Source organism: Chiloscyllium plagiosum, unplaced genomic scaffold, assembly GCF_037043375.1.
Source record: "Chiloscyllium plagiosum isolate Xiang-an unplaced genomic scaffold, Cpla_swu_hap1 HiC_scaffold_44, whole genome shotgun sequence".
Lineage (NCBI taxonomy): Eukaryota > Metazoa > Chordata > Chondrichthyes > Orectolobiformes > Hemiscylliidae > Chiloscyllium > Chiloscyllium plagiosum.
In genome coordinates this window covers 8,484,482-8,544,536 of record NW_028270182.1, presented here as the reverse complement: position 1 = coordinate 8,544,536, position 60,055 = coordinate 8,484,482, and the positions used below count along the sequence as shown (strand labels likewise).

The 60,055-nt window shown below is 48.7% G+C and overlaps 2 protein-coding genes across 3 annotated transcripts in view; one reads left to right on the top strand and one right to left on the bottom strand.

Moving 5' to 3' along the window:
* Positions 1-7,598: 7,598 nt before the first annotated feature.
* Positions 7,599-36,831, bottom strand: LOC122544426 (cornifelin homolog). 2 transcript variants are annotated; one of them, XM_087982881.1, is made up of 4 exons: positions 36,696-36,831; positions 32,495-32,617; positions 12,382-12,563; positions 7,599-8,862 (listed from the first exon to the last, which is right to left on the bottom strand). In XM_087982881.1, exons 2-4 carry the CDS (start codon positions 32,607-32,609, stop codon positions 8,572-8,574), a joined length of 588 nt encoding a protein of 195 aa, XP_087839007.1. In that variant the 5' UTR covers positions 32,610-32,617; positions 36,696-36,831; the 3' UTR covers positions 7,599-8,571. The 2 variants fall into 2 exon arrangements, with proteins under 2 accessions (XP_087839007.1, XP_087839006.1); XM_087982880.1 differs by lacking the exon at positions 36,696-36,831 and adding an exon at positions 36,494-36,649.
* Positions 36,832-59,115: 22,284 nt separating this feature from the next.
* Positions 59,116-60,055, top strand: part of LOC122547839 (diacylglycerol O-acyltransferase 2-like) — a 35,101-nt gene continuing 34,161 nt past the window's right edge. The window contains exon 1 of the mRNA XM_087982848.1: positions 59,116-59,165. Coding sequence (XP_087838974.1) covers positions 59,116-59,165 — 50 coding nt within the window. The remainder of the gene's footprint in view (positions 59,166-60,055) is intronic.

Below are 60,055 nucleotides of genomic sequence, written 5' to 3'. Positions count from 1 at the left end.
GGTTAAGGAGAATCCTGCGCAGTAAACTCAGCCGATGCAGGAATTGATTCCACATCTTAACTCATCTGGATGAGTTCGCTAATGTCCTTTTGGGAGGGAAACCTACCGCCCTTATCCTGGTCTGGCCTACACGTGACTCCAGACCCGCAGCGATGGGGCTTACACTGAACTGCCTTCTGAAATAGCTGAGCAAGCCGCTCAGTCAAGGGGCAGTTAGGGGTGGTATTAAATACTGGTCTGACCAGCAACAGCCACAACTTCTGAGTGAATAAAAAATGACCCTGTTAGAGGAAGGATGTTATTCAACTCTTAAGATTTACAAGGATGTTGCCTCAGTTGGAGGGTTTGAGCTACAGGGAGAGGCTGAATAGGCTGGGGCTTTTTCCCCTGAGGCTGAGGGGTGACCTGATAGAGGTTTATAAAATCATGAGGGGCATGGATAGGGGGAATAGACAAGGTCGCTTCCAAGGTAGGGGAATCCAAAACTAGAGGGTAGAGGTGAGAGGGGAAAGATTTAAAAGCGACCTGAGGGGGACTTTTTCATGCGGAGTGTGGTGCGTGTGTGGAATGAGCTGCCAGAGGCAATGATGGAGGCTGGTACAATTATAGTATTTAAAAGGCATCTGAATGATTACATGAAGGGATATGAGCCAAGTGCTGGCAAATGGAACTAGATTAGGTGAGGGTATCTGGTCCGCATGGACGAGTTGGACCGAAGGGTCTGTTTCCATGCTGTACGACTCTATGACTCTATTGCATTGCCCCTAATAGCAGAGAGTCTGGAGTAAGTCCATCGATGGGAAAACTGCAGGTGATTTCCTGGTGGTGGTTCACAGCATGGAGATTGCCGCAGGTCATTCTGCGGTGTTGATGGGGAGAGAAAAAAGAAAGTTTGTTGGGGGCCCTCTTGTGACACAGTGGCAGTGTCCCAGCCCCTGGACTAGAGGAGCCTGGATTCAAGTCCCAACTACTGCAGGAGTGTCAAGTTGCATTTCTCAACAGGGTGATTGGGAAAATTTTAAAGTCAATAAAGTTTTATTTTTAAATGTTTGGTAAGTGCATCGCAAGTGATTAAAAAGGTGTTTCGTATGCTTGCCTTCATCGCTCAGACCTTTGAGTACAGGAGTTAGGACGTCATGTTGGGGTTGTACAGGACATTAGTGAGACCTCTTCTGGAGCATTGTGTCCAGTTCTGGGTTGCCCTGTTATAGGAAGGTGAATCTTAAACTGAAGAGATTTACCAGGATGTTGCCAGGAATGGAAGAGACACTAGTTCGGCTGAGACTTGTATCACTGAAGTGGAGGAGGTTGAGGGGTGAGGTTTAGAAAATCATGAGGAATATAGATAGGTGTCTTTTCCCGAGAGTGGGGGGATTTGAAGACTAAGGGGGCATATTTTTAAGGTGAGAGGAGAGTGACTTGAAAAAGACATGAGGGGTAATTTGTGTACACAGAGAGTGGTTCACATATGGAATGAACCTCTTGAGAAAGTGGTGGATGTGGGTACAGTTACAATGTTTAAAAGACATTTGGATAAGTTTATGAACAGGAAAGGTTTGGAGGGATATGGGCCAGGAGCAAGCAGCTGGGACTAGTTTAGTTTGGGACTATATTCAGCGTGGACTGGTTAGGCCAAATGGTCAGTTTCCATGCCATATGATTCTGAGAAAAAGAGAAAGCAGTTGTGGTGCAGTGCTAGCGTCCCTACCACCGAGACGGGAGGCCCGAGTTCCAGTCCAGAGGGAGCACCTTTAATGAATTGATTGGGGAAAATATGTCAAGGGGAGAAATTGTAGATGGTAGTGCCACTACCTCTGGGCCAGGAGGGCTCGAGTTCAAGTCCCATGTGGCACCCGAGGCTTTAAAAAAACGACACTGCAGACGAGATCATCGACTCGCTCTGGGCTAGGTGATCCTGACATTGAATTGGTGCAATCTTCACCCGCAATGTGATGTTCTTCCAGCAGGTGGTAGTGTTAGTCTCCAGTCGGCGCTGAAGGTAAGATCTAATTCTCTTGGCTTAAAACCTCACCCTAAACATTGGGACCTCACACAGGCATGCATTCTCCAGAGTGCTGCATTCGCCCTGGGACAGTTTACTCAGCAGACATCCTGGTACACCAATTGCTGCAGGACTGGCATGCAGACAAAGCAGATAATTAGGAAATCTAGAGAATTAGACTGCGTATTCCGAGGGGTTATGGATTGAAATATTGAGGTGTCTCTTTCACGTTCCCGCTCCAAAGAAGAATTTAGAGTCAGAGAGTCATAGAGATGTACAGCACGGAAACAGACCCTTCGGTCCAACATGTCCATGCCGACTGGATAGCCTAACCTAATCTAGTCCTACTTGCCAACATTTGGCCCATATCCCTCCAAACCCTTCCTTTTCATATACCCATCCAAATGCCTCTTAAACACTGTAATTATACCAGCCTCCACCATTTCCTCTGGCAGCTCCTTCCACGCACCACCCTCTGTGTGAAAATGTTGCCCCTTAGGTCCCTTTTAAATCTTTCCCCTCTCACCCTAAACTTATGCCCTCCGGTTTTGGATTATCCCACCCCAGGAAAAAGGTCTTGTCTATTTATTCTATTTATGTCCCTCATAATTTTATAAACCTCCATAAGATCACCCCTCAGCCTCCGACACTCCAGGGGAAAACAGCCCAAACCTAGTTCGCCTCTCCCTATAGCTCAAACCCTCCAACCCTGGCAGCATCCTTGTAAATCTTTTCTGAACCCTTTTCAGTTCAGAGATATCCTTCACCATTCAATTATTATCAATTTACCATCAACAGGAATAATTCTTGTAAGACAGAGATATACTGTGGAACTGCTGCTCCTGTTAGTTTGTACCCTGAGAATTCCTTCTCCCTTCTCATCGTCAATGGCCCCATTCACTCTCGGTATAAATGGTTCAGGGGAGGAGGAGTTGGATCCAGAAGGGAGGGGTTAATCCCATTGGCAATGTCCTCAATCTGCGGAATTAAGGAGCGGATTACTCAGTAACCCCATGCTGTCTCTGTCCTGGGAGTGTTTGATAGGGTCAGTGTACAGGGAGCTTTACTCTGTATCTAACCCTGTGCTGTCCCTGTCCTGGGAGTGTTTGATAGGGTCAGTGTACAGGGAGCTTTACTCTGTATCTAACCCCATGCTGTCCCTGTCCTGGGAGTGTTTGATAGGGTCAGTGTACAGGGAGCTTTACTCTGTATCTAACCCTGTGCTGTCCCTGTCCTGGGGAGTGTTTGATGAGGGACAGTGTAGAGAGAGCTTTACTCTGTACCTAACGCCATGCTGTCCATATCGCTCGGTTAATCCCAATTAAAGACGGCCCTCAGGCATTTGAACCTCCCGAGAATGCGTTCCTATTTTGACGTCTGAGATTTCTCACCCGATGACCAGACCTTTCAGTTTGGAAGGAATGAATCCCTCAATGTCTCAGAGGAAGAGGACACAGATTTTGGTTCTTTTTATCATGTATTGTCATAAAGGGTAGCATTTATTACACATCCCTAATGGCCCAGAGGACGGTTAAGCACCAACTGCACATCGCTGTGGGTCTGTTAAGGTAAGGACGAATTATTTGCTACTGGACAACTTGTGGCATGGTGGCTCAGTAGTTAGCACTGCTGCCTCACAGCACCAGGGACTGGGGTTTGATTCCAGTCTCGGATGACTGTCTGTGTGGAGTTTGCACATTCTCCCCGTGTCTGCGTGGGTTTCCTCCCACAATCCAATGATGTGCAGGTTAAGGTGAGTCGGCCATGCTAAATTGCTCAGAGTTTTCAGGGATGTGTAGGCTAGGTGCATTAGTCAGGGGTGGACTTGGGTCAAAGGGCTTGGTTCCACGCTGTGGGAAGTCTATGAACTGGCAGCAGCGACTGAGTCATACACAGTATAGAAACAGACCCTTCAGCCATAGTTCCCTAAACTGAATAGTCCCGTCTGGCTGCTTTTGCTCCATGTCCCCCTAAATCTTTCCTATTCATATACCTGTCCAAATCTGGTTTCAATGTCCTAACCTATCTTATAAATGTTGTCATTAGATCTGACATTTTAATTCCAGGTTGAGTCTGAATTTGCCCCCCACTATGACGGGATTTGAACCCTTGGCCCTGCTGAATGTTAAGCTCAGTTTCTAGTCGAAGAGTCACATGACACAGAAACCATTCATTCCAACCAATCCGTGTGGACCATAATCCCAAACTAAACTAGTCCCACCTCCCTGCTCCTGGCCATATCCCTCCAAATCTTTCCTCTTCATGTACTTATCTGAATGTCTTTTGAACGTAATCCACCACTTCCTCAAGAAATTTGTTCCACACATGAACCTCCCTCTGTGTAAAAGATTTCCCTGTGTGTCTTTTTTAAATCTCTATCCTCTCACCTTAAAAATATGTCCTCTAGTCTTCAAATCACCCATCCTAAAGACACCAACCATTACCCCTATCTACACCCCTCCTAATTTTATAAACCTCTGTAAGGTCACCCCTCAGCCTCCATTAAAGAAAGTCCCAGACTCTCCTTATAACTCAAATAGAGTCAGAGAGTCAGAGAGATATACAGCATGGAAACAGACCCTTCAGCCCAACCCGTCCATGCCGACCAGATATCCCAACCCAATCTAGTCCCATCTGCCAGCATCTGGCCCATATCCCTCTAAACCCTTCCTATTCATATACCCATCCAAATGCCTCTTAAATGTTGTAATTGTACCAGCCTCCACCACATCCTCTGCCAACTCATTCCATACACATACCACCCTCTGCATGAAAAAGTTGCCCCTTAGGTCTCTTTTATATCTTTCCCCTCTCACCCTAAACCTGTGTCTTCTAGTTCTGGACTCCCCGACCCCAGGGAAAAGACTTTGCGTATTTACCCTATCCATGCCCCTTATAATTTTGTAAACCTCTATAAGGTCACCCCTCAGCCTCTGACGCTCCAGGGAAAACAGCCCCAGGCTGTTCAGCCCCTCCCTATAGCTCAAATCCTCCAACCCTGGCAACATCCTTGTAAATCTTTTCTGAACCCTTTCAAGTTTCACAACATCTTTCCTATAGGAAGGAGACCAGAATTGCACGCAATATTCCAACAGTGGCCTAACCAATGTCCTGTACAGCCGCAACATGACCTCCTAACTCCTGTACTCAATACTCTGACCAATAAAGGAAAGCATACCAAACGCCTTCTTCACTATCCTTCATCAACCTGCGACTCCACTTTCAAGGAGCTATGAACCTGCACTCCAAGGTCTCTTTGTTCAGCAACACTCCCTAGGACCTTACCATTAAGTTATAAGTCCTGCTAAGATTTGCTTTCCCAAAATGCAGCACCTCACATTTATCTGAATTAAACTCCATCTGCCACTTCTCAGCCCATTGGCCCATCTGGTCAAGCTTCCATACCTGGCAACATCCTGGTAAATCCTTCTCTCCAGCTCAATAATATCTTGCCGATTCCAAGCAGGTTTCCCTGGAGCGTCGGAGTCTGAGGGGTGACCTTATCCAGGTTTATAAAATCATGAGGGGCATGGATAGGGTAAGTAGACAAGGTGTTTTCCCTGGGGTGGGGAAGTCCAGAACTAAGGGGCATAGGTTTAGGGTGAGAGGGGAAAGATATAAAAGGGACCTAAGGGGCAACCTTTTCACACAGAGGGTGGTGTGTGGATGAAATGAGCTGCCAGAGGAAGTGGTGGAGCCTGGTACAATTACAGCATTTAAAAGGCATCTAGATGGTATATGAATAGGAAGGGTTTAGAGGGATAGGGGCCAAATCGGACTGGATTAGGTTAGGATATCTGGTAGGCATGTTCAACTTGGACCGAAGGTCTATTTCCATGCTGTACGTCTCTCTGACTTTGATCTAGTGATGTTTCAACTACAGCACCCTCAACTCTGTCAGTCTCACCGAGTTCATCCACTACATTCAGTTCTGACTGCAGAGCTCCAGCAACTGCAGCTCTCTGCAGTTATCTGTTGATCTATCTGTCTATCTCTCCATCTGACTCTCTATACCTCCGTGTACATCGCTCACGTTGCCTATCCAACTATCATCCATCTGTGAGCCCTGTGTTTCATTTACGCTTGAGTTACACAAGACTCTGATGATTTGCATGACTGTACGATTTGCATCAGAGTCAGATTTAGATGGTCTCACATTTTGCAAACGCCCTGATTGCATCTTCCAACCTGACCCTCTCGTTTCCGCCTTCCGTCCGCAGAACAGACATTACCCTTTCACAAAGAATCGTTCTGTCTCCAGCGCTTTGCCCTCAAAAGGCATGGCCGTGGAATCCCTGGTGGGACAGAGGTCTGGTCATTTTTATGGCAAAACTGAGGACTGCTGTTGCTGGAGCTTAGATCAGAATGGTGCTGGAAAAGCACCATACCTGATGAACATTCCTGATGAAGGGATTTTGCCCGAAACGTCGATTTTCCTGCTCCTCGGATGCTGCCTGACCTGCTGTGCTTTTCCAGCACCACACTAATCTGGCCTCTGGTCATTTATATGTCTGGAATTATACAGCACTGAAACAGACCCTTCGGTTCAACCAATCCATGCTGACCAGTTGTCCCAAACCTGTCCCACTTGCCTGTGTTTGGCCCATGTCCCTCTCAACCCTACCTATTCATGTACCTGTCCAAATGTTATAACTGTGCCTACACTTCCTCTGGATGAACCACCCATGAAAAAGTTGCCCTCGGGTCCCTTTTAAGTCTTTCCCCTCTCACTTTAAGCTTATGCCCTCTCGTTTTGGACTCCCCCACCCCAGGGCAAAGACTTTGGCTCTTCACCTTATCCGTGTCCCTCGTGATTTTATCTCGATGAGCAGTTTGAGGCCAAACGCAATGAGACCTCCTCAAATTTTGACAGATGTACTTACCTTACCCTTCCACGTTCTCATCTACATGGTTTCTATCTGTATTGTCACCAATATCTTCACTGAACCAACTGCTTCTGCTACATCCCACCCATCCAATTATCAGTCATAGCCTAGAACTCTTCCCGTCCTCCCCCTGGGACCCACAATGTTCTCCAATATCTTCCCATTGGCCTGCCTGTTGGTTGTTTCCTGTCCTCTCACCTCTTACTGAAGCGCTCATGCCCAAAACGTTGATTCTCCTGCTCCTTGGCTGGTGCCTGACTGGCTGTGCTTTTCCAGCACCACACCCTTCTAAACTGTAGGCCCCTCAATTTCCCCTCCCAGTCTCCATCTTGTTATGTTTTGTAACCGTCCCCTTCCAATAGCAACCCCCTACCTCAAAAAAACCCAGAAATCACCCCTTTTTCCTCACCAGCTACGTCCCCGAAGTCAATCCACCATCGACAAGGCCCAAGTCAGGAGTGTGAGGGAATACTCCCCACTTGCCCCTGGATGGGGGCAGCTCCAACAACACTCAACAAGCCCGACACCATCCAGGGACAAAGCAACCCCCGCTTGATTGGCACCACATCCACACACATCCCCTTCCTCCCCCACTCAAGCTCAGGAGCAGTAAACAGTGACACATTGCCAAATAAGGAACAGAACAGCCCAGTTGGGGAAGGGTCTGTGGAACACAGCAGAGTTATGCCAAATTAAATAAGACAAGTCACTGATGGGTAATGCCTTTATTATTTTGACTTATTATCCTGAACAGACAGTGTGAATCTGATTATTAATCACTGCTCTACAGAAGCTGAAGCAAGTACAGTTAAAACTTTTCTCTGGTCTCATTTGACCAGGGGTTTTTTAAGTCCTTCATCATGATAAAAGATGTACAAAAGATATAACTCTGAGACCGAGCAGTTTAATAGTTGGCTCAGACATTGAATAAAGTTGATAAAGCCCTAGTAGACATAAACTCAGTGTACAGATATCTCCCTGAGAGAGAGAGGGGCATGAGAGACACCAGTCAGTGTACAGTTATCTCCCTGAGAGAGAGTGGGGACTGAGAGACACCAGTCAGTGCACAGATATCTCCCTCAGAGAGAGGGGATTGAGAGATACCAGACAGTGTACAGATATCTCCCTGAGAGAGGTGGGACTGAGAGACACCAGTCAGTGTACAGATCTCTCTCTGTGAGAGAGGGGGGTTGTGGAATGGAGAGAGAGAGAGAGATAGAGGGAGAGCGTTGGGGGGGAGGTGATGGATAGGGGAGATGGGGAGGGGGCTGGAGAGAGAGAGAGAGGGGACTGGAGATGTGGGATGGAGAAAGAGAGGGAGGGATGAAGAGTGGGGGGAATGGAGGGAGGACGGGGAGGAGGTTGGAATGGGAGGGAAGAGAGAGAGAAAGTGGGGGGCTGGGGAATGGAGAGAGAGCAGGATAACATATAGTCCCATCGAAGAAAGAGACAGGGAGTGATTACAAGAACGATGAAAGAAATGCGATGGAAAGACCTTTCGGAGACAGACCCCTTCCCTTAGTAGACGAAGCCTTGAGAAAGACAGATTAAAGTGCACTAGCTGTAACCTTTAATATTACACAGGAATGGTCATCTCCTGCCGACATTCAAGGACAGATCTTTGCCGTGGAGTGTCGCCATGTCTCTCCTGTGCCCCCACGTCCTGCGGTGGGTTCCATCACTTCATTTAGGGGGGTATGGTGCCACCTGGTTGGCAGGGGGTGCGTAGCCAGGCTGGGGCGCATTGCCAGGCGGGGGGGCATAGCCAGGCTGCCCAGCGTAGCCAGGCTGCCCAGCGTAGCCAGGCTGCCCAGCGTAGTTAGGCTGGGGCATGTAGGTGGGGTGGGGCAGCACAGTGGTGCTGGCATTAATCACCGTCACGGCACTCTTGCGCGCCTTCATCTCCCGCGCGATCTGGCACCAGCCACAGCAGTTGCACCAGTACATGATGCAGCAGTCATTGAAGATGGAGCCCTGGGTATGGGAGAGACACAAAGAAACAGCTCATTTCTGGGTTCACAAACACAGCCGTCGGGCGTCAGTCATTCCCCACTCTCGCAGAACCCAGGTGGAAATGGTAGAATAGTTCCGAAAAGCCTGTTCCCCATCCTACCCAGTGCCCTTCCCACCCTCCCCACCTTTCCCAACACTCTGATGACCGACAGGGAGGAAGTGAACGCAGCGTTACCAAATGCAAAAATAGCTGGAAAGGCGGGTTGCGAAAGAGATGCAAATGATTTGCAGAGGAGTTGTTGATCGACTTGTTCCTGTACTGTCCTTTGTCATGGAGCCATACAGCACAGAAACAGACCCTTCTATCCAACTCATCCATGCCGACCAGATAGCTGAACCTAATCGAGTCGCATTTGTCAGCACTTGGTCCATATCTCTCTCAACCCTTCCTATTCATTTACCCATCCAGATGCCTTTTAAGGTATAAAAGGGACCTAAGGAGCAACTTTTTCAGGCAGAGGGTGGTGCAAGTATGGAATGAGCTGCCAGAGGAAGTGGTGGAGGCTGGTACAATTATGGTATTTAAAAGGCATCTGGATGAGTAATGGAATAGAAAGGGTTTAGAGGGATATGGGCCAAGTGCTGGCAAATGGGACTAGATTATGTTAGGTTATTCGGTCGGTACGGACAAATTGGGGTCTGTTTCCATGCTGTACATTTCTATGACTTTAAATGCTGTAATTGTACCAGCCTCCAACACTTCCTCTGGCAGCTCATTCCATACACGCACCATCCTCTGTGTGAAAAAGCTGACCCTCAGGTCCCTTTTATATCTTTCCCCTGTCGCCTTAAACCTATGCCCCTCGAGTTATGGACTCCCCCACCCCAGGGAAAAGACCTCGACTATTTACGCTATCCATCCCCCTCATGATTTTATAAATCTCTATAAGGTCACCCGTCAGCCTCCAACGCTGCAGGGCAAACAGCCCCAGCCTATTTAGCCTCTCCCTAGAGGTCAAACCCTCCAATCCTGGCAACATCCTTGTGAATGTTTTCTGAACCCTTTCAAGTTTCACAACATCCTTCCTGTAGCAGGGAGACCAGAACTGAACGCAGTATTCCAAAAGTCGCCTAACCAATGTCTTCTACAGACGCAAGTGACCTCCCAACTCCTACACTTGATGCTCTGACCAATTAAAGGCAAACATTCTTTACTCTTGATTAAGTAAGTTGGCAAATGGAGCATAATGTGGGAAAATCTGAAGATGCTCACTTTGGAAAGGAGAAGAACAGAGTTTTGGAGAGAAACTTCAGAAAACTATGACACAAAGGGACTTGGGTGGGGGGGAAGCTCAAAAAGCTAGCACACACGGGTAGCAGGGAATCAAGAAGGGTCATGGAATGCTGGCCCTTATTTCAAGAGGGTTGGACTATAAGAATAAGGAAGTCTTACTGCAACTGTACAAGGTACTGGGGGAGACCACATCTGGAGGACTGCCAGCAGTTCCTTATTTAAGGAAAGATATCATTTCACTGGAGGCGGTTCAGAGAAATGATCCCCTGGGGTGGAGGGGATTGTGTTCTGAGCAGAAGCTAAGCAGGTTGGGACTGTACTCACTGGAGAGGTGTTCTCATTGAAACATATCAGATTCTTAAGGGTTAGTGCTGGGAGGATGTTTCCCCTCATAGGACCAGAGGGCACTGCCTCAGGATAAAGGAGCCCTGAGATGAGGAGGCATCTCTTCCCTCAGAGGGTTATGAGTCTGCGGAGCTTCTTGAGACAGAAGGCTGTGGCGGGTACAGAGTCCTCTGAGACCGAGACAGATTCTTGGTCAAGGGAAAGGGCAGGAAAGCGGACGTGCGGAATATCAGTCCAGCCACGATGCCTTCGAATGATGGAACGGGCTGACTGGCCTGTCTCCGTTCCTATGTCTGAGGCTCTTAGGGTCTGTTCCAAGATTAAAAGGTAGCCCGATTATTTCAGGGGGAGTAACCTGCTGGTTACCCATCGACGCTCACATCCTGAGTGAAAGTACATCTCTCTACAAGTCAGGAAACCGAAACTTCCTGACGTACTCCGGGTGTGGCCTTACTACACTTGTCCCCAGGCACATTTTTCTAAACCGCGATCTCCCAATCCATTACTGTTGTAGAAAGTCTTGCTTTAGCTAATAAATCTCGTCCATAGGCTTCGAGTAATTGACGCTCTTGTTTATGATATCAGGGGAAGAGGTCAGTGACTTTGCTACTCTGCAAACTGATAGAGCTCCAGGGACAAGGATATTCCCAAGAATAGAGGGTTTGAGTTATAATGAGAGGCTGAATAGGTCAGAGCTCAGCAAAAATAAGCTATAACCTCTTCCCCCTCCACCCCCTGATATCGTGAAGAAACGTGTCAATTACCCGAGGCCCCTGGACAAGATTTATTGACTAAAATAAGAGATTCTACAACAGACTATTTCAGAATATTGAGAATGACAATATTCTTGCCATTCGAAAGGGGGCTCCCGCTATCCGAGGGAGTTAGGGAAGGTTTTGAATTTAGGGCAAAAAATGTACCATTGCACAAAGCAACATAAAGAACAGTGTAGAGTGACGAAGAGGCTAATGGGAAGGAAGAGATTAGAGTAGGAGAGAGAGGTAGAAATGTTAAAATAGATAGCAAGACTTTCTACAGGTATTTTTAAGGGACACGTGTCTGTAAACGCGTTTTGGTCCTCTAGAGAGTGCAGCTTTCGTGTGAACAATAAAGAAATTAACAAATATTTTGCTTCCATCTTCATTGTAGAGAGAATACAATAACATTTCAGTAACAGCAGTGATTCAGGAGGTGTTAACAAGGAGGTTACAGAGGAGGTGCTACTCAGCAAACTGATAGAGCTACAAGGACAAGGATATTACTGAGACTAGAGGGTTTGAGTTATAATGAGAGGCTGAATAGGCTGGGACTTTTTTTCCCTGGAGCATCGGAGGCTGAGGGGTGACCTGACCAAGGTTTATAAAATCATGAGGGTCATGGATAGGATAAACAGACAAGGTCTTTTCTCTGGGCTCGTGGTGTCCAGAACTAGAGGGCATAGGTTTAAGGTGAGAAGGGGAAAGTTTAAAAGGGACAAAAGGGACAACTGTTTCACACAGAGGGTGGTACATGTATGGAACGAACTGCCAGAGAAAGTGGTGGAGGCTGGTACAATTACAGCATTTAAAAGGCATCTGGATGGGTACATGAATAGGAAGGGTTTAGAGGGATATGGGGCCAAATGCTGGCAAATGGGACTAGATTAATCTAGGATATCTGGTCGGCATGGACGAGTTGGACCAAGGGGTCTATTTCTGTGCTGTATGACTCTATGTTTCAATCACAGAGGAAAGAGCTAGCACAGAACTGAACGGGCTAAATGTACACCTTGCCATCGTACAGTGGGGTCTTGTGTACCGTACTTGAGTACATGTGACAATAAAAACTAAATCTAGATCTAAATTGACTGGACAGCAGGTGGAGCCTGGAGAGAGCGGTGACAGGCACGCTGTCCCACTTACCGGAATTCCGTGCCTCTCGCGGAACGCAACACGCATTGCGAGGGAGACGGGTGGAATCGCTCCTGTGCTGATATAACCGCAGCCATTGCAGCTGGTGTCCAGTAATGGCAGACAGAGGCACTCCCCGAACTGGTCCACAGTCTTGCACATGAAGCAAGGCATACACCAGAACGCGCAGCAACCTGGGAAAAATGCAACAAAGAAGGTCAATTTCTGTGACCAAGCAACCGCACCAGCACTCCCTTCCCCGTGTTACCAGTCTGTCACCCACATGGCGCTGAGTGGCAAAAGACTGCCCGTCTTTCTTGAACTGAGTACCCAGAGCACATGTAAAGAAAGACCGCCAAGGCACTGGAGTTAGTTGGTACATCCCAGTGCCACATTCTGTGAATAACCCTAGTTATTGTGTACAGTTCTGGTCACCGCATTATAAGAAGGATGTGGAAGCTTTGGAAAGGATGCAGAGGAGATTTATTAGGATTTTGCCTGGTATGGAAGGAATGTCTTACGAGGAAAGGCTGAGGGCCTTGAGGCTGTTCTCGTTAGAGAGAAGAAGGTTGAGAGGTGACTTAATAGAGACATACAAAGTAATCAGAGGGCTAAATAGGGTGGACAGGGAGAGCCTTTTTCCAAATATGGGGACAGCAAACACAAGGGGACACAACTTTAAAGTGAGGGGAGATAAATATAAGACAGATGTCAGAGGTTGTTTCTTTACTCAGAGAGTAGTAAGGGTATGGAATGCTTTGCCTGCAATGGTAGTAAATTCACCAAGTTTAAGTGAATTTAAGTCGACAGGCAAATGGATGTACGTGGAATAGTGTAGGTGGGATGGGCTTCAGAATAGTATGACAGGGCGGCGCAACATCGAGGGCCGAAGGGCCTGTACTGCGCTGTAATGTTCTATGTTCTATGTTCTATGATCCTCATTGTCTGTGCATTGATTGCAAGGCGAACATAGAAACAGGGATAATAAGTACAGGAGTAGGCCATTCAGCCCTTCCAGCCTGTTCCCACCATTCAATATGATCATGGCTGTCCGTGCGATTTCAGTATCCCATTTCCGCCCTCTCCCTGTCTCCCTTGATCCCTCTAGCTGCAAGCACCACACCCGGCTCCCTGTTGTATATGTCGAATGAACTAGCCCCTACAGCTTGCTGTGGGAGTCGAGAGAGTGGTGCTGGAAAAGCACAGCAGGTCAGGCAGCATCCTAGGAGCAAGAAAATTAGGAAATGAAGGGCCGAGACGTCAATTTTCCTGCTCCTCGGATGCTGCCTGACCTACTGTGATTTCCCAGCACCACACTCTCGACTCTGGTCTCCAGCATCTGCAGTCCTCACTTTCGTCACGCTTCCTGTGGGAGACAATTCCACAGGTTCCCAACTCTCTCAGAGTGAAGAAATTCTTCCTCATCTCCATCCTGAATAGCTTACCCCCTTATTCTTAGACTGTGATCCCTTGGTTCTGGATCTCCCTCAACATTGGGAATGTTCTTCCCACATCTAGCCTGTCCAGTCCCATCAGGATTTTATATGTTTCTAAAGGAGCTCCCCCCCCTCCCATTTTTCTAAATTCCAGTGAGTACAAGCCCAGTCGATCCAGTCTTTCCTCATATGTCAGTCCTGCCAACCCGGGAATCAGTCTGGAGAACCTTCGCTGGACTCCCTCAATAGCAAGAATTCCTCAGACTAGGAGACCAAAACTGCACACCATACCCAAGGTGTGGTGGTACCGAGGCCCTGTATAACTGCAGCAAGACATCCCTACTCCAATACTCAAATCCTCTCACTATGAAGGAGAGCGCTCCATTCGCTTTCCTCATTGCCTGCTGTGCCTACCTTTAATCATAGACCTTCAGTATCCACTCCCTCCATCACCCATGTACAGTCATAGCAGTGTGTACCATCTACAAGATGCAACTCACCAAGGCTCCTCCAACAGCACCTTCCCAACCCACAATCTCTACCATCTAGAAGGGCAAAGGCAGCAGATACATGGGAACACCAACCCCCTGAAAGTTCCCCTCCAAGCAACCCACTATCTTGAGTTGGAAATGTTTTGGCCATTCCTTCAGTGTCGTTGGGTCAAAGTCCTGGAACTCCCTCCCTAATGTGGGTGTCTCTCCAACTCATGAACTCTTTCAGGAGCCTGGCACAACTGAAGGAACTTGGATGAGAGATGGGTGGTAATAGCACTGTGCTGACACATAGGTGAGGAACACTGATGAGTCGAGTACCGGAGCACATATAAAGAGAGACTGCCAAAGGTGTAATGTTCACCTTTGTGAGTTTCATGAGGTTTGGGGATTCAGGTGTGGAGCTCTTTAAAATGCCCATAAACAGATGCAGAAAGTATTCAGGAAGACTGACAGAGTGCTGGCATAGGAGCATAGGAATGCAGACATTATACCATAAAAAACCCTAGTTAGACCCTATTTAGAACAGATCTATACACCATACCTTAAGAGGGATGTTTTGACCCTGGAGGGAGTACAACACACAGTTCCAAGCATGATTTTGGATTAGTGGTGCTGGAAGAGCACAGCAGTTCAGGCAGCATATGAGGAACTCCTCGGATGCTGCCTGAACTGCTATGCTCTTCAAGTACCACTAATCCAAAATCTGGTTTCCAGCATCTGCAGTCATTGTTTTTACCTATTTCCAAGCATGATACTAGGACTTCAGGGGCTACGTTATGGGGAAAGATTAGAAAAATCAGGCTTCTATTCTCCAGAATTTAGAAGGTGAAGGGGTGATCTTTTTTAAAATTTATTTGTAGGAGATGGGTATTGCTGGCTGGAACCAGCATTTATTGCCCATCCCTAGTTTCCCCTTGAGAAGGTGAGGAGGAGCTGCCATCATGAACCGCTGCAGTCCACCTGCTGTGGGTTGACCCACACAGTGTCGTTAGGGAGGGAGCTCCAGGACTCTGACCCAGCGATATTGAAGGAACGGCCAATATATTTCCCAGTTAGGATGGTGAGCGGCTCGGAGGGGAACTTGAACATGGTGGTGTTCCCATGTATCGGCTGCCCCTTGTCCTCCTAGGTGGAGGTGGCCGTGGGTTGGGAAGGTGCTCGCGAAGGATCTTTGGTGAATTGCTGCAGTGCATCTTGTAGATGGAACACACTGCTGCTGCTGAGCATCGGTGGGGGAGGGAGGGGATGTTTGTGGATGTGGTGCCAATCAAGCGGGGGCTACTTTGTCCCTGGATGGTGTCGAGCTTCTTAAGTGTTGCTAGAACTGCCCCCACCCAGGGCAAGTGGGGAGTATTCCCTCATACTCCTGACTCAGGCCGTGTGGATGGTGGACAGGCTTTGGGGAGTCAGGAGGTGAGTTACTTGCCGCAGTAATCATAGCCTCTGACCTGTTCTTATAGCCGTTGCATTTATGTGGCAAGTCCAGTTAAGTTTCTGCTTAATGGCAACCCCCAGGATGTTGATGGTGGGGGATTTGGTGATGGCAACACCATTGAACGTCAAGGGGCAGTGGTTAGATTGCCTCTTATTGGTGATGGCCATTGCCTGGCATTTGTGTGGCATAATGTTAGATGCCACCTGTCAGCCTAAGCCTGGATATTGTCCAGATCTTGTTGCATTTGAGCATGGTCTGCTTTGGTATCCGATTGAGGTCTTCAGGACATTACCAGGTAGATAAAAATAAACCAAGAGGAAATAGTCTAAACGTTCGGTCAGGAGAGACATTAGGAAGTTCTGCTACACATAAAGGGTGATAGAGATTTGGGACTCTCTTCTACAAATGATGCTAATTTAATGGTTAAGTTGAAGTCTGAGAAAGGCAACATATTTTCTTTAGCAAGGGCATCAAGGGATATGGACCCAAGCAGGCATATGGAGTTAGGCCATGGATCAACCACAGTCTTAGTGAATGGTGGAGCAGCCTAGAGGGGCTGAATGGCCTACTAGTGTTCCTATCAAGACAAGGATTAGCATCAAGGCTCACCCTTCACCATTTGCAATGGACTTCATGAAGGTAGCTCACCAGCGCCTCCTCAAGGGGTAATCCGGGACCGCAAGACATCAGCCATTCAGCCCATCCAGCATTCAATGAGGTCAAGCCAAGCAATCTCATGAAAGTGGGCTAGGAGTAGGCCATTCAGCCCCTCGAGCCTACCCTGTTGTTCCTGGTTGATCTGGCTTATTACTGAACTCCATACCATCTCTCCAAACCCTTTGACTCCCTCACTGATGAATCAATACCCACACCGGTCTTTGTAGATATTCAATGAGCTAGAGTCTGCTTGCTGGGGCAGGAATTATAGATCTTCAGCACAGTAAAAAAAAAAAGGCCCTTTGGCCCATTAGATCGATGCTGGTCAAAAACTAGTACTTGAATATATTTCAATCCCATTTCCTGGCACTTGGCATGGTCTGGTTTGTTGCACGTCTGAAAACGTCCGAAAAGTTATGGGACATCGAGTCCCGGATTCCCCACCACCTTCCGGGTGAAACTGTGTTCCTCGTATTCCCTCTAAACCACCTGCCCCTTCCCTACAATTTGTATCCCCCCACCCTGATCGTTGGTCTCTCCGTCAAGGGGAAATGTTGCTTCCTGTCTGCGCTTCTCATCGTTTTACCCATCTCATTCATGTCCCCTCTCAATCTCCTCTGCTCTAAGGGAAACAATCCCAGTCTGTCCAATCTCTCTCCATCTCTGAAATTCTGCAGGCCAGGCAACATCCTGGTAAATCTCTCCAACCCAGGCAACATTCCGGCAAATCTGTCCAGACTGGGAAACATCCTGGTAAATCTCTTTCTGCACCCTTTCCAATTTCTTTTACATCCCTCTTACAATGTAGATTCCACTAACTGCACCAATACTCTTTCACTGGGTGGCCTAACTGATATTTTATACAGTTCCCGCATAACTTTCCTGCTCTTCAACTCTATGCTTCAGTAAGTAAAGGCAGATAAACAGAAATTGCTGGAGAAACTCAGCAGGTCTGGCAGCATCTGTGTGGGTAGAAAGCAGAAAGAACATTTCGAGTCCAGTGACTCTTCGTCAGAACTGGTCCCTGGAGAAGCTTGAGAGGTTGATAAAATCTTCAGGGTGAATAGCCAAAGTCTTTTCCCCTGGGTAGGGAAGTCCAGAACTAGAAGACATAGGTTTAAGGCGAGAGGGGAAAGATTTAAAAGGGACCTGAGGGGCAACGTTTAGCGCAGAGGGTGGTACATGTATGGAATGAGGAAATGGTGGAGGCTGGTACAATTACAGCATTTAAAAGGCTTCTGGATGGGTACATGAATAGGAAAGGTTTAGAGGGAAATGGGCCAAATGTTGGCAAATGCGACTAGATTAATTTCAGATATCTGGTCGGGTCTGTTTGACTCGAAACATGAACTCTGCTTTCTTCCTGCAGACCTGCTGAGTTTCTCCAGTGCTTTCAGGTATCCCTATGAATTACTGCTTTATCTAATAAGTTTAGCGACCTGAAGGGAACGGAGTGCTGGCACGTTGAGAATGTTAAAGGTGAATAACCCTCTGAGAGAAGAAATTCCTCCCCATTTAGGCAGCACGGTGGCTCAATGGTTAGCATTGCTGCCTCACAGCACCAGGGTCCCAGGTTCGATTCCAGCCTCAGGTGATTGTCTGTGTGGAGTTTGCACATTCCCTCGTGTCTGTGTGGGTTTCCTCCCACAGTCCAAAAATATGCAGATTAGGTGAGCTGGCCATGCTAAATTGCCTGGTGCTAGGTACATTAGTCAGAGGGAAATGAGTCTGGGTGGGTTACTCTTAGGAGAGCTGGTTGGGCCGAAGGGCCTGTTTCCACACTGTAGGGAATCGAATCGAATCTCAATTATGCCAGGTTACAGATTAGTTTAAGCACCTCATTTAAACAAGCAACAGAAATAAATTTGCTTAAATGAGGTACTGCCTACAAACTGAAAATACACCCATTTCAGAGAAAGGAAAGAAATTTGTGAAGCAAGTTGATGTGTTCTGGAACCCCTGCCTGAGGGAGGTAGATTCATGGGAACATTCAAGATACCTGGAATTTAAGAGACTAAGGATGACGATGAATCCATTGTCGATTGTCGAAAAATACCCATCTCGGTCACTAATGCCCTGGAGAGAACGAAATCTGTTGTCCTCACCTGGCTTGGCCGACCGGTGACCCCAGACCCACAGCCAATGGGCAATTAAAGATAGGCAATAAATACTAGGCCTAACCAGAGACGCCCTCACTCTGTGAATGAATTTCTAAAAGCATTCGGAAATTAAAAGCTGGCTGGGGGGTGTCTGTGTGTGTGTGTGTAAGAGAGAGTATGTGTGTGTGAGACTGTGAGTGTGGGAGTGTGTGTGTGACTGTGTGTGTGTATGGGGATGTGTGTATGTATGGGAGTCTGTGTGTGAGTGTGTGCGTGTACGTATGAGTGTGAGAGGGAGTGTATGTATTTGCGTGTGTGTGTGAGAGAGAGAGCATGTATATGTGTGCGTGTGTGTGTGAAAGCATGAGGAAGTGTGAGTGTATGTGTGGGCGTGTGACTGTGTGTGTATGTGAGTGTCTGTGTGAGTGTGTGTGAGTGTCTGTGTGAGTGTGAGTGTGTGTGTATGTGACTGTGTATGTGAGGGAGTGTGTGTGTGTATGAAGGAGTGTGTGTGTATGAGTGTGTGTATTTGTGTGTGTGAGCATGAGTATGTGTGAGTGTATGTGTATGTGTGTGTGTGGGAGTCTGTGTGTGTGTGTGTATGTGTGTGTGACAGAGAGAGTGTGCGTGTGTGTGAGAGAAAGAGGGTATGTGTGTGTGAGCATGTGTATATATGTATGTGAGAGTGTATGTGTGTATAGGAATGTGTGTGTATGGGAGTGTGTGTGGTAGGTGTGAGTGTGTGTGAGAGAGAGTGTGTATGTGTGCGAATGTGTGGGAGTGTGTGTGTGTGTATGAGTGTGTGCATGTGTGTGAGGGAGTGTGTGGGAGTGTGTGTGTATGAGTGTGAGTGTTTGTGTGTGTGTGAGCATGAGTATGTGAGTGTATGTGTCTGTGTGTAACAGTGTGTGTGCATGTAGGAGAATATGTACGTGTGCGTGTAAGTGAGAGAGACAGTGTGGGTGTGTCTGAGAATGTGAGAGTGTGTGTGTGTGTGTGTGAGAGAGAGAGAGAGTGTTTATGTGTGTGTACGAGAGTGTGTGAGAGAGAGTATGCATGTTTGTGTGCGCGAGAGAGGAGTGAGATGGATTCCTCACAGAGCCAGTATGGCGTGAATGGCCTCAATCTTTCTGCTGAATCACTCGGTGATGATGTAATTCAGTGCTCCACTCCCCCTCACACACACACACAAGGGTTAGTTACCACAACAGCTGTGCACAGGGTGTGTTTGCGAACACAATCAAAGGTATTTTTAACTTTGTTTTTGAAACTGGGAAGCTATGTGAGATTATTGTTTGAGTCAATGCCCTTGGGCAAATGTTTGGAGCGTAGTCCTCCTATAAACTGAGTTCAATAAAACAAAACTAGTTGGCAGAGAGAGACACACACAGAGAGACAGAGCACTAAGGGGGGGGCAATGCTAATTTCATGAGACACGTCATTCATTCAAGCTGAACTGACTTAAATCTCAAAACTCTTTCTGTTTTTAGTACACACCCCTCCCTATTCTACCTTTCCAATTGTGTGAATGGTACTATTTGGACATGCCTCAGGGTGGGCAGGATTTTGTGTTTCTCGGTTCAAATTCTCAGACACCAGCAATGCAGGCTGCTATCCCAATGCAGAGCTGAGGGAATATCTGCACTCAGAGCTTCTTGTTTCTTTTTAAAAAGACATTAGATATTCAGCTGAAGCAAGGAGTCCCTACAGTGTGGGAGCAGGCCCACTCTAGTCCACACCAACCCTCCAAAGAGTATCCCAATCCCTGCGAGCCTGCATTTCCTTTGGCTAACCCACAATTCCCTGGGGACGATGGGACAATTTAGCATGGCCAACCCACCCTAACCTGCACATCCCTGGGCACAATGGGACAATTTAGCATGGCCAACCCACCCTAACCTGCACATCCCTGGGCACTATGGGACAATTTAGCACGGCCAACCCACCCTAACCTGCACATCCCTGGGCACTATGGGACAATTTAGCATGGCCAACCCACCCTAACCTGCACATCCCTGGGCACTATGGGACAATTTAGCACGGCCAACCCACCCTAACCTGCACATCCCTGTGCACGATGGGACAATTTAGCACAGCCAATCCACCCTAACCTGCACATCCCTGTGCACGATGGGACAATTTAGCACAGCCAATCCATCCTAACCTGCACATCCCTGGGCACTACGGGACAATTTAGCATGGCCAATCCACCCTAACCTGCACATCCCTGGACACTATGGGACAATTTAGCATGGCCAATCCACCCTAACCTGCACATCCCCAGGCACTATGGGACACTTTAGCATGGCCAATCCACCCTAACCTGCACATCCCTGGGCACTATGGGACAATTTAGCATGACCGATCCACCCTAACCTGCACATCCCTGGGCACTATGGGACAATTTAGTATGGCCGATCCACCCTAACCTGCACATCCCTGGGCACTATGGGACACTTTAGTATGGCCAATCCACCCTAACCTGCACATCCCTGGGCACTATGGGACAATTTAGCATGGCCAATCCACCCTAACCTGCACATCCCTGGGCACCATGGGACAATTTAGCATGGCCGATCCACCCTAACCTGCACATCACTGGGCACTATGGGACAATTTAGCACGGCCGATCCACCCTAACCTGCACATCACTGGGCACTATGGGACAATTTAGCATGACCGATCCACCCTAACCTGCACATCCTTGGGCACTATGGGACAATTTAGCATGGCCAATCCGCCCTAACCTGCACATCCCTGGGCACTATGGGACAATTTAGCATGGCCGATCCACCCTAACCTGCACATCCCTGGGCACTATGGGACAATTTAGCACGGCCAATCCACCCTAACCTGCACATCCCTGGGCACTATGGGACAATTTAGCACAGCCAATCCATCCTAACCTGCACATCCCTGGGCACTACGGGACAATTTAGCATGGCCAATCCACCCTAATCTGCACATCCCTGGGCACTATGGGACAATTTAGCATGGCCAATCCATCCTAACCTGCACATCCCTGGGCACTATGGGACAATTTAACACAACCAATCCATCCTAACCTACACATCCCTGTACACCATGGGGCAATTTAGCACGGCAAATCCACCCTAACCTGCACAGCTTTGGACTGTGGGAGGAAACCAGAGCACCCGGAGGAAACCAATGCAGACACGGGGAGAATGTACAAACTCCACTCAGACAGTTGGCCTGGGGCTGGAATCAAACCTGAGTCCCTGGCGCTGTAAGGCAGCAGTGCTAACCACTGAGCCACCAATGAATGGCTCAGCTGTGCCAGATAACTTCAATCGTGCAAAAGGATAGCCTAGTGATATTATTGCTAGACTGTTAATCCTGGAAGGCAGTTAATGTTCTGGGGGACCTGGGTTCAAATCCTGCCACGGCAGAAGCATGGATTTGAATTCAATGCAAACCTGGAATTAAAGAGTCTTGACCATGAATCCATTGTGGGAAAAGCCCATCAGGTTCACCGTGAGGGACAGAAGCTGCCAACCTGATCTGGTCTGGCCTCTATGTGGCCCCAAGCCCACAGTCCAATGATGGATGACCCTTAAACTGCCCTCAGGGCAACTGGGGATGGACAATAAATGCTGGGCCTAACCAGAGATGCCCTCATCCAACAAATGAATTTTTAAAATAATTGCAATAAGAGAAAGCTTTGACGGTGCTCTGCTCTGTGACTCATCCAATCCTTCTCCCTCAATCAACTTTATGAGGAAACTACCCCGTCATTGTCACGTTCTTAGAGTCATAGAGTCATAGAGATGTACAGCACGGAAACAAACCCTTCGGTCCAACCTGTCCATGCTGACCAGATATCCCAACCCAATCTAGTCCCACCTGCCAACACCTGGTCCATATCCCTCCAAACCCTTCCTATTCATATACCCATCCAAAAGCCTCTTAAATGTTGCAACTCATTCCATACACGTACCACCCTCTCTGTGAAAAAATTGCCCCTTAGGTCTCTTTGATTTCTTTCCCCTCTCACCCTAAACCATCTAGTTCTGGACTCCCCCACCCCAAGGAAAAGACTTTGTCTATTTACCCTATCCATGCCCCTCATAATTTTTTAAACCTCTATAAGGTCACCCCTCAGCCTCCGACGCTCCAGGGAAATTAGCCCCAGCCTGTTCAGCCTCTCCCTATAGCTCAAATCCTCCAACCATGGCAACATCCTTGTAAACCTTTTCTGAACCCTTTCAAGTTTTACAACGTCTTTACAATCGGAAGGAGACCAGAATTGCACACAATATTCCAACAGTGGCCTAACCAATGTCTTGTACAGCCGCAACATGACCTCCCAACTCCTGTACTCAATGCTCTGACCAATAAAGGAAAGCATACCAAATGCCTTCTTCACTATCCTATCTACCTGCGACTCCACTTTCAAAGAGCTATGAACCTGCACTCCAAGGTCTCTTTGTTCAGCAACACTTCCTAGGACCTTACCATTAAGTGTATAAATCCTACTCTGACTTGCTTTTCCAAAATGCAGCACCTCGCATTTATCTGATCTTTGAGGGGCCCTATTCTCTCCCTAGTTACCCTTTTGTCCTTAATATATTTGTAAAAACTCTTTCAATTCTCCTTAATTCTATTTGCCAAAGCTATTTCAAGTCCCCTTTTTGCCCTCCTGATTTCCCTCTTAAGTATACTCCTACTGCCTTTATACTCTTCTGAGGATTCACTCGATCTATCCTGTCTATACCTTACATACACTTCCTTCTTTTTCTTAGCCAAACCCTCAATTTCTTTAGTCATCCAGCATTCCCTATACTTACCAGCCTTTCCTTTCACCCTGACAGGAATATACTTTCTCTGGATTCTTGTTAGCTCATTTCTGAAGGCTTGCGATTTTCCAGCCGTCCTTTTACCTGCGAACATCTGCCCCCAATCAGCTTTCGAACGTTCTTGCCTAATACGTCAAAATTGGCCTTTCTCCAATTTAGAACTTCAACTTTAAGATCTGGTCTATCCTTTTCCATCACTATTTCAAATCTGATAGAATTATGGTCACTGGCCCCAAAGTGCTCCCCCACTGACACCTCAGTCACCTGCCTTGCCTTATTTCCCAAGAGTAGGTCAACAAATGTCGTTGACAAATTGACTGGCCATCATGACAGTGGCCAAGTGCACTTTCTACTGTTTGAAATAAGAGATGGAATGAGGCCATTCAGCCCTTCCAGTTTGTTCCAGCATTCCATAGCATCGCAGCCCACATCTACTTCCTGCCTGCTCTCCCCCTTCTCATGACCTCACCTATGGTTCGATCTTGGCCTCGGATACTTTCACCAGCCTGGAAGGGAATTCCAAAAAAAAACCACAAGACTCTCTGAGAGAAGACATTCCATCTCAACATGAGCGAGTCAACATTTTGAAACTGTGCCCCCTCTATTCATACACTGACGGGGTGGGAGAGTCACATTCTCCTGGCACCTAAGCTCCCCCCAGCCTCACTCACTCCCTCAGAACTTGGGAGACATTGAGCAGGATCTGTGGAGAGAGGAAAATCTCTAGTCTGCAATGACTCTTCGGAACATTGAAGATTTGAAGAAGCAGTGTTCTGAAGGAGAGCTGTACTGGATTCAAAATGTTACCCCTTGTTAATCTTGCCAAGCCAGTCCAGTATCTATTGTCTGTCTTTTCTCACAGAGTCATCCAGCACTGAACCAGACCCTTTGGCCCAACCCGTCCATGCTGACCATAATCTCAAAGCAAACTAGCCCCACCTGCCTGCTCCTGACCCATAAACCTCTAAACTTTTCCTTTTCATGTACCTATCCAAATGTCTCTGAAACGTTGGAACTGTACTCACATCCACCACTTCCTCAGGAAGTTCATTCCACACATGAACCACTGTCTGTGTAAAAATGTTGCCCCTCATGTCCTTTCTGCTCCCACCTTAAAAGTATGGTCTCCCCAGTTCTGAACTCCCCCACCCTCGGGAAAAGACCTTTGAACATAGAATATTACAACACAGTACAGGCCCTTCGGCCCTCAATGTTGCACCGACCTGTAGAACCAATCTAAAGCCCATCTATCCTACACTATTCCATTCTAATCCAGATATTTATTTATGCCTCTATAAGGTTATCCCTAAACTCCCTATGATCCATTTCAGATTTCCAGCATTTTGCTTTTCTATAAACCCTCAGAACTTTGCAGGGTCCAAAAGCGATCGCCTCCCATTTTTTTGAACGACAGCACCCCAACAGAAGACAAAGACATCTTCTTCCCAGGAGACAGCTGAGTGAATCTTCTTTGAGCTACTTTCGGGACAAATAAGGGAGGCAAAACTCGACATCGATCCCCCTGCATTGACTGGCCAATGTCCTGGCCAACTAGAAGACGGTCATTCTATCTTTAAAGGGCCAATGCTTTGGCAGTCAACACCAACATTCCATTGGCGTTCCTCGTGCGTGGGTCCCACATGTTGGCATTCTGTGATTCCCTTGCAAGGAAACTTTGTTTCCACAGCAGTCCCTAATCACTCTTTCTAAAATGTAAACCTGCGTTGCTAGTTCCCTTGATACAAAGGTCAGCCCCGTGCTCTCCCACGTCAATCTCTGCTCTGGAAATTAGTTGAGGCCGAAGCATTTTCAAGGAAGTGTCCTGCAGCACTGAAACAGACCCTTCAGCCCAACCACCCTGTGCTGGATATAATCCCAAATTAAACTAGTCCCACCTGCCCGCTCTTGACCCCTGTCCCTTAAAACTTTCCGTATTCAAATGTCATTTCATACATCATAGAATCCCCACAGTGTGGAAACAGACCAACAAGTCCACACCAAACCTCCGAAGAGTATCCCACCCGAACCCATTCCCCTATCCTATTTCTGTACATTTGCCCCTGACTAATGCAGCTAACCTATACATCCCTGGGCACTATGGGACAATTTAGCATGGCCAACCCACCCTAACCTATACATCCCTGGGCACTATGGGGCAATTTAGCATGGCCAACCCACCCTAACCTATACATCCCTGGACACCATGGGACAATTTAGCACGGCCAATCCACCTTAACCAGCACATCTTTGGACTGTTGGTGGAAAAGCCCACACAGACATTGGGAGACCATGCAAACTCCATGCAGACAGTCGCCCAAGGGCGGAATCGAACTCTGGTCCCTAGCGCTGTGAGGCAGCAGTGCTAACCACTGAGCCACCGTGACACTTTTAAACAATTTAATTGGACTAACATCCACCACTTCCTCAGGAAGTTCATTCCACACACAAACCACTCTCTGTTCAAAAAAGTTTTTCCTCGTATCTTTTTTAAATCTTTCTCCTCTCACCTTAAAAATGTGCCCGTAGTCTTGAAATCCCCCAACCTAGGGAAAAGCCACTCGCCTTACCTATACCCCTCATGATTTTATAAATCTCTATCAGGTCATCCCTCAGCCTCCTGTAATCCAATGAAAAAAGTCCCAGCCTATCCTGCCTCTCCTTATAACTCAAACCCTCCAGTCCTGGCAACATCCTGGTAAATGTTTTCTGAACCCTCTCCAGGACATTATTTCAACAATGGCTGAACCATTGTGTGTAATTCTGGTCTCCTTCCTATCGGAAAGATGTTGTGAAATTTGAAAGGGTTCAGGAAAGATTTACAAGGATGTTGCCTGGGTTGGAGGATTTGAGCTATAGGGAGAGGCTGAACAGGCTGGGGCTGTTTTCCCTGGAGCGTTGCAGACTGAGGGGTGACCCTATAGAGGTTTACAGAATTATGAGGGGCATGGATAGGATAAATAGGCAAAGTCTTTTCCCTGGGGTCGGTGAGTCCAGAACTAGAGGGCATAGGTTTAAGGTGAGAGGGGTAAGATATAAAAGAGACCTAAGGGGCAGCATGGTACGTGTATGGAATGAGCTGGCAGAGGATGTGGTGGAGGCTGGTACAATTGCAACATTTAAAAGGCATTTGGATGGGCATATGAATAGGAAGAGTTTGGAGGGATATGGGCCGGGTGCTGGCAGGTGGGACTAGATTGGGTTGGGATATCTGGTCAGCATGGACAGGTTGGACCGAAGGGTCTGTTTCCGTGCTGTACATCTCTCTGACTCTATGAACCTTCCTATAACAGGGTGACCAGAACTAAACACAGCTCCCCAGAAGAGGCCTCAGCAACATCCTGTACAACCTCTACATGACGTCCCAACTCCTATACTCTGAGCAATGAAGGCAAACGTACTATACACCTTCTTAATCCCCCTGTCCATCTGTGACACAAACATCAAAGAATTATGTACCTGAACTCCTAGGTCCCTCTGTTCTACAACACTACCCAGGGCCTGAATTTTAATTGTGCATGCCCAGCCTCTGTCTGTTTTACCAAAATGCAAAAAAATCTCACGTTTATCCAAATTAAACCCCATCTGCCACTCTTCAGTCTATTGACCCCATACATCAAGATCCCATTATAATCTTAGATAACCTTCTTCACTGTCTACTATACCACCGATTTTGGCGTCATCCGCAAACTGACTAACCATGCCTTCTCAATTCTTATCTTAATCATTTTGCTGCCTCACAGCACCAGGGTCCCAGGTTCGATTCCAGCCTCGGGCGACTGTCTGTGTGGAGTTTGCGCATTCTCCCCCGTGTCTGCGTAGGTTTCCTCTGGGTGCTCCGGTTTCCTCCCACAGTTCAAAGATGTGCAGGTTCAGGTAAATTGGCCACGCTAAATTGCCCAGAGTGTTCGGGATGTGTAGGTTAGGTGCATTATTCGGGGGTAAATATAAGGTAGGGGGAATGGGTCTGGGTGGGTCACTCTTCGGAGGGTCGGTGTGGACTTGTTGAGCCGAAGGGCCTGTTTCCACACTGTAGAGATTCTATAAAGATTCTCTACAAATGTAAAGGGATTATTCCTCATCAAAATCATTAACAAACAAAAATGTTCACATGTTTTCCTGTTGGAACAAAGGTAGAGGAGCCTGGATTGAGTGAGGAGAATGCGGGGGAGAGGGAGAAGAGTGGGAGATTATTTTGTAATTTTATCCTCTGGGCCTTCTGTACAGGCCTCAGGCAAATTTCCTGAACCATCTGCTGCCTCTTCCTGATTAGGAGCCAATCCCCTGGGTTTCTGGGAGACTCCTGTGCTGTCTTAGCCTCAGCGGAAGGACTGAGGCCTAGTTTCTCAGGCTGTTGCAAGCCTATTCGAGAAAGGAGGCTGCTTCCTTTTGGGTTCGAAACAGAGCAGAGCGCAGCTCCAGAGCAAACGGGGAATGGCCATCAGGGAATGGCCCTGTCTTCTGGGTTGCCCCCAACATGGAAGCCATTCAGCCCATTGTTAGATTACATTACATTATAGTGTGGAAACAGGCCCTTCGGCCCAACAAGTCCACACCGACCCGCCGAAGCGCAACCCACCCATACCCCTACATTTACCCCTTACCTAACACTATAGGCAATTGAACCCGGGTCTCTGGCGCTGTGAGGCAGCAGTGCTAACCACTGTGCCACCATGCCGCCTAGCTGTGATAGCTGACTGAAAAGGTGATTCAGTAAGAACCATCACCACTACACTACTCCCTATACTTTCCTTCCCCACAACCTTTCAACATTTCTATGCTTTGGCTATCCTTCCAGTTTCCCCTTCTGAATGTTCCCCATGGCCCGTGTCCCTTTGCCCTTTCCATGCAGCACACACCTGACCATTGTGTTAAAACAACGGTCTTCTCCTCTGTTTTGACTATTAGACATATTTGCTTCCACTTACCATTACCAGTCAATTCTAACCGTCTCCCATTGGTCACTTCCTCACAACTCTTCATTATTTCAAATTCTGCAACTCAATCTCACCTCAACCATTTAATAGGGACAATGTAGAAGCTGCTTTACTCTGTAACTAACCCCGTCCTGTCCTTGTCCTAGGCATGTTTGATGGGGGACAATGTACAGGGAGATTTACTCTGCATCTAACCTTGTGCTGTCCTTGTCCTGGGAGTATTTGATGGGGGAACGGTGTAGAGGTAGCTTTACTCTGAATCTAATCCCGTGCTGTCCCTGTCCTGGAAGTGTTTATTGGGACAGTGTAGAGGGAGATTTACTCTGTATCTGACCCCAGTGCTGTCCTGTCCTGGGAGTGTTTGAGGGGACGGTGGAGAGGGAGCTTTACTCTGTATCTAACCCCACATTGTCCCTGTCTTGGGGAGTGTTTAATGGGGACCAGTGTAGAGGGAGCTTTACTCTGTATCTAACCCCGTGCTGTCCCTGCCCTGGGCATGTTTGATGGAGACAGTGTAGAGGGAGCTTTACTCTGTATTTAACCCCGTGCTGTCCCTGTCCTGGGCATGTTTGATGGAGACAGTGTCGAGGAGGCTTAACTTTAATGCTCTCATGCCCCTATCTGTATGTTATATTCTAGTATAGTCACATTTTTTATGCTTAATTGGTTCTAAAAATAATTATTCAATATTTCCATGACTAAACATTCCAATGGAGGAACGTGTAGCTATTTCCTGTTGGGGCGTTGCATTGTGCAACAATTCCTGTCCAAAAGCCCCAGCTTTGAGGAAGTCGTTCCTCATAGTTTTAACCTCATTCATTACAAAAGAAGCTGGTAATTACATCACAGATCTGACAGGTGCGTGGCAATACCTCAAGACAAACTGGAAGATGGAGGAGGGTGGTGGATGGGGAGCTGTATGTGAGACTGTGTGTGTGTGTGTTTGTGTGCGTACATGTGTGTCTGTGTGTGCATGTGTGTGTATATGAGTGCAGGTATGTGAGAGTGTGTGTGTGTTTGTGAGTGTGTGGCACGTGTGAGTGTGTGTGTGTCTGTGTGACTTTTACTCCAGTGATGGAGAGGGATAAGTGTGCACTACAGGGCAAGAGTTATAGCTGGGGGCAGGGAAATTATGATGCTGTGAGGCATGACTTAGGATGTGTGGCTTGGAAAAGTAAGCTTCAAGGAACTGATATGTGGAGCTTGTTCAAGGAGCAACTATTGAGTGTCCTTGATAAGTCAGGCAGGGAGGAAAGGGTCGTGTGAGGGAGCCGTGGTTTAATAAGGAATTGGAATCCCTTGTTAAAGGGAAGAGGGCGGCCTATATAAAGATGAGGCGTGAAGGTTCAATTGGGGCGATTGAGAGCTATAAGGTAGCCAGGAAGGACCTGAAGAGAGAGCTAAGAGCAGCAAGGAGGGGACATGAAAGGTCCTTAGTTGGTAGGATTAGGGAAAACCCTAAGGCTTTCTATAGGTATGTCAGGAATAAAAGAATGACTAGGGTAGGAATAGGTCCTGTCAAGGATAGTAGTGGGAAGTTGCGTGTGGAGGCTGAAGAGATTGGGGAGACACTGAATGAATACTTTTCGTCAGTATTCACTCAGGAACAGGACATTGTTGTCGATGTGAATACTGAGTCACAATTAAGTAGAATGGATGGCTTTGAGGTATGTAGGGAAGAGGTGTTGGAAATTCTGGAAAGGGTGAAAATAGATAAGTTCCCTGGGCCTGATGGCATTTATCCTAGGATTCTCTGGGAAGCAAGGGAGGAGATTGCAGAGCCATTGGCCTTGATTTTTATGTCCTTGTTGTCTACAGGAGTAGTGCCAGAAGATTAGATGGCTAGCAAATGTGGTTCCCTTGTTCAAGAAGGGGAGTAGGGATAACCCTAGTAACTATAGGCCGGTGAGTCTCACTTCTGTTGTGGGCAAAATCTTAGAGAGAATTGTAAGGGATAGGATTTATGAACATCTGGATAGGAATAATGTGATCAAGGATAGTCAGCATGGTTTTGTGAAGGGCAGGTCGTGCCTCACAAACCTTATTGAATTCTTTGAGAAAGTGACTAAGGAGGTGGACGAGGGGAAAGCGGTAGATGTGGTGTATATGGATTTTAGTAAGGCGTTTGATAAGGTTCCCCATGGTAGACTACTGCAAAAAATACGGAGGTATGGCATTGAGGGTGAGTTGGAGGTTTGGATTAGGAGTTGGCTGGCTGGAAGAAGACAGAGGGTAGTAGTTGATGGCAAAGGTTCATCTTGGAGAGCTGTCACTAGCGGTGTTCCGCAAGGATCAGTTTTGGGACCATTGCTGTTTGTCATTTTTATAAATGACCTGGAGGAGGGGTTAGAAGGTTGGGTGAGCAAGTTTGCGGATGATACGAAAGTCGGTGGAGTTGTAGACAGTGAGGAAGGATGTGGCAGGTTACAGCGGGATATAGATAAGCTGCAGAACTGGGCAGAAAGGTGGCAAATGGAGTTCAATGTAGCTAAGTGTGAGGTGATTCACTTTGGTAAGAGTAATAAAAAGATGGGGTACTGGGCTAATGGTCGGATACTTGGTAGTGTGGATGAGCAGAGGGATCTTGGTGTCCATGTACACAGATCTTTGAAAGTTGCCACCCAGGTAAATAGTGCGGTGAGGAAGGCATATGGCGTACTGGCTTTTATTGGTAGAAGAATTGAGTTCCGGAGTACTGAGGTCATGTTGCAGTTGTATAAGACTCTGGTGCGGCCGCATCTGGAGTATTGTGTGCAGTTTTGGTCGCCATATTATAGGAAGGATGTGGAGGCACTGGAACGGGTGCAGAGGAGGTTTACCAGGATGTTGCCTGGTATGGTAGAAAGATCGTATGACGAAAGGCTGAGGCACTTGGGGTTGTTTTCATTGGAGAAAATAAGGTTTAGGGGTGACTTGATAGAGGTGTACAAGATGATTAGGGGTTTAGATAGGGTCGACAGTGAGAATCTTTTCCCACGTATGGAGTCAGCTATTACAAGGGGGCATCGCTTTAAATTAAGGGGGGGTAGGTATAGGACAGATGTTAGGGGTAGGTTCTTTACTCAGCGAGTCGTGAGTTCATGGAATGCCCTGCCAGTAGCAGTGGTGGACTCTCCCTCATTATGGGCATTTAAGCGGGCATTGGAGGATAGTGGGCTAGTGTAGGTTAGGTGGGCTTGGATCGGCGCAACATCGAGGGCCGAAGAGCCAGTACTGCGTTGTATTCTTCTATGTTCTATGTTCTATGTGTGCGTGTGTGAGAGTGTGTGTGTGAGTGTGCATGTATACGTGCATGTGTGTGAGTGTATGTGTGTGTGTATATGTGTGAGAATGTGTGTGTGTGAGTTTGTGTATGTGTGTGTATGTGTATGTGTGTGTGAGAGTGAGTGTGTGTATTAGTGTGTGTGTTATTGTGCATATGTGTATGTACATGCTTATGTGAGTGTGTTAGTGTGCATGCGTGTGTGTGTGAGTGTGTGTGTTTGTGAGAGAGAGTGGGAGTATGTGTGTGTTTGTATGTATGTGTGTGTGTCTATGTGTGAGAGTGTCTGTCTGTGTGTGGGAGTGTGTGTACGTGTGTGTGATTGTGTGTGTCTATGTCTGTGTGAGAGTGAATGAGTATGTGTGTGTGCATGTGTGTGTGTGTTTGTATGTGTGTGTGTGAGATTGCGCGTGTGTGTGGGTGAGAGTGTGTGTATGTGAGTATGTGTGAGTGTATATGTGTGTGTATATATGTGTGAGAGTGTGTGTATGTGTGTGTACGTGTATGTGTGTTAGTGTGTGTGTGAGTGTGTGTGAGAGTGGGAGCGTGTGTGAGTGTGTGTATAGGTGTGAGAGTGTGGGTTTGACAGTGTATGTGTGTGTGTAAGATAGTGTGTATATGTGCATGTGTCTATGTGTGTGAAAGAGTGAATGCATATGTGTGTGAATGTATATGTGTGTGTGTGCACGTTAGTGTGTGTGTGGTGTTAGTGTGCATATGTATGTGTGATTGTGTGTGTGTGTGTGACAAAGAGAGTGTGAAAGTGTGTATATCACTGTCTGTGTGCATGTATTGAGGAATACCACCTTCTCAGTTGCGATGCCTCTGCAGTCAAATATCCCTGTTGACTCTCACAGCCTCCGGTACGCACAAAATCCTTCACATGAAAGTACGGTGGGCTTCAGCCCCTGAAAGGTGGGGGTAGGTGGGTGAGAATCAAACAAAGCATAAACAGTTGGAGGGCATGGGAGAGGAGAGACTTGATACGTACAGATCCCACAATCTTCACAACACTCGAAGATGCCAGTGTTCCAGCCTTTGGGTTGTGTGCTGATGATGGTAGTGGTTTGTTGGGGCTGTGTCATCACCACAACTGGGGAAGCCATTTTTGATCCTTCATGAGACAGAGACAGAGAGAGAGAGAGAAGTAAGCGTTAAACAGCAAGAACTGTAAACAAAACTCAACTAATCTCCAGCGCCTCTGCTAATTCCCATCAAAAATTGTTGCAATTATCACAGACTCCAATTTCAAACTCAGAAACCATTCGGCCCATCTGTTCCCTGCTGGTGTCTCCATACTATGCAAGCCTTCTCCGACGCTCCTCTGCATTTTACCTTGTTACGTGTTCCTGCTATTCTCTGTCTCTCTCTCTCTTTCTCTCTCTACCCCTCTTCCTGTGTTTATCCAGTTTTGCCTTATATGTTTCAGTCTGTCCTTGACTCCTCCCTGTTGAACCAAGTGCTAAATACTATCTCTCTGAATTCTAAGAAAACTGAACACCAAATTCAAAGCTTTCCAACTCTTTCACTGCCCTACTAGATAATTCAAAGATGAAATTAATCATGGGCTCGACTGCAAAGTTATTTGGGGAATTTGTAGATTTGGTGCTAATGTAGTGCGGTAATTCAGTGGACAGTGCGGAAGGATGTTGTAGATTACAGAGGGACATAGGTAAACTTCAGAGCTGGGCTGAGAGGTGGCAAATGGAGTTTAATGCAGAAAAGTATGAGGTGATCCACTTTGGAAGGAGTAACGGGAATTGAGTGTACTGGGCGAATGGTAAGATTCTTGGTAGTCTGGATGAGCAGAGAGATCTTGGTGGCCATGTGCACAGATCCCTGGAGATTGCCCCAGATTGATAAGGTTGTTAAAAAGGATACACTGTGTTAGCTTTTATTGGTGGAGGAATGAGTTTCGGAGCCATGAGGTCATGCTGCAGCTGTACAAAGCTCTGGTGCGGCCACATTTGGAGTATTGCAAACAGTTCTGGTCACCGTATTATAGAAAGTATGTGGAAGCATTAGAAAGGGTGCAGAGGAGATTTACCAGGATGTTGCCTGATATGGAGGGAAGGTCTTATCAGGAAAGGCTGAGGGACTTGAGGCTGTTTTCATTAGAGAGAAGAAGGTTAAGAGGTGACTTAATTAAGACATACTGTATAATCAGAGGGTTAGAGAGGGTGGACAGTGAGAGCCTTTTTCCTCAGATAGTGATGGCTAGCATAAGGGAACATAGCTTTAAATTGAGGGATGAGATATAGAGGTAGATTCTTCACTTAGAGAGTAGTAAGGGCGTGGAATTCCCTGCCTGCAACAGTAGTAGACTCGCCAACTTTAAGGGCATTTAAATGGGTATTGGATAGACATATGGATGAGAATGGAATGGTGTAGGTTAGATGGGCTTCAGATTGGTTTCACAGGTCGGTGTAACATCAAGGGCCGAAGGGTCTGTACTGCGCTGTAATGTTCCATGTTCTAAATGATGTTCAGGGTGACCCCTTAGATACTGAAGCAGTCCATGTCCAATTCCACCAAGATCTGGACAGGATCTAGGCTTGAGCTGACAAGTGGCAAGTAACATTGGCGCCACACAAATGCCAAGCAATGACCATCTCCAATAAGAGAGAATTCTACCACCGAGCCCTTTTCACGTTCAGTCAGTGATGGCCTCAGGTTCTGCTTCATTGGACAGACAGACAGGTCATGGTCCAAAAAGCACAGCCCGCCCCCCCCCCCCCCACTTGGCTTCCCAGGTTCCCCATATCACAGGCACCTGCTCCTGATCACTCCAAACTGCAGCGTTTTCAAATCTTCACCAACATGGATAAACACAGTCGCAACGTTCCCCCCCTCCCAATCCCTGTCACCCCCTCCAGGCTCCACACACCCTCACTATCTCTGTCACTCCCCCCCAACCACTACACCCCCTCCCTATCTCTATAACCCCATCCAGCCCCGACAATCCCTCCCTATCCCTGTAACCCCCTCCAGCCCCTGCATCCCCTCACTATCTCTGTCATTCCCCCCCCAGCCATGACACCCCCTCCCTATCTCTGTAACCCAGAGTCACCCAGAGAGAAGAAAGGGCACCAGTGTCCGCTCCCTGGATGCTGTGAGCAAACTAACAAAGAAACAGGTCATTAGCTCCATCACAGTGGCTCAGTGGTTAGCACAGCTGCCTCGTGGTGCCAGGGACTCAGGCTCGATTCCACCCTTGGGCGACTGTCTGTGTGGAATTTGCACGTTCACCCTGTGTCTGCATAGGTATCCTCTGGGTGCTCTGGTGTCCTCCCACAGTCCAAAAATGTGCAGCTTAGTGTCCGTGGATATGCAGGCTGGGTGGGTTAACCATGGGAAATGCAGGGATAGAGTAGTGTGGTGAGACTGGGTGAGCTGCTCTTTGGAGAGTCAGCATAGACTTGTTGGGCTGAATAGCCTGCTTCCACACTGTAGGGATGCTATTCTTCATTCTGCATGTTTTTATCTATTTGAATTTCATCATGAAGGCTGGGTTCTGTCTCTCTCTCTCTCTCAATCTCTCAGTGCCCACTCACTCTCTTTTGGAGCCTTCTCTCTCTCTCTCTCTCTCTCTCTCACTGTCTCTCAGTGCCCACTCACTCTCTCTCTCTCTCTCTCTCTCAGTGCCCTCTCGCTCTCTTTCAGTGCCCACTCTTTCTCTTATTGTCCTCTCTCTCTCACACACACACACACCCCGTTCCCTTTCTCACTCTCTCAGTGTCCTCTCTCACTCTCCCTCTCTCTCTCGGTGCCCACCCTCACTCTCAGTGCCCTCTCACTCTCAGTGGCCTAGCTCTCTCTTGGAGCCCTTTCTCTATCTCTTGGTACCCTGTCTTTCTCTCTTAGTTCTTTCTCTCTCTCTCTCTGTCTCCCTCAGTGCCCACTCTCTCTCAGTGCCCACTCTCTCTGTGCCCACTCTCTCTCTCTCAGTGCCCCCTCTTTCTCAGTGCCCCTCCTCTCTCTCTCTCAGTGCCCACTCACTCTCTGTCTCCCTCTCTCTCTCTATCTCCCTCTCTCTCTCTGTCTCCCCCTCTCTCTCTGTCTCCCCCTCTCTCTCTGTCTCCCCCTCTCTCTCTGTCTCCCTCTCTCTCTCTGAGTCCACTCTCTCTCTCTCTCTCTCTCTCTCTCTCTGTGCCTACTCCCTCCCTTGGTGTCCACTCCCTCTCTTGGTGCTCTCTCTCAATGCCTTCTCTCTCTCATTGCTCCTCCTCCCTCCCTCTCTCTCTTTCTCAATGCCCATTTTCTTTCTCAATACCCACTCTCTCTCTCTCAGTGCCCACTCTCTCTCTCTGTCTCTCTCTGTCTCCCTGTCTCTCTTTCTCAATGCCCAATCTCTTTCTCAGTGCTCACTCTCTCTCTAAGTGCCCACTCGCGCACTCTCTGTCCCACTCTGTTTCCCTCTCTTTCTTTCTCGGTGCCTACTCCCTCTCTTGGTGCCTACTCCCTCTCTTAGTGCTCTCTCTCAATGTCCCCACTCTCTCTCTCATTGACCCCACCCCCCAATGCCCACTCCCTCTCTCTGTGCCCACTTCCTCTTTCACTGTCCACTTCCTCTCTCTATGCCCATTCTCTCTCTCGGTGTCCACTCGTGCTCTCTGTGCCCATTTCCTCTCTCTGTGCCCACTCTCTCTCTCGGTGCCCACTCCCTCTCTCACGGTCCACTCCAACCCTCGGTGCCCACTTTCTCTCTCTCAGTGCCCACTCTCTCTTGGTGCCCACCCCCTCTCGGTGCCCAGCCTTTATGTCTTGGCTCGACGACTTGGAGGAGGAGGTTGCGGGTGGGGGGGGGGGGTGCTTTCTCTCCTGTTTAAGGAGACAAGACGTCACGGCACAAACCCCCACCCCCACCCCCACCGCCACCCTCCACCTCGACCTCGCATGCATGGGATCACACTGTGTATCAGACACCTCGTTTTCCCCCCCCCCCTCCACCCCCAACACCCCTCCCAGTGGCGACAGGGCACCTCAGTACCTGGTCAAAACGCCGCCCGATAAAGAGAGCACAGCGGAGGCAAGAACAGAGTGTGGGCACACAGAGGACGGCAGTAACTCCCCACAGACTCAGATACCGGAGGTTGGAGAGTCGCACCGAAAGCATCTGAACGTTTTTAAATAGTGAGGAGGCGTGGTCAGTGGATCCAGTTTCAAGCAAAGTGCAATGATGCGAATCTCACCTTAACCCTCACCAGCCTGGATTCCTGGCACTGGCTTCACCATCCAATCGCACTCTCTCTCGCTCTCTCTTTCTCTTTCCATCTATCTCTCCTCTCTCTCTCTTTCTCTCTCCATCTATCTCTCCTCTCTCTCTCTCCCTCCATCTATCTCTCTTCTCTCTCTCTCCATCAATCTCCCCTCTCTCTCTCTCTCTCTGTCTTTCCCCCTGCTCTCTCTCTCTCTCTCCTTGTCTCTCCCTCCCCTTCTCTCTCTCTCGCTCTCTCTCTCTCCCACTCCCTCTCCCTCTCTCTCTATCTGTCTCTCCCCATTACCCTCCCTCTCTCTCTCTGCCTCTCTATCTCTCTCCCCCCCTCTCTCTCTGTCTCTCTCTCAATCTCTCTCTCTCCCCTCTCTCCCCCCCTCTCTGTTTCTCTCTCTCCATCTCTGTCTCTCTCCTCCTCTCTCCCCCTCACCCTCTCCCCTTCCCCTTCCACTCTCTCTACCTCCCTCTCTCTCTCTCCCTCACTGTCTCTTCCTCTCTTTGTCTTTCCCTCTCTTTCTCTCCCTCTCTCTCTCTCTCGCTCCCTCTCCGCCCTTCCCTGCCTCTATCCCTGCCTCTTTCTCTCTTCCCCTCTCTCTCTCCCTCTCTCTCTCTATCTCTCTCTTCCCCTCTCTCCATCTCTCTCCCCTCACTCTCTCCCCTTCTCTCTCTCCCCTCCCTCTCTGTCTCTCTATCTTTCTCTCCCCCTCTCTCATTCTCTCTATCTCTCCCCCCTCTCTCATTCTCTCTCTCTATCTCTCCCCCCCTCTCTCTCATCCTCCTCTCTGTCTGTCTCTCCCTCTCTCTGTCTCTCACTTCCCTCCATCCTCTCTCTCTCTCTCGCTCTCTCCCCCCCGATTTGGTGAAAAATCACACAGCGCCAGGTTATAGTCGAACAGGTTTATGTGAAATCAGAAGCGTTCAGAGCCTTGCTCCTGCATAAGGCATAACGAGAGAGAGAGGGAGGAGGCATCAGCCAGGGACAGCTATCCGACTGTGGGAGGCATCGCAATGTCGGATTTCCCATTTGATGGGGGGGGAAACATGTCTCCCCTGGGCCAGTCTGATTTTGACCCTAAGGAACCCATTCCCCTACCCCCCCCCTCCACAACCAACCCAAATTCAATCCCGCCCCCTACAACAACTCTCAAACATCAGACCAAAGGCCAGCTTTGAAGGAATCTAAACTTGGAGAGTTGCCATGGAGACAGTTGCCATTAGAGATGTGGAGCGAGGTTCCTGATTTCTCCACCCTCGTTGCCACCCTCCTCGCCCCTCATCAACAATAGTCCTTTTCTATTGCTTTTCTTACATTCCCCTTTCAGCTGCAGGAATGTTGGGGAACCGGAACAGCCAGTGGTTCACACTTTGCTTCCTCCGGTAACACACGCACGGCAAACCCCCCCCCCCAGGATGGCAAGATGACAGCTTTCGCTCATTCTCAGCACAGGCTGGAATCTCTGGGCACAGTCACTGTCTGGCACCCATCCTTGCCTGAGAAAGCCCCACTTGCAATAAGAAAGCTGCATGGGCATCACGGTGGAACCGGGGTGGCTTGTGGTTCAGTGGTTAACACTGCTGTCTATTGGCGCCAGGGATGCAGGTTCGATTCTAGCCTCGGGCAACAGTCTGTGTGGAATTTGCACATTCTCCCCGTGTCTGCGTGGGTTTCCTCCCACAATCCGAAGATGTGCAGGTTAGGGTGGATTGGCCATGCTAAATTGTCCCGTAGTGTCCAGGGATGTGCAGGTTAGGGTGGATTGGCCGAGCTGAATTGTCCCGTAGTGTCCAGGGATGTGCAGGTTAGTGTGGATTGGCCGTGCTAAATTGTCCCATAGTGCCCAGGGATGTGCAGGTTAGGGTGGATTGGCCGTGCTAAACTATCCCATAGTGTCCAGGGATGTGCAAGTTAGGGTGGATTGGTCGTGCTAAACTGTCCCATAGTGTCCAGGGATGTGCAGGTTAGGGTGGATTGGCCATGCTAAACTGTCCCATAGTGTCCAGGGATGTGCAGGTTAGGGTGGATTGGCCATGCTAAATTGTACCACAGTGCCCAGGGATGTGCAGGTTAGGGTGGATTGGCCATGCTAAATTGCCCCATAGTGTCCAGGGATGTGCAGGTTAGGGTGGATTGGCCGTGCTAAATTGTCCCATGGTGCCCAGGGATGTGCAGGTTAGGGTGGATTGGCCGTGCTGAGTTGTCCCATAGTGTCCAGGGATGTGCAAGTTAGGGTGGATTGGTCGTGCTGAATTGTCCCATAGTGTTAAGGGATGTGCAGGTTAGGGTGGATTAGCCATGCTAAATTGTCCCATAGTGTCCAGGGATGTGCAGGTTAGGGTGGATTGGCCATGCTGAATTGTCCCATAGTGTCCAGGGATGTGCAGGTTAGGGTGGATTGGCTGTGCTGAATTGTCCCACAGTGTCCAGGGATGTGCAGGTTAGGGTGGATTGGCTGCGCTAAATTGTCCCACAGTGTCCAGGGATGTGCAGGTTAGAGTGGATTGGCCGTGCTAAATTGTCCCATAGTGTCCAGGGATGTGCAGGTTAGGGTGGATTGGCTGTTTTAAATTGTCCCATAGTGTCCAGGGATGTGCAGGTTAGGGTGGATTGGCCATGGTAAATTGTCCCATAGTGTCGAGGGTTGTGCAGGTTAGGGTGGATTGGCCATGCTAAATTGTCCCATTGTGTCCAGGGATGTGCAAGGCTAGGGTGGATTGGCCATGCTAAATTGTCCCATAGTGTCCAGGGATGTGCAGGTTAGAGTGGATTGGCCATGCTAAATTGTCCCATAGTGCCCAGGGATGTGCAGGTTAGGGTGAATTGGCCATGCTACATTGTACCATAGTGTCCAGGGATGTGCAGGTTAGGGTGGATTGGCCATGCTAAATTGTTAAATAGTGCCCAGGGATTTGCAGGTTAGGGTGGATTGGCCAAGCTCGAATTGTCTCATTGTGTCCAAGGATGTGCAGGTTAGGGTGGATTGGCCATGCTGAATTGTCCCATAGTGTCAAGGGATGTGCAGGTTAGGGTGGATTGGCTGTGCTGAATTGTCCCACAGTGTCCAGGGATGTGCAGGTTAGGGTGGATTGGCTGCGCTCAAATTGTCCCACAGTGTCCAGGGATGTGCAGGTTAGAGTGGATTGGCCGTGCTAAATTGTCCCATAGTGTCCAGGGATGTGCAGGTTAGGGTGGATTGGCCGTGCTGAATTGTCCCACAGTGTCCAGGGATGTGCAGGTTAGGGTGGATTGGCTGTGCTAAATTGTCCCACAGTGTCCATGGATGTGCAGGTTAGGGTGGATTGGCCGTGCTAAATTGTCCCATAGTGCCCAGGAATGTGCAGGTTAGGGTGGATCGGCCGTGCTACATTGTCCCATAGTGTCCAGGGATGTGCAGGTTAGGGTGGATTGGCCATGGTAAATTGTCCCATAGTGTCCAGGGATGTGCAGGTTAGGGTGGATTGGCTGCGCTAAATTGTCCCATAGTGTCCAGGGATGTGCAGGTTAGGGTGGATTGGCCGTTTTAAATTGTCCCATAGTGCCCAGGGATGTACAAGTTTGGTTGGATTGGCCGTGCTAAATTGTCCTATAGTGCCCAGGGATGTGCAGTTTAGGGTGGATTGGCCGAGCTCAAATTGTCTCATAGTGTCCAAGGATGTGCAGGTTAGGGTGGATTGGCCATGCTAAATTGTTCTATAGTGCCCAAGGATGTGCAGGTTAGGGTGGAGTGGCCGTTTTAAATTGTCCCATAGTGCCCAGGGATGTACAAGTTAGGTTGGATTGGCCGTGCTAAATTGTCCCATGGTGTCCAGGGATGTGCAGGTTCGGGTGGATTGGCCAAGCTGAATTGTCCCATAGTGTCCAGGGATGTGCAGGTTAGGGTGGATTGGCCATGCTAAATTGTCCCATAGTGTCCAGGGATGTGCAGGTTAGGGTGGATTGGCTGCGCTAAATTGTACCACAGTGTCCAGGGATGTGCAGGTTAGGGTGGATTAGCCGTGCTAAATTGTCCTAGAGTGCCCAGGGATGTGCAGGTTAGGGTGGATTGGCCGAGCTGAATTGTCTCATAGTGTCCAAGGATGTGCAGGTTAGGGTGGATTGGCCATGCTGAATTGTCCCATAGTGTCAAGGGATGTGCAGGTTAGGGAGGATTGGCCGTGCTAAATTGTCCTATAGTGTCCAGGAATGTGCAGGTTAGGGTGGATTGGCTGCGCTAAATTGTCCCATAGTGTCCAGGGATGTGCAGGTTAGGGTGGGTTGGCCGTGCTAAATTGTCCCATAGTGCCCAGGGATGTGTAGGTTAGGGTGATTGGCCGTGCTAAATTGTCCTATAGTGTCCAGGAATGTGCAGGTTAGGGTGGATTGGCTGCGCTAAATTGTCCCATGGTGTCCAGGGATGTGCAGGTTAGGGTGGATTGGTCGTGCTAAATTGTCCCATAGTGTCCAAGGATGTGCAGGTTAGGGTGGATTGGCCGCGCTAAAATGTCCCATAGTGTCCAGGGATGTGCCGGTTAGGGTGGATTGGCCGTGCTAAATTGTCCCAGTGGGACCAGTATAGGTCATAGTGCAGACTCAATGGGCCAAAGGGTCTTTTCCATACTGATTGATTGAGGAATGCAAAGCATCAGAGGTTGAAGGAGTTGGGACCATTCTCCTTGGATAGAGTAATGCAGGGGTGGGGGTCAGATCGGATTGAGGTTTTTGAAATCGGGAGGGGTGGGGATGGGCTGAACAGAGCAGAGAGGGAAAAGTAGCTGTCATTCATAAAAAGGAATGTCCTTTAAGGAAGGAATCTGCCATCCTTACATGGCCTGGCCTACATGTGACTCCAGGCCAACAGCCAATGTGGTAAGAATCATCAAATCACTATAGTGTGGGAGCAGGCCATTTGGCCCATCAAGTCTACACATATACTCCGAACAGCATTTGTCCATATAACCCTGCATTTCCCGTGGCTAACCCACCTAGCCTGCACATCTCTGGATATTATTGGAGGGTGGGTGGTCACAGATTTAAAGAGATGTACAAAAACAAGCAAGAGAAGACTTTCTCACTCAGTACATAGGGTTTAAGACCAGAAGGCCATTAAACAATAATGAGCCTCCCTGAGTCAGCTCTGGGTGCCATCTCCATTATTTCATGAGACTGAAGGAATGAGGAAAAGGATTGCGCCATTGAGCCTTTCAATACGATCATGGCTGTTCCCCACATCCAGTTTCCGTTTATTCCGCAATTGATTGGGGATCTCTCTGTCTCAGCCTTCAATACACACAAGGACTCTGCCCCTACTGTTCCCAAAAACTACACTGCCTGGGAAAATGGTGGAGGTAGGTTCAAGTTGAGGCATTCAAAGGGAGCCACCTCCATTTGCACCACACCTGATCTACGGTTTATTCTCTTGGGCGTCGTAGGCTGGATCCAGAGGTTATCACCCATCCTCAGCTGCCCTCTTGAGAAGATAGGGGTGAATTGCTTTCTTGAAGCTCTGCAGTCCCATGTGGTGTAGGCACACCCACAGAGGGCCAAGTAGCAGGGGATGCTGGGTAGATAGGCCAAGTCAAACTCTGAAGTCACAAAACCCACACACCAGACACAGCCCCATCAGGGATGGACTTCCAGGATTCTGACCCAGCGTCACAGAAGGATCAGCCGATGTATTTCCAAGTTAAGATGGTGAGGGGCTTCAAGGGGAACTTGCAAAGGAAGGTGTATCTGCTGCCCATCGGCACATCCACATCTGACTCCTAACTCTCTCAAAATCTGAAAATCTCAAAATCCATCACTATCCTGGATGCAGTCCATGATTGAGTATCTGGGATTGAGAATTCCAAATACTCGTTAAGTCCAAATGTCATGGAATACAGGGAGAACTAGCCATTTGGATACAGAACTGGGTCAAAGGTAGAAGACAGAGGGTGATGGCGGAGGGTTGTTTTTTAGACTGAGGCCTGTGACCAGTGGAGTGCCACAAGGATCGGGTGCTGGGCCCTCTACTTTTCATCATTTATATAAATGATTTGGATGTGAGCATAAGAGGTACAGTTAGTAAGTTTGCAGATGACACCAAAATTGGAAGTGTAGTGGACAGCGAAAAAGGTTACCTCAGATTACAATGGGATCTTGATCAGGTGGGCCAATGGGCCGAGGAGTGGCAGATGGAGTTTAATTTAGATAAATGCGAGGGGTGCTGCATTTTGGGAAAGCAAGTCAGAGTAGGATTTATACACTTAATGTTAAGGTCCTAGGGAGTGTTGCTGAACAAAGAGACCTTGGAGTTCAGGTTCATAGCTCCTTGAAAGTGGAGTCGCAGACAGATAGGATAGTGAAGAAGGTGTTTGGTATGCTTTCCTTTATTGGTCAGAGCATTGAGTACAGAAGTCGGGAGGTCATGTTGCAACTGTACAGGATATTGGTTAGGCCACTTTTGGAATATTGTGTGCAGTTCTGGTCTCAGTCCTATCAGAAAGATGTTGTGAAACTTGAAAGGGTTCAGAAAAGGTTTACAAGGATGTTGCCAGGGAGAGGCTGAACAGGCTGGGGCTGTTTTCCCTGGAGCATCAGAGGCTGAGGGGTGACCTTATAGAAGGTTACAAAATTATGAGGGGCATGGATAGGGTAAATAGACAAAGTCTTTTCCCTGGGGTGGGGGAGTCCCGAACTAGATGGCATAGGTTTAGGGTGAGAGGGGAAAGATATAAAAGAGACCTAAGAGGCAACTTTTTCACACAGAGGGTGGTGCATGTATGGAATGAGCTGCCAGAGGAAGTGGTGGAGGCTGGTACAATTACAACATTTAAAAGGCATCTGGATGGGTATATGAATAGGAAAGGTTTTGAGGGATATGGGCCAAGTACTGGCAAATGGAACAGGTTTAATTGGAAGCACACTAGCTTTCGGAGCGACGCTCCTTCATCAGGTGATAGTGGAGGGCTCGATCGTAACACAGAATTTATAGCAAAAATTTACAGTGTGATGTAACTGAAATTATACATTGAAAAATTGATTGTCTGTTAAGCCTTTCATCTGTTAGAATATAGTGATAGTTTCATTTATTTCACATGTAAATCACAAACCTTTTTTTAAAGTTGCATTCTCGGGTTAGCTGTTAACAATGGTGATAGCTAGACAATATGTTGAAGGTGTTGGCCCCCTGTGTTCTCTGTCTATGCCATGATGTTTAGATTGATCCTAATCTAAAACGTGAAATAACAGAGTTTTACATAAATTCATGCAGTTTTTGAGCTCAGAGTTCTACATGAATGCATGCAGGTTTTGAGCAAAGTACATTGTAACTCTTCAAGTACAAATTCACCCCACAAAATATATGTGTGCATGTGGGTCTTTGTCTGTCTGTGTGTGTGTGTCTGTCTGGGGTGGGGGTTGTGAGTGTGAGAAAGTGTGTGTGTGTGTAGTGAGTGCAGAGTGTCTTAAGTCTGTGAGGGGGTGCATGTGTGAGTGTGGGAGTGTGTGTGTTTATAAGGGTGTGTGTGGGTGTCTGTGTGCGCGTCTGTGTGTACCTGTGTCCATGTGTATGTGAGAGTGTGTGTGTGTAGGAATATCTGTGTGTGTGTGTAGTGCACTGGTGATCACCTGTAATGTGACATGAACCCAAGGTCCCGGTTGAGGCCCTCCCTATGGGTACCGAACTTAGCTATCTGCTCGGCCACTTTTCGCTGCTGCCTGTCCCGAAGTCCACCTTGGAGGATGGTCACCTGAAGGTCCGAGGCTGAATGTCCTGGACCACTGAAGTGTTCCCCAACTGGGAGGGAACCCCCCTGTCTGTTGATTGTTGTGTGGTGCCCATTCTTCCGTTGTCATAGCCTTTTGCTCAGTTTCCCCAATGTACCATGCCTCCAGGCATCCTTACCTGCAACGTATAAGATAGACAACGTTGGCTGAGTCACATGAGTACCTGCCATGTACAAGGTGGGAGGTGTCCCCACGCTAAATAGTGGTATCTATGTCCACGATCTGACACGTCTTGCAGCGTCCACCGTGACAGGGTTGTATGGAGTTGTCCTGAAAGCCGGGCAGTTTGCTACGAACAATGATCTGTTTGAGGTTTGGCAGTTGTTTAAAGGCAAGTAGTGGAGGTGTGGGGAAGGTCTTGGTGAGGTGCTCATCCTCATTGATAATGTGTTGCAGGTCACGAAGAACATGGCGTAGTTTTTCAGCTCCTGGGAAGTACTGAACAACGAAGGGTACCCTGTCAGTTGCAGCACGTGTCTGTCTCCTGAGGAGGTCATTACGGTTCCTTGCTGTGGCACGTCGGAACTGGCGGTCGATGAGTTGAACATCGTACCCCATTCTTGTGAGGGCATCCTTGAGTACTTCCAGGTGTCCATCACGTACCTCCTCATCTGAGCAGATCCGGTGTATGTGTAGGGCTTGTCCATAGGGGATGGCTGTTTTAATATGTTTTGGGTGGAAGCTGGAGAAGTGTAGCATTGTGAGGTTGTCTGTGGGTTTGCGGTAGAGTGTGGTGCTGAGGTGTCCATCCTTGATGGACTCGCATGTGTCTAAGAATGAGACAGATAGTCGAAAGTAGTCCATAGTGAGTTTGATGGTGGGATGAAACTTGTTGATGTCACTGTGTAGTTTTATCAATGATTGCTCGCCATGGGTCCAGAGGAAGAAAATGTCGTCAATGTACCTGGTGTACAACGTTGGTTGGTGATCCTGCATAGAGAAGAAGTCTTGTTCGAACCTGTGCATAAAAATGTTGGCATATTGGGGTGCAAATTTCGTCCCCATGGCTGTTCTGTGTGTCTGGATGAAGAACTGGTTGTCAAAGGTGAAGACGTTGTGATCGAGGATAAAGCGGATGAGTTGTAGGATGGTGTTTGGAGACTGGCAGTTGTTGGTGTTGAGTACTGAGGCTGTTGCCGCGATGCCATCCTTGTGGGGGATGCTGGCGTAGAGTGCGGAAATGTCCATTGTATCGAGGAATGTTCCCCGTTCGACTGGTCCATGGGTGCTGAGTTTCTGTAAGAAATCCGTAATGTTGCGACAGAAGCTGGAGATCCCCTGTACAATAGGTTTCAAGATGCCTTCCACATAGCCAGAGAGATTCTTACATAGGGTCCCGTTGCCCGACACGATGGGACGTCCCGGTGTGTTGGCTTTGTATACCTTTGGAAGGCAGTAGAAGTCGCCTACATGGAAAGTACGTGGGTTGAGGGTACGTAGGGAACTCTGAAGGACTGGATCCAAAGTTCTGATCGGTGTGTTTAATTCTCGGGTGTGTTCTTTGGTTGGATCAGCTGGTAGTTGCCTGTAATGTTCCTGGTTGTTCAGTTGTCAGTACACTTCCTTGCAGTAATCTGTTCTATTCTGAATGACAATGGCTCCTCCTTTATCTGCTGGTTTGATGACAACGTTGTGATTGGTTTTGAGAGCCTGGATGGCATTGCGTAGTGAACTGGTGATATTTTGCTCTACCTTGTGGGTACGGCTGATGAATTTGGCATTTATATATTTCCTGACAGTTTGAGCATACACGTCAAGCCCAGGGCAGCGGCCCTCCGGTGGGGTCCATGTTGACACCTTCTTTGGTCGCTCCTCTACAGATCCCTGTTTGACTGTTCCAGTTCATTGGTGGGCTCAGTGGGATCACTGCCGGCACCATGAAAGAATTCCCAGAGTCTCATTCCTCTGATGAACTCCTCTGTGTCTGCTGCCAGAACCAATGGGTCCATTTTGGTGGTGGGGCAGAAGTTGAGACCCCTGCTCAGGAATTCAATCTCTTCCGGTCGAAGGGTGTGGTCCGATAAGTTGACAACTAGATTAGGTTAGGATATCTGGTCAGCATGGACGGGTTGGACCAAATGGTCTGTTTCTGTGCTGTATATCTCTATGACTCAATAAAGAAAGAAATTCCAGTCATAGAGTCATACGTCACAGAAACAAACCATTCAGTCCAACCAGTCCATGCTGAACATAATCCCAAACTAAACTACTCCCCATCTGCCTGCTCCTGGCCCACGTCCCTCCAATTTATGGACTTACCCAAATGTCTTTTAAACATTGTAACTGCACCCTCATCCATCACTTCCTCTGGCAGTTCATTCCACACACAAACCACCCTCTGTGAGGCAAAATTTGCCACTGCTGTCTTTTTTACATCTTTCTCCTCTCATCCCAAAAATATGCCCCACTAGTCTTGAAATCCCCCATCCGAGGCTAAAAGAAGAGATGAAATTCAACTTATCTATAACCCTCATGATTTTATAAACCTCTATAAGGATTGGAGGGTTTGAGCTATAGGGAGAGGCTGAATAGACAGGGGCTGTTTTCCCTGGAGCATCGGAGATTGAGGGGTGACCGTATGGAGGTTTATAAAATTGGGGGGCATGGGTAGGATGAATAGACAAGGTCTTTTTTTCCCCAGGGTAGGGGAGTCCAAAACGAGAGGGCATAGGTTTAAGGTGAGATGGGAAAGATTTAAAAGGGATCTGAGGGGGAACTTTTTCACACACAGAGTGGTGTGTGTATGGAATGAGCTGCCAGAGGAAGTGGTGGAGGCTGTTACAATTACAGTATTTAAAAGGCATCTGGATGGGTATATGAAAAGGAAGGGTTTAAAGGGATATGGGCCACATGCTGGGACTAGATTAATTTGGGATGGACGAGTTGGACCGAAGGGTCTGTTTCTATGCTTTACAACTCTGTGACTTAGAACATTAATAACAGTACAGGCCCTTCGACCCTCAATGTTGTGCCGACCTGTGGAACCAATCTGAAGCCCATCTATCCCACACTATTCCATTCTCATCCATATGCCTATCCAATGAGCATTTAAATGCCCTTAAATTTGGCAAATCTACTACTGTTACAGGCATGGCATTCCACGCCCCTACTACTCTCCCCTAATATCTGTCCTATATCTATCACCCCTCAATTTAAAGCTATGTTATCTCGTGCTAGCATTCAGTATCTGAGGAAAAAGGCTCTCTCTGTCCACCCTATCTAACCCTCTGATTATCTTATATCTCTCAATTAAGTCACCTCTCAACCTTCTTCTCTCTCATGAAAACAACTTCAAATCCCTCAGCCTTTCCTCATAAGACCTTCCCTCCAGAGCAGGCAACATCCTAGTAAATCGCCTCTGAGCGCTTTCCAAAGCTTCCACATCCTTCCTATAACGCGGCGACCAGAACTGTATGCAATACTCCAAGTGCGGCCGCACCTGAGTTTTGTACAGCTGCAGCATGACCTCATGGTTCCGAAACTCAATCCCTCTACCAATAAAAGCTAAAACATTGTATGCCTACCTAACAACCCTATCAACTTGGGTGGCAACTTGTACATGGGCACCCAAGATCTCTCTGCTCATCTACACTACCAAGAATCTTACCATTAGCCCAGTACTCTGCATTCCTGTTGCTCCTCCCAAAGTGAATCACCTCACACATTTCCGCATTAAACTCCATTTGCTACCTCTCAGCCCAGCTCTGCAGCTTATCTATGTCTCTCAGTAACCTACAACATTCTTCCGCACTATCTACAACTCCACCGGCCTTAGTGTCATCCATAAATTTGCCAGGAATCAACTTCATCTGCCAGCTTTCCATATCCTGCTGTATCCTTCCTCACTATCCATGACTCTGCCAATTTGCATGTCATCCGCAAAGACACTTACCAAATCCAATGCATTTACATCCAAATTATCTATGTATATATTACAAACAACTTGAGGCCCAGCCCTGATCCCTGTGAAACACCACTATTCACAGACCTCCAATCAGAAAATCACCCATTCATAGGTTCATAAGATATAGGAGCAGAATTAGGCCGTTCGGCCCATCGAGTCTGCTCCGCCATTCCATCATGGCTGATTCGCTCCACACACCCATTTCCCGGGCTTCTCCCCCTATCCCTTCAACCCATTACCGATTAAAAATCTGTCTAACTCCTCCTTAGGTTTACTCACTGTCTCAGCATCCACTGCACTTTGGGGTCACAAATTCCACGGATTCACAATCCTTTGGGAGAAGTCGTTTCTCCCCAACTCTGTTTTAAATTTGCTTCCCCTTTATCCTAAGTCTGTGACCTCTTGACCCAGAATGTCCCACAAGAGGGAGCATCCACTCCACGTCTACTTTATCCACATCTTTCATCATCTTGAAAAAAAAAGGGTAGTCCATTTAAGAACAGAGTTGAGGAGATAATTCTTCACCCAGAGAATGGGGGATAGATGGAAGGCTCTGCCCCAGAAGGCAATGGAGGCCAAGTCTCTGGATACTTCCAAGGAAGAGATGGATAGAGCTCTTAGAGATAGTGGAATCAAGGGTTATGGGGACAAGGCAGGAACAGGATACTGACTGTGGATGATCAGCCATGATCATAATGAATGGTGGTGCTGGCTCGAAGGGCCGAATGGCCTACTCCTGCACCTATTTGTCTATTGAATACCTCCATTTGATCTCCCCTTGTTCTCCTAAATTCCAGAGAGTATAGGCCTAGACTGTTCAATCTCTCTCCATACGACAAGCCCCTCATCTCTGGGGCTAAACTAGTGAACCTCCTCCAAACTGCTTCCAATGCCACTGCATCTTTCCTCAAATAAGGTGACCGAAACTGTGCACAAAACTCCAGGTGTGGTCTCACCTTGCAATAATACTTCCTTACCTTTATATTCAATTCCTTTAGCTATAAAAGCCATTCACTTTATTTACTATCTGCTGTACCTGCGTGCTAGTTTTCTGGGAGTCATGAACAAAGACACCCAGATCCTCCTGCACCTGACCACCTCAGAGTCTCTCCCCATTTAGATAACAGATTGCCTCCCCTTTTTCTGATCAAAATGCATCACCTCCATGTTGAAGTCCATCTGCCACATTTCCGCCCACTCTCCTCACCAATCCATATCCATTTGTAAGATTCTTATTTCCTCATTGCAATTTATCGTCCTGCCTGCTTTTATGTCATCTGCAAATTTGGCCGTCGAGCCATCTATCCAAGTCGTTAATGTGGATTGTAAATAGCTGGAGAATCCAAGGACCAAACCCTGTGGAACGCCACTAGTTACTTCTTTCCATTCGGAAAAAAACCCACTTATCCCGTCTACTGCGGCCAGGCCAGTTTTGTATCCAACTAACCAGCTCACCATGGGTCCCATGCGGCTTAATCGTTTGTACCAGCCTACCATGAGGAACCTTGTCAAAGCACATCAAACAGTACAGCACAGGAACAGGCCCTTCGGCCCACCAGGTCCATACTGACCACGCTGCTACTCAAAACTAATCCCATTTGCCTGCACGTGGTCCCTATCCCTTGATTCCCTGCCTGTTCCTGCATCTGTCTGAACGCCTCTTAATATAATTGCTATTGCATCTGCCTCCCCTACCACCCCTGGTAGCACCTAGCACCCTCTGTGTAACAATCCTGCCTCACACATCAATTCTGGAATCATTCCTATCGGAGAGATGTTGTTAAACTTGAAAGAGTTCAGAAAAGATTTACAAGGATGTCACCAGGGTTTGAGCTATAGGGAGAGGCTGAATAGGCTGGGCCTGTATTCCCTGGAGCGTCGGAGGCTGAGGGGTGACCTGAAAGAGGTTTATAAAATCATAAGAGGCATGGATAGGGTAAATGGACAAAGTCTTTTCCCTGCGGTGGGGGAGTCCAGGACTAGAGGGCTCAGTGGTCAGTACTGCTGCCTCACAGCGCCAGGGACCTAGGTTCGAATACAGCCTCAGGCGACTGTCTGTGTGGAGCTTGCATATTCTCCCAAAGTCTGCATGGGTTTCCTCCGGGTGCTACAGTTGCTTCCCACAATCCAAAAATGTGCAGGTTAGGGTGAATTGACCACGCTAAATTTCCCATAGTGTTAGGTGCATCAGTCAGGGGTAAATATAGGGTAGGGGAATGGCCCTGGTGAGTTAACCTTTGGAGGGTCAGTGTGGATTTGTTGCGTTGAAGGGCCTGTTTCCACACTGGAGAGAATCTAATCTAATCTAATCCCAGTTTAACTTCTCCAGCACCTTTTCCAAAGCCCTCTCTAGTGCAAGAACAGAAACAAATTGTCTCTAGGACCAAGCCAGTCGGCCCAGGGAGGTTCTGATGCACCAATGACACCCTGTGAGCCAATTCACCGCAGTTGCGTGCATGTTCAGAAGACAGATGCCAGAATTACCCATTCGGCAGTGAGGTTTTGGGGGGGAAAGGCGCTACGCAAATGCAAGTCGGACTCGAGAAGAGGGCGGAGTGGTGCAGGCTCAGGGATCGAAACTTGACTCCCTTTGACAGGCAAGAAAAGCCCTTTTCAAAACTCAAGCCTCCCGTTGCGACGTAAACACCGTTACCAAGGCAACAGTTGCAGCTACAGTGTCAACACTCAGAGTGTGTCAGGGGGGTCCCTGAGGGGAGGGGGGGAGTGTGTCAGTATTTACAGGGCTGTCCCCGAGGGGAGAGGGGAGTGTGTCAGTATTTACAGGGGGGTCCCTGAGGGGAGGTGGGAGTGTGTCAGTATTTACAGGGGGGGGTCCCCGAGGGGAGAGGGGAGTGTGTCAGTATTTACAGGGGGGTCCCCGAGGGGAGGGGGGAGTGTGTCAGTATTTACAGGGGGGTCCCTGAGGGGAGGTGGGAGTGTGTCAGTATTTACAGGGGGGGGTCCCCGAGGGGAGAGGGGAGTGTGTCAGTATTTACAGGGGGGTCCCCGAGGGGAGGGGGGAGTGTGTCAGTATTTACAGGGGGGGGTCCCCGAGGGGAGAGGGGAGTGTGTCAGTATTTACAGGGGGGTCCCTGAGGGGAGGGGGGAGTGTGTCAGTATTTACAGGGGGGTCCCCGAGGGGAGAGGGGAGTGTGTCAGTATTTACAGGGGGGTCCCTGAGGGGAGGGGGGAGTGTGTCAGTATTTACAGGGGGGTCCCTGAGGGGAGGGGGGAGTGTGTCAGTATTTACAGGGGGGTCCCTGAGGGGAGGGGGGAGTGTGTCAGTATTTACAGGGGGGTCCCTGAGGGGAGGGGGGAGTGTGTCAGTATGTACAGGGGTGTCCCCGAGGGGAGGGGGGGAGTGTGTCAGTATTTACAGGGGGGTCCCCGAGGGGAGAGGGGAGTGTGTCAGTATTTACAGGGGGGTCCCCGAGGGGAGGGGGGAGTGTGTCAGTATTTACAGAGGGGTCCCTGAGGGGAGGGGGGAGTGTGTCAGTATTTACAGGGGGGTCCCTGAGGGGAGGGGGGAGTGTGTCAGTATTTACAGGGGGGTCCCCGAGGGGAGGGGGGAGTGTGTCAGTATTTACAGGGGGGTCCCCGAGGGGAGGGGGGGGTGTGTCAGTATTTACAGAAGGGTCCCTGAGGGGAGGGGGGAGTGTGTCAGTATTTACAGGGGGGTCCCTGAGGGGAGGGGGGAGTGTGTCAGTATTTACAGGGGGTCCCCGGGGGGAGGGGGGGGTGAGTCAGTATTTACAGGGGGGTCCCCGAGGGGAGGGGGGAGTGTGTCAGTATTTACAGGGGGGTCCCTGAGGGGAGGGGGGAGTGTGTCAGTATTTACAGGGGGGGTCCCTGAGGGGAGGGGGGAGTGTGTCAGTATTTACAGGGTGGTCCCCGAGGGGAGGGGGGAGTGTGTCAGTATTTACATGGGGGGGGGGTTCCTGAGGGGAGGGGGAAGTGAGTCAGTATTTACAGGGGGGTCCCCGACGGGAGGGGGGAGTGTGTCAGAATTTACAGGAGGGTCCCTGAGGGGAGGGGGGACTGTGTCAGTATTTACAGGGGGGACCCCGAGGGGAGGGGGAAGTGAGTCAGTATTTACAGGGGGGTCCCCGACGGGAGGGGGGAGTGTGTCAGAATTTACAGGGGGGTCCCTGAGGGGAGGGGGGAGTGTGTCAGTATTTACAGGGGGGTCCCCGAGGGGAGGGGGGAGTGTGTCAGTATTTACGCGGGGTCCCCGAGGGGAGGGGGGAGTGTGTCAGTATTTACAGGGGGGTCCATGAGGGGAGGTGGGAGTGTGTCAGTATTTTCAGGGGGTCCCCGAGGGGAGAGGGGAGTGAGTCAGTATTTACAGGGGGGTCCCCGAGGGGAGGGGGGAGTGTGTCAGTATTTACAGGGGGGTCCCCGAGGGGAGGGGGGAGTGTGTCAGTATTTACAGGGGGGTCCCCGAGGGGAGGGGGGAGTGTGTCAGTATTTACGCGGGGTCCCCGAGGGGAGGGGGGAGTGTGTCAGTATTTACAGGGGGGTCCATGAGGGGAGGTGGGAGTGTGTCGGTATTTTCAGGGGGTCCCCGAGGGGAGAGGGGAGTGAGTCAGTATTTACAGGGGGGTCCCCGAGGGGAGGGGGGAGTGTGTCAGTATTTACAGGGGGGTCCCCGAGGGGAGGGTGGAGTGTGTCAGTATTTACAGGGGGGTCCCCGAGGGGAGGGGGGGGTGTGTCAGTATTTATGCGGGGGTCCCCGAGGGGAGGGGGGAGTGTGTCAGTATTTACAGGGGGGTCCCTGAGGGGAGGGGGGAGTGTGTCAGTATTTACGCGGGGGTCCCCGAGGGGAGGGGGGAGTGTGTCAGTATTTACAGTGAGGACCCTGAGGGGAGGGTGGAGTGTGTCAGTATTTACGGGGGCGACCCCGAGGGGAGGGGGGAGTGTGTCAGTATTTACGGGGGCGTCCCCGAGGGGAGGGGGGACTGTGTCAGTATTTACTGGGGGGTCCCTGAGGGGTGGGGGGTGTGTGTCAGTATTGAAGGGGGGGTCCCCGAGGGGAGGGGGGAGTGTGTCAGTATTTACGGGGGGGTCCCCGAGGGGAGGGGGGAGTGTGTCGGTATTTACAGGGGGATCCCCGAGGGGAGGGGGGAGTGTGTCAGTATTTACAGGGGGGGGTCCCCGAGGGGAGTGGGGATTGAGTCAGTATTTACAGGGAGGATCCCGAGGGGAGAGGGGAGTGTGTCAGTATTTACAGGGAGGACCCCGAGGGGAGGGGGTGTGTGTCAGTATTTACAGGGGGGTCCCTGAGGGGAGGGGGGAGTGTGTCAGTATTTACAGAGAGGTCCCCGAGGGGAGGGGGGAGTGTGTCACTATTTACGGGGGGTCACCGAGGAAAGGGGGGAGTGTGTCCGTATTTACAGGGAGGTCTGTGAGAGGAGGAGGGAGTGTGTCAGTATTTACAGTGAGGTCCCGAGGGGAGGGGGGGAATGAGTCAGTATTTACAGGGGGGTCCCCGAGGGGAGGGGGGGAGTGAGTCAGTATTTACTGGGGGGTCCCGCAGGGGAGGGGGGAGTGTGTCAGTATTTACGGGGGGGGGGGTCCCCGTTGGAAGGGGGTAGTGTGTCTGTATTTACAGGAGGGTCCCCGAGGGGAGGGTCTGAGTGTGTCAGTATTTGCAGGGGGTCCCCGAGTGGAGAGAGGACTGTGTCAGTATTTACAGGGCGGTCCCCGAGGTGAGCGGGGAGTGTGTCAGTATTTAGAGGGAGGTGGTCCCCATTGGGAGGGGGGGAGTGTGTCAGTATTTACAGGGGGTCCCCGTGGGGAGGGGGTGAGTGTGTCAGTATTTACAGGGGGTCCCCGAAGGGAGGGGGTGAGTGTGTCTGTATTTACAGGGGGGTCCCCAAGGGGAGGGGGTAGTGTGTCAGTATTTACAGGGGGCGTCCCCGTTGAGAGGGGGGAGTGTGTCAGTATTTAGAGGGGGTCCCCGTGGGGAGGGGGTGAGTGTGTCAGTATTTACATGGGGGGGGTCCCCGAGGGGAGGAGGGAGTGTGTCAGTATTTACAGGGAGGTCACCGAGGGGAGGGTGAAGTGTTTCATTATTTACAGGGGGGTCCCCGAGGGGAGGGGGGAGTGTGTCAGTATTTACAGAGGGGGTCCCCATGGGGAGGGGGTGAGCGTCAACTTATAAATCATTGCCAAAACTGACTGAAAGTGGAACGGTGTGGGTGATATTTATTTTGTGAGAATTCCAAAAATAACATTTGCTCCAAATGGAGCTGTGTCAGATTTTAATGGCAAAAGGCCAGTCAATATGATGCTATCTTTAATGAACCCAAGTGAGGGTTCGAGAGAAAAATATTTATTCCGAGGAAAATGTGGAAGATATTCTGCTGGGGATTACATGAGGTGAACAGTGTTTAAGGGGCTTTTGGCTAATCAGAAGAGGGGCAGAAGTGTTGTTGAAAGGGTCTTTGGGATATTATGAGGAGAATTTGCAAGGCAGCCCATGACCCTTTGAGGGAGAGTCTTGGCCATTGACCTCATGGCTGCATTCAACCGAGTGTGGTATCTGAGGACTCTATAAACCTCTAGTCAGTATTGTGTGCAGTTTTGGGCCCCATATCTCAGGAAGGTTATATTAGCCCTGGAGAGTGTTCAGAAGAGGTTCACGAGAATGGTTCCAGCAATGAAATGCTTAACAGGTTCAATAGCTCCTTGAAAGTAGAGTCGCAGGTAGATAGGATAGTGAAGAAGGCGTTTGGTATGCTTTCCTTTATTGGTCAAGAGTATTGAGTACAGGAGTTGGGAGGTCATGTTGCGGCTGTACAGGACATTGGTTTGGTCCCTGTTGGAATATTGCGTGCAATTCTGGTCTCCAACCTATCTGAAAGATGTTATGAAACTTGAAAGGGTTCAGAAAAGATTTTCAAGGATGTTGCCAGGGTTGGAGGATTTGGAGGATTTGAGCTATAGGGAGAGGCTGAATAGGCTGGGGCTGTTTTCCCTGGAGCATTGGAGGCTGAGGGGTGACCTTATAGAGGTTTATAAAATCATGAAGGACATGGATAGGGTAAGAAGACAAAGTCTTTTTTCTGGTGTCGGGGAGTCCGGAACTAGAGGGCATAGGTTTAGGGTGAGAGGGGAAAGATATGAAAGACTGAAGAGGCAACTCTTTCACACAGAGGGTGGTACGTGTATGGAATGAGCTGCCAGAGGAAGTGGTGGAGGCTGGTACAATTGCAACATTTAAGAGGCATTTGGATGGGTATATGAATAGGAAGTGTTTGGAGGGATATGAGCCGGGTGCAGGCAGGTGGGACCAGATTGGATTGGGATATCTGGTCAGCACGGACGGGTTGGACCGAAGGGTCTGTTTCCGTGCTGTACATCTCTATAACTCTATGTGAGGAATGTCTGAGGATTCTGGGTCTATACTCAGTGGAGTTTAGAAGGATGAAGGGGGTTTTAATTGAAACTTGCAGAATACTGAATGGCCTGGACAGAGTGGATGGTGGGAAGATGTTTCCATTGGTCGGGGAGACTAGGACCCAAGGGCACAGCCTTATAGTAAAGGTCATGTTGCGGCTGTACAGGACATTGGTTTGGCCACTGTTGGAATATTGCGTGCAATTCTGGTCTCCAACCTATCTGAAAGATGTTATGAAACTTGAAAGGGTTCAGAAAAGATTTTCAAGGGTGTTGCCAGGGTTGGAGGATTTGAGCTATAGGGAGAGGCTGAATAGGCTGGGGCTGTTTTCTCTGGAGCATTGGAGGCTGAGGGGTGACCTTATAGAGGTTTATAAAATCATGAGGGACATGGATAGGGTAAGAAGACAAAGTATTTTTTCTGGTGTGGGGGAGTCCAGAACTAGAGAGCATAGATTTAGGGTGAGAGGGGAAAGATGTGAAAGACTGAAGGGGCAGAGGTAAGGAGAAACTTGAACAGAGGTAAGGAGAAACAGAGGTAAGGAGAAACTTCTTCAGCCAGAGAGTGGGGAATTAATGGAATTCACTGGCACACAAGACTGTGGAGACCAGGTCATTGAGTATATTACAGACTGAGGTGGATAGGTTCTTGAGTATCAAGGGGATTGAGGGTTATGAGGCAAAAGCAGGAGAATGGGGTTGGGAAATTTATCAGCCATGATTGAGAGGCAAGGCAGACTCAATGGGCTGAATGGCCTAATTTCTTCTCCAATGTCTCATGGCCTTAAGGTTGGAGTCGTACCTGACACCTAGGGGGATGGTTGTGGTTGTTGGAGGTCAGTCATCTCAGCTCCAGGACATCTCTGCAGGAGTTCCTCAGGGTAGTGTCCTAGGTCTAACAATTTTCAGCTGCTTCATCAATGCCCTTCCTTCCACCATAAGGTCAGAAGTGGGGATGTTCACCGATAATTGCACAACGTTCAGCACCATTCGCCACTCCCCAGATACCGAAGCAGTCCGTGCCTAAATGCAACAGTACCCAGGCTTGGGCTGACAAGTGGCAAGTAACATGTGTGCCACACAAATGCCAGGCTATGGCCATCTCTGATAAGAGGGAATCTAACCCCCCCCCCATGATGTGAAGGAGCTGGTATTGGACTGGGGTGGACAAAGTTAAAAATCACACAGCACCAGGTTATAGTCCAACAGGTTTATGTGGAAGCTCTAGCTTTGGAGCCTCCTTCATCAGGTAGCTGTGGAGCAGGATCTTAAGACACAGAATTTAATAGCAAAAGATTACAGTGTCATGCAATATATTGAACACACGTCAATCTTGGTTTGTTCAATGTATCATTTCAGTTGCTTGATACTATAATCTTTTGCTATAAATTCTGTGTATTATGATCCTGTTCTACAACCAGCTAATGAAGGAGTGGCACTCTGAAAACTAGTGTTTCCAAATAAACCTGTTGGCCTATAACCTGGTGCTTGACATTCAATGGTGTTACCATCACTGAATCCCCTTCTATCAACATTCTGGGGATTACCATTGACGAGAAACTCAACTAGGCGAGAGTGAGGACTGCAGATGCTGGAGATTAGACTCAAGAGAGTGGTGTTGGAAAAGCACAGCAGGTCAGGCAACATCCGAGGAGCAGGAAAATCAACATTTCAGGCAAAAGCCCTTCATCAGGAATGAGGTTGGGAGCCTCGGGGGTGGAGAGATAAAAGGGGGAGGGGGGATGTGGGGCTGGGGGGCAGGTAGCTGAGAGTGCAATAGGTGGATAGAGGTGGGGGTGAAGGTGTTAGGTCAAAGAGGAGGGTGGAGTGGATAGGTGGGAAGAGAGATTGGCAGGTGGGACAGGTCATGGGGACAGTGCTGAGCTGAAAGGTTGGAACTGGGGTAAGGTGGGGGGAGGGGAAATGAGGAAACTGGTGAAATCTACATTGATGCCCTGTGGTTGGAGGGTCCTGAGGCGTAAGATGAGGCTCGCTACATAAAGGCAGTGGCTATAAAAGCAGGTCAGAGGCTAGGAATACTGTGGAGAGCAACTCCCCTCCTGACTCCCCAAAGCCTGTCCACCATCTACAAGGCCCAAGTCAGGAGTGTGAGGGAATACTCCCCACTTGCCCCTAGATGGGGGCAGCTCCAACAACACTCAAGCAGCTCGACACCATCCAGGGACAAAGCAGCCCCTGCTTCATTGGCACCACATCCACAAACATTCCCTCCTTCCACCAGCAACACTCAGTAGCAGCAGTGTGTACCATCTACAAGATGTACTGCAGAAATTCATCAAAGATCAGTCGGTCACCCAGGACCACTTCCATCTGGAAGGACAAGGGGCAGCAGATACATGGGAACACCAGCCCCTTGAAAGTTCCCCTCCGAGCGCCTCACCATCCTGGGTTGGAAATACATCGTCAAGCAATATATGATTCATTGAGTGTGTCAGTACTTCCATAGGGTCCCCGGGGGGAGGGGAATGTGTCAATATTTACAGGATGCACCCCAGGGGCGAGTGTGCCAGTGTTTCAACATGTTTCTGAATGAGATCCATGTTTGGGACAATGTGAACAAACACAGGGCCCCATTTTTCAGGAGAGATGAAGCAGCAAAGAGGACACTGTGAAAGTTCAATTGCCCTTCCTGGAACACTGTGTGGTCTGAGAAGGGGGGAACGGGAGGCACCGTGACTGACGTTTTTCCGGTAATGAACGTGACCTCGATGCGGAGAAGGTGTTTTGGGTTTTGATGGAACCAGGGATAGTAAATAAGACCGTCACTAATAGTCCCAGTGAAACATTGCTCACGAGAAAAATATTTACCCAGAGACAGCAGAGCTCCCATGGTGATTGGTTAAGGAGAACATCAAGGACACAGTTAAAAATCACACAATACCAGGTTATAGTCCAGCAGGTTCGTTTGAAAGCACTAGCTTTTGCCTCTATAAATATCGCAAAACTTATACATCTTTTGTTATAAATTCTGCGTCTTATGATCCCATTCCACAGCTACCTGATGAAGGAGCAGCGCTCCGAAAGCTAGCGCTTCCAAATAAACCTGTTGGACTATAACATGGTGTTGTGTGATTTTTAACTTTGTCCACCCCAGGCCAACAGCAGCTCCTCCACATCACCATTGACATAGTCAAGGGGAATCTGGGTAAGGAGACCTGAGCGAAATTTACAATGACATAAAGGTGGTGTGAGGTGGGGGCAAGAGGTATCTGTGTGCAGGGCTGGTGGGGACTGGGATAGTAAACTCTTCTGAGAGCCCCCTGTGTCAGGGTGTTCAACATCTGCCCCAAATTGGGGGGCCGTTCGAGCAAGGAATGGGAGATCAAGATGGCCGCCATCTCTGTCAAACCCAAAAAGGGGATTAGAGGACCTGGGATGTTGGTTGGAGGCAAATGAAAACACAGCCCTTTCTGCTCGTCCAACTCTCTGGCCCCTTCAACTCTACCCTCAACTCCCTCCTCTGCACCCCACATCCAAGAACCCCTTTCATCTTCATATGGACCAGACTGAACCCCCTCGAAATAGATTAAGAAGATAGCCTAGACCCTAAGTCTTTCTTATTTTAAAGGTAAGTGTAAGGTGTTGTGTTCAAGATACAATTTGATTGGTCAAGCTACCAGTCCTGAAGCAAAACTTGCTTTATTCTTACACTGTACGAAAAAAGACCCTTTGGTTCAACTAGTCCATGTCATCCAGATATCCTGAATTCATCTAGTCCCGTTTGCCAGCACTTGGCCCATATCCCTCTAAACCTTTCCTATTCATATACCCGTTGGCAGCTCATTCCATACACGCACCACCCTCTGTGTGAAAACGTTGCCCCGTAGCTCCTTTTTATATCTTTCCCCTCTCACCCTAAACCTATGCCCTCTAGTTCTTGATTCCCCCACCCTGGGGAAAAGACCTTGTCTATTTACCTTATCCAAGCCCCTCATAATTTTGTAAACCTCTATAAGGTCACCTCTCAGCCTCTGACACTCCAGTGAAAACAGCCCCAGCCTATTCAGCCTCTCCCTGTAGCTCAGACCCTCCAACATCCTTGAATTTTTTTCTCTGAACCCTTTCAAGTTTCACAACATCCTTCCTGTAGTAGGGAGATTAGATCTGCAAGCAGCATTCTAGAAGTGGTCTAACCAATGTCTTGTACAGCCGCAGCACGACCTCCCAAAAATGAATTGAATTGAATTGAATTGAATTGAATTGAATTGAATTTATTGTCACGTGTACCGAGACACAACGAAAGGCTTTGTCTTGCGAGCAATCCAGG

Bases quoted from the DNA above. Each gene is read 5' to 3' on its own strand.
- LOC122544426 (XM_087982881.1), bottom strand. From the start codon at position 32,609: ATGGCTTCCCCAGTTGTGGTGATGACACAGCCCCAACAAACCACTACC. The intron at 12,564-32,494 runs GTACGTATCAAG...CATTTTTCCCAG, and splicing joins TTGTGAAGATTGTGGGATCT to GTTGCTGCGCGTTCTGGTGT. The intron at 8,863-12,381 runs GTAAGTGGGACA...TCCCATACCCAG, and splicing joins GCGAGAGGCACGGAATTCCG to GGCTCCATCTTCAATGACTG.